We start from the raw sequence: 72,089 nt of genomic DNA on the forward strand, positions 1-72,089 counted from the left end.
TACAATCAAAGAGGTTCCAATTATTGATAAGAAACGTCTCAAAATTTCAAGAGTACAAGATTCAAAACTCAAAGTACAAGATATTAAATTGTACGCAAGGACGTTCGAAAATCCGGAACCGGGACCAGAGTCAACTCTCAACGTTCGACGCAATGGACTAAAAATTACGAGTCAACTATGCACATAAATATAATATAATATTTAAATAATTCTTATAATTATTTTTATATTATATTTATATAAAAATCCGTCGGCAAGAAAGGTTCCAAATCAGTGTGAGCTGGAAATACGAACTCCGCGACTTGCGGACTTTGAAGAAGGAAAGGGCCGCGAGTCGTGGAGAATCCCTGGACTCAAATCCCTATAAAAGGCAACGCAGTTTGATCATTTTTAATATCATATAATCTATCTCTCTCTCAATATATACGTAATTATATATATATATAATTTATATTTTAATTTTAATTTTAATTTTAAATCCTAATAATAAGGGTATGTTAGCGAATGTTGTAAGGGTGTAAGTCGAAATTCTGTCCGTGTAACGCTACGCTATTTTTAATCATTGTAAGTTATGTTTATACTATTTTCATTAATGTCTCGTAGCTAAGTTATTATTATGCTTATTTAAATCGAAGTAATCATGATGTTGGGCTAATTACTAAAATTGGGTAATTGGGCTTTGTACCATAATTGGGGTTTGGATAAAAGAACGACACTTGTGGAAATTAGACTATGGGCTATTAATGGGTTTTATATTAACTAAACAATACCTTGTTAATTTAATAAACAAACTTATAATTCGACGTATTTATATATAACCACATACGCTTGACTGGGTACGGTGGGCAGGATATCTATAAATACCAATAATTATTCATTTTACTGGACACGGAACTGGATTAATAGTTAATAGACTTGTTGAAATAGGGGTGAATTACATTCAAGGGTAATTGGTGTAATTGTTAACAAAGTAGTAAAACCTTGGTTTACACGCAGTCGATAACTTGGTGTATTCATTAAACAAAGTATTAAAACCTTGTTACAATTCGAATCCCCAATTAGTTGGAATATTTGATTTCGGGAATAAGAATAATTTGATGAAGGCTTTCGCTCTTTATATTTATGACTGATGGACTATTATGGACAAATCCGTATGGACATATTAAATAATCTAGGATAAAGAACAATTAACCCATGGGCATAAAAATAAAATCAACACCTCAAACATCATGATTATGGAAGTTTAAATAAACATAATTCTTTTATTTCATATTTAATTTCCTTTATTTTATATTTAATTGCACTTCTAATTATCGCACTTTTATTTATTGTTATTGTATTTAATTGCACTTTTAATTATCATACTTTTTAATTATCGCAATTTTATTTTATCGCACTTTTATTTATCGCAATTTCTTTATCGTTATTTACTTTACGCTTTAAATTAAGTCTTGTATTTATTTTTAATATTTTACATTAGGTTTTAACTGCGACTAAAGTTTTAAAATCAACAAACCGGTCATTAAACGGTAAAAACCCCCTTTAAAATAATAATATTACTTATATATATATTCGTATTTTTATAAAATAAAACTAATATAGCGTTAAGCTTGTTTAAAAGATTCCCTGTGGAACGAACCGGACTTACTAAAAACTACACTACTGTACGATTAGGTACACTGCCTATAAGTGTTGTAGCAAGGTTTAAGTATATCCATTCTATAAATAAATAAATATCTTGTGTAAAATTGTATCGTATTTAATAGTATTTCCTGCTAAAATTTAATAGTATTTTATACCCCTTAGCGAAAACATCAAGTATTTTTGGCGCCGCTGCCGGGGATTTTAAAATCTAGCTTAAAAACCGGAAGAGCAACGCTAAATATAAAAATAAAAAAAAAAGATTTTTATTTTTAGTTTACTTTTATAAAAATACGCTTTTGTAAAAATACGTTTTAAATATTCGAAAACATAGAAAAGAAAACAAAAATATAAATATTTTTAAGAGTTTGTTAAATATTTAAGTTTTATAAAGTTTCTTTATTTTTATTTTATAAAAATATAAGTCTTATTTAAATATTTTGTTTTTATTAAAAACATAAAATATATATATATATATATATATATATATATATATATATATATATATATATATATATATATATATATATATATATATATATATATAATTACGTTGAACCTGTCAAACGAAACAACCTGATCTGAAATTTGAAATCCCGCGACTCGCGGAGTTTTCCAGCTTCGAGAACCGCGACTCGCGGAGTTCTCTCTGACACGGGTACACAGAAACCCTAACAGCATCATTACGTAATTATTATTATTATTAATAATTAAAAACCCTAATTAGGTTTTAATTTTTTATTAATTAAGTTTAGTTTATTTATTTAATTTGTATATTTAGTTTAATTAATTTAAATAAATTATAAAATTAACACTCTTATAAAATAAATAATATAAAAATAATATTTTTATAAAAATTGTACTTTTTACAACTTTTAGTATATTTTTATATTTTGTACCTTTTTAAATGTTTTAGCGTAATATTTGTATTTTTCGCTCATATTTAGTTTTAAACATAGTTTTTTCCATAGTTATTTTTACTTCTAGATTTTTAGGCTTTGCCGTAAAATCCCTTAAGTGCTTTTTCTTTAGATTAAGATTTAGGTGCTTTAGAATTTTGCGACGCCTTTTTAAGTTTTAATATCTTTTTAAGTTATTACCATTTGGGATATAGTTTTTCTTGTAAGCTTTAATATTTTTAGACGCAACTTTTAGTTTTTAGTTCCTTTTTAAGTTTCAACGCGCTACTTTCTTATTTTTATTTTTTTCGACGCCTTTTACCTATGTATCAATTATCACTCCAATTAGTAATCTCAATTTGCAATTTTAATTTTAAGTTAGTGATAGTAATAAGGTTGGGTTAGTCGAGTGTTTTTAAGTTTTATAAGTATCTCTTTTTCTTTTTTATTTTTCGACACCTTTTATTTTCAACCTTTTTCGACGCGCTCTTTTTCTTTCTTATTTCTCGCTATTCTAGTTTTAGGACATAGATTTTTATTCTACTTCTTATCTAAATTTCTTAAAATTACGAAAATTTATTTTAAGTGGTTAAATTGATAGACATCATAATTTTCTGGTTCGTAGTAATAGTTGGATTTGTACGTGGACCGGGTTATTGGAGCCAAACAGTCCTCAATTATATTGAGACCAAACGAATCCTGCCCCTCTGCTGCATCTTTTGGCTATTCGAAACGTGGGCAAAATCAAAAAAGTCTATTAATTGGATAACTTATATAATTTTTCTTTCCTTTTTAAAAACTAATTGGATATTCAGTGAATGCACCGAGCAAGATGTTCACCACCTTTTGTACGTTCACCGCCTGTAACTAGATCAAGACATCTAGCTAATATTACCGCCGTTGATTTTTCTTTAGAATCGTCATCCAGTCGACCAAGTACTCCAGTTCAAATTTTCGATAATCCATTTTTTGAACCCGACCTCACAATTGAGAATCCGGAGAATATTCAGGGACAATTCATAAATCATGAACCATTAATTTTTCCTCCGGAACCACCAATTATTCAAACAGAGATTGTTGAGGAACGAACCATCAAATCAGAATATTCTAGTGATTCAGATTCAACAAATTCAATTATGGAGAATCTGGAACCTTTAAGTATGGAAGACCGAATGAGAGCTAAACGCACTGGCCAAGGTCACGCAATTACTCATCCAGACATTAATGCACCAGATTATGAAATCAAAGGACAAATTCTACACATGGTGACTAATCAATGCCAATTTAGTGGTGCGCCGAAGGAAGATCCAAACGAACATCTTCGTACCTTTAATAGGATCTGCACACTATTTAAAATAAGAGAAGTTGAGGATGAACAGATATATCTCATGTTATTTCCCTGGACTTTAAAGGGATAAGCCAAAGATTGGTTGGAATCGTTACCTGAAGGGGCGATTGATACATGGGACGTTTTAGTTGAAAATTTTCTTAAACAATTCTTTCCGGCATCTAAAGCCGTAAGACTTCAAGGAGAAATTGTTACGTTCATACAGAAGCCGAACGAAACTCTATATAAGGCGTGGACAAGATTTGGAAAGTTATTAAGAGGATGTCCGCAACATGGTTTAGACACCTGTCAAATAGTACAAATATTCTACAAAGGATGCGACATCACTACAAGGAAAGACATCGATATAGCAGCTGGTGGTTCTATTATGAAGGAAACCGAAACTGATGCTTACAAAATTATTGATAACACTGCTTCCCACTCACATGAGTGGCACCAATAAAACGATATCGTTAGATCATCTAAAGCAGCTAGAGCCGATTCTAGCCATGACTTAGACTCCATTTCTGCAAAGATAGATGCTGTCGAGAGACGAATGGAAAAGATGACTAAAGATATCCAGTCAATACGAATTAGTTGTGAGCAGTGTGGAGGACCACATTTGACAAAAGATTGTCTCCGTATTGAGCTAACAATGGAACAAAGAGAGAATGTTTCATATCTAAACCAAAGGCCTGGAAATAATTATCAGAATAATTATCAACCGCCAAGACTAATTTACAATCAAAACCAGAACTATAACCGAAATATTCCATACAACAACCAACAAGGTCCTAGCAATCAACAAGTATCCAATAATACTTACAACCAGCAAAGACCTAATTTTCAAAACAAACCACCACAAACCGATGATAAAAAGCCAAATTTAGAAGATATGATGACGAATCTAGTTGAAACTCAAACGTAGTTTTTTACATCTCAGAAACAAACTAATGAACAAAATGCTCAAGCATTTAGAAATCAACAAGCTTCTATTCAAAATCTGGAACAAGAAGTAAGTAACCTAGCAAGGTTAATAGGTGAAAAAAAACCGGGAAGTTTACCTAGTGATACAAATGCTAACCCCCCGGAATGAAACAGCTAAAGCCATTACCACAAGAAGTGGTACAACACTTAAACCACCTGAAATACCTGAAACTTCTGATGAAGCTATTCCCACTCCACAAGAACCACAACCTGAACAAGATAAGGAAAAAGAACCGGTAGTTGAAAAGGTTAATGAAGATAACACAGTTAAGGCTAAACCTTATGTTAAACCATACCAACCACCACTTCCTTACCCAAGTAAATTAAAAAAAGAGAAACTTGAAGCCGAGCAATCCAAATTCTTGGATATGTTTAAACAGATAAATGTAAATCTTCCTTTCATTGATGTGATTTCAGGAATGCCTAGATATGCTAAATTCTTGAAAGATCTAATATCAAATAGAAAGAAAATGGAAGAACTCTTGGCAGTTACTATGAATGCTAATTGTTCAGCAGTGCTGTTGAATAAGATACCAGAAAAACTATCTGATCCAGGAAGTTTCACAATTCCATGTTTTCTGGGTAGTCTTAGTTCAATAGAAGCATTGGCAGACTTAGGTGCTAGTATAAATTTAATGCCGTATTCACTATACGCTAAACTAGACCTTGGAGAATTGAAACCAACAAGAATAAGCATACAACTAGCAGATAGATCAATAAAATATCCTAGAGGGATAATGGAGAACATGCTAGTTAAAGTTGGTACTTTAGTATTTCCAGTAGATTTTGTTGTTCTGGACATGGAAGAAGATTCTCAAGTTCCTCTCATATTAGGAAGACCATTCTTAAACACGGCTAAAGCAATGATAGACGTGTTTGGTAAAAAATTGACCCTAAGTATAGAGGACGAGAGTGTTACCTTTTTCAGTTGATAGAGCAATGCAACAACCGCAATCTGCAGATGATACATGCTATTATATTCAAACTATAGATTCACATGCAGAATTGTTAGAAGAATTTCCAGAATTACAAGGAACGGGAGAATGTTCTTTAGGAGAAGGTACTGAACCAATTGATGAAGCTGAAATGTTTGCTACACTAATAGCAAATGGATATGAACCAACAACAGAAGAAATACAAATGCTAAAAGAAGAAGACAGATATCGATATAAATCATCGATAGAAGAACCTCCGACATTAGAGTTAAAGCCACTTCCAAACCATTTGGAATACGCTTATTTACATGGTGAATCTGAATTACCTGTAATAATATCGTCTTCTCTTACTAAAAATGAGAAATCTCAACTCATTTCTGTGTTGAAAGCTCATAAACCAGCCATTGCATGGAAGATTCATGATATTAAAGGAATAAGTCCTTCGTATTGCACACATAAAATCCTTATGGAAGAAGGTCATAAAACGTATGTGCAACGCCAATGAATACTAAATCCTAATATGCAAGATGTTGTTAAAAAAGAAATTATTAAACTGCTAGATGCAGGTTTAATTTATCCAATTTCTGATAGTCCATGGGTAAGCCCAGTTCAATGCGTGCCTAAGAAGGGTGGCATGACTGTCATTACAAATGAGAAAAATGAGCTTATTCCTACTAGGACTGTAACAGGATGGCGTGTATGTATTGATTATAGAAAATTAAATGACGCCACTAGAAAAGATCACTTTCCCTTACCTTTTATTGATCAAATGTTGGAAAGATTAGCCGGAAATAGTTACTATTGTTTTCTTGATGGTTTTTTCGGATATTTTCAAATTTCAATAGCACCCGAAGACCAAGAGAAAACCACATTCACATGCCCTTATGGTACTTTTGCTTTCAAACGCATGCCATTTGGACTTTGCAATGCCCCTGCAACCTTTCAAAGGTGCATGATGGCGATTTTTCACGACATGATAGAAGAATGCATGGAAGTTTTCATGGATGACTTTTCAGTCTTCGGTGATAAATTTGAATCATGTTTAGTTAATCTTGAACGAATGTTTATTAGATGCGAACAATCAAATCTAGTACTTAATTGGGAGAAATGGCATTTCATGGTTAAAGAAGGCATCGTTCTTGGACATAAAATTTTAAAAGAAGGAATTGAAGTGGATAGAGCTAAAGTAGATGTAATTGCTAAACTTCCACATCCCACCAATGTTAGAGGAGTTAGGAGTTTTCTAGGGCATGCCGGTTTTTACCGACGTTTCATAAAAGATTTTTCTAAAATTGCCACTCCTATGAATAAACTCCTAGAAAAGGATGCTCCATTCATATTTTCAGATGAATGTATCAAATCTTTTAATATTCTTAAAGAGAAACTCACTAATGCGCCGATCATGATAACTCCAAATTGAAATCTACCATTTGAACTTATGTGCGATGCAAGTGATTTTGCAATGGGAGCCGTTTTAGGACAAAGGATTGAAAAAAGATTTCAACCTATATATTATGCTAGTAAGACATTACAAGGAGCACAAACAAATTACACAACTACTGAAAAAGAACTCCTTGCTATTGTCTTTGCTTTTGACAAATTTCGTTCATATCTCGTTCTAGCAAAAACGGTGGTCTATACCGACCATTCTGCTCTTAGATACCTATTTTCGAAACAAGATGCTAAACCAAGATTAATCCGTTGGATCTTACTCTTACAAGAGTTCGATATTGAAATCCGAGATAAAAGAGGAGCAGAAAATCTCGCCGCTGATCATCTTTCTCGTCTTGAAAATCCCGAATTAGAAGTTCTAAATGAATCGGCCATACAAGACAACTTTCCTGATGAATATCTATTGAAGATAGATTATAATGAAATTCCATGGTTTGCAGACTATGCAAACTACTTAGTATGTGGATTCCTTGAAAAAGGATTGTCGTACCAAAAACGAAAGAAATTCTTTAGTGATATAAAACACTATTTCTGGGAAGATTCACATTTGTTTCAAAGTTGTCCAGATGGAATAATACGCCGATGTGTATTCGGAGATGAAACCAATCAAATCTTAAACCATTGTCACACAGGACCAATAGGAGGGAATTATGGGCCTCAACTCACAGCAAGAAAAGTTTATGATGCTGGATTCTATTGGCCTACAATTTACAAAGACGCACACCTTCTTTGCAAATCCTGTGATGCTTGTCAAAGGGCCGGAAAAATAAGTCAACGTGATGAAATGCCACAAAATGTCATTCAAGTATGTGAAGTATTTGACATTTGGGGTATTGACTTTATGGGTCCATTTCCAAAATCTCATAATAATCTCTATATTCTCGTAGCCATTGATTATGTATCTAAATGGGCAGAAGCACAAGCTCTTCCAACTAACGATGCACGAGTTGTAGTCAACTTTTTAAAACGTCTTTTTGCAAGGTTTGGAACACCGAAAGCTTTAATAAGTGATCGGGGAACTCATTTCTGTAATAATCAACTTGAGAAAGTTCTTAAAAGATATGGAGTAACTCATAAAATCTCCACCGCATATCGTCCACAAACGAGTGGACAAGTTGAAAATACCAACCGAGCTTTAAAACGTATTCTAGAGAAAATCGTAGGATCAAATCCGAAGGAATGGTCCATTAAATTGGAGGATGCACTCTGGGCTTTTAGAACAGCCTACAAAACTCCAATTGGAACCACACCTTTTAGACTCGTTTACGGAAAAGCATGTCATCTTCCAGTAGAAATTGAACACAAAGCATTTTGGGCTTTGAAGACATGTAATCTTGATTTACATGAAGCTGGACGTCTACGGTTAAGTCAACTAAACGAATTAGAAGAATTAAGACATGAAGCATACGAAAATTCATTAATCTATAAAGAAAGAACGAAGAAATGGCATGATAAAAGAATCAGAAGTTCAAAAGAATTTAAAGAAGGAGACAGAGTTCTTCTTTTTAATTCACGATTCAAGCTATTTCCTGGAAAATTGAAATCAAGATGGTCTGGACCATTCATAGTCAAAAGAGTTTTCCCATACGGAACAGTAGAATTAATAAATGCAAATGGGATTGAATTTAAGGTTAATGGTCACAGAGTTAAACACTACATAGATAGTCCAATGGAAGTCGATAACGAAGTTAATCACAATTTTGATACCACATCTAACTAAGTGTGGGGAGAATCAAGTCTTTTAAGGATTTTATGTATTTCTGTTAGAGTTAGATTGTCTGTTTTCGTGTAGTTCTCGAAAATGGAACCCGAATGGTCTTTCCCTAGCAGACCCTAAAGAACTAGTCTTCTCCCCCCATTCTGAATTTTTATTTTTTTTAGGTTTTTACGAAATGAAGACTTCCTGTGAACTAAACCATGGTCTAATGCTACACGCTTTGATCACTAAACGTAATAATGACACACTTCCAAGTGAAATAGTATCATTAATCAGAGGTAAATTGGACGGAGTAAGAAAAGAATCCAGATGCGAAGATAATAAGTTACAATTTGGTAAAGGAAAATCAAAATCCGCAGCGAAAATAAGAGCACGACACCTTGAAAAATGTCACAAATGCGAAAAATGGTCACATGGAGGTGAATGTTCAAATAATCAAACTTATTCAAACACCGAATTTGTTACTTTATGCAGAGACGGACCGTTCATATGTTTAGAAGAAAAATACTGAATGCTCGAGGTTACGCCTATGTAGCCATGGAAAACCAATTAAACCGACTATCTTATGAGTGTGATAGATCGTATCACTAAGAATACTATCTCACAAGTAATTCTGTACAGTTTTTTTTTTCTTTCATTTTTAACCTTTTGATAATAAACGCTAATTTGTTCGCTATAAAGTATTAAATTGGTATTCGATGAAATTAGGTTTGGCGACCGAAATTATTGATATCATTCAAAAATTTATTACATCACTGCGAAATTTAACGTTTATTCTTAAGGTATAAATATCTTTAATCAATCAACACAAAATATTTCAAAAATTCGTCATGAGTTAAATTAGGTCATGGAACCGAAATTACTTTACCGAAAAGAGGGGCGCATATTTTTGATAATATTTGATTGATTAAAGTGGGATAAAAGCCAAAAAGATTTTTAATTTTATTTTTACCATGTTTTTAAAATTAATATATAAATCTTAAATTAATATTGGGAACTTTGTAAAATCAATATATTTAAGTTTGTCAATATTTGAAAAATTAATATTTTTAATATAAGTTTGTATGTATAAAAACAAAAATATAATATAAGTTTGGTGTGAATTTATAATATGAATTTTTAATTAAGTTTGGTGTGATATTTTTTAATTTTATGCATTTTAAATTTAAGTTTGGTGTGAATTTAAAAACAAAAATTTACTTTATTTCGTAAGTTAAAAATATGATTTTTAAAATTCGTCGTGAGTTGAAGACTAGGTCTTTGAACCGAAATTGCTTTACCCAAGGGAGGGACGAGAACTTTTATTATCATCATTTTTAATCTTATTGAATTAAAGTATGCCAAAAACATTAAAAAAACCCAAAAATCTAAGCTTTTAAAACCGCGCTTTAAATAGACAAATTTTAAAATTTTGTCGAGGGACGGACTAGGACATCGTTCCGAAACGACCTCGTCCTAAATAACAAGGGAAACAAAATTTTAAAATTAATTAATTAACTGTTTTATAAGTTAAGATATTTATATAAAAAAAAAAAAAAGAGGCCGCGACTCGCGGAGTTTGTAAAGGGCAAACAGCGCAAGTTGCGGAGCTTGAAAAATCCAGAAAAAAATAAAAACGCTGGATCAGATCAGTTTGCACACCACAACTCAAAAAACTGCGAAAATACACACACAAACACACCACAAAATCGAATTTTTTCACCATTTTTCATCAAATCTTTCACAAAATCATGTTGAGAAGGATGCTATCAAGGAATTACTCAAGGAAAACGGTAAATTTCTACACCAAAACACCCTTTAATCCGAAAATTAGTGTTCTTGAGCAATTTTATACTCAATTCGATTTTGATGCTTTTTAGTGTAATTATACTTAAATTGTTTGTGTATTATGCTTGTATAACCTAGATTGATGCTATTTAACATGATTAGAAGCCTTAAACTTCAAATTTTGAGTAATCTAGGGTTTGTGTTCTTGAGCAATTTGGGGCTTTTTGATATAAACAGGTTATGGCCGATTTTTTTCATGAATTATTGCTAAATTAAGTAGTGTAACATGTTTAGGTGGTTAAATGATCCAAACTTTGAACCTAAACATGATTTTTGAGAATTAAAGTGGACTTTTTCAAGTCTAAAATTCATGAACTTGATTTTTGAGAGATAATGCCATTTGAAACTTGTTTAATTGCTAGTAATGATTATTTTGACATGTTATTTGAGTTGAATGCTTATGAACTTGGCGAACATTTTCGTATATGCTTATTTGAAAAAGTGTAGATTTGATAAAAATATGAAAATGAGCATAAGTTTGATATAAATTGGACATGTCATTGTAATTATTTTGATTGATGATTTTGCTGACACTAATGCGTTTTGGATGCACAAAAAATTGTGTTTGATGTGTTTTGCAGACTGAAAGGGGTGAATCTTCATCCCAAGCACGCAATGCTCCTCCTGAGAATGCGGAACAACAGGATGTTGATAGCTATTATAAACAAGATATACCTCATCCAGTTATGACATTTTCAGATATGAACTTGGAAGATTTGCACCCTAACTTGAGATTTGACAGACGTTGGATAGATTATCCAAAATACCAAAGGGGCTTGCATACTCTTCATTCTAAAACTGTTGAAGTACCTAGGGTAATAGAATGGGAACCGTTAGAAGCTGTAGAATTGACCGGGCCAATTAGAGAATTACTTACACAGGGGTATGGTAATTCTACTTTTAACGATTGGGTACGTTTATTCAACATGCGTAGGCCTGTATATAAAGTATGGTGTGAAGAATTATTGTGTAGTATAGAAATAAATGATCGGGTAGCTGGTTTAACCGATCGATCTTTTATTAGATTTTTGTTACGAGGTTCGATGCACCACATGTCTCTACTAGACATGGCTCAGGCCTTACGTATATATACGCCTGAGGAGCTAGCATCTGCCGATTGCAGAGGGTTGATATTAAATGGTAGGAAAATTGATGAAAATTTTGATACGCATGGTGTATGGAGTCAAATGACTAGCCATCACCGATTTAAAGGGGGAAATTACTCTTATTTGGATATAGATAGAGCAGAGTTAAGAGTAATTCATAGGTTTTTAGCCAATTCAATTACACAACGAGGTAAGAATAAGGAAAAGGTAAATGAACATGATTTTTTTTACCACATGTGTATTCGAGACCCACAAAGCGCTGTAAGTATACCTTATTGTGTGGGTTATTATTTATCAGCTATGGTTAGAGGGATGAGACCGCATAGCATAATAGGAGGTGGTATATTTATTACATTAATTGCTGAGTATCTCAATGTGGATATAAGTCGGGGGGAATTATTAATCGAAGAACCAGAACCTCACGATACAATTGGTTTAAATGTATACCATGGTGCTAAAGTTTTGAAGAGGCGAAATAACGCCGCAGTACGATATAATGGTAGACATCCACAGGTTGAGAGAAACCAACAGCCAGGTAATGTGGGAGGGGGAAATGAAATGACAGAAATGCAAAGGTTTATAGCTTCACAAGAGTATGAAAATGCTAGACATAGAGCATTTGAAGATTGGCAAGTTCATCAAAACCAAATCATAGCTCATTGCCAACATGTAGGTAGAAACTATATTCCTACTCCATCGCCCGTATTTCCTCCCTGGTCTATAGAGATCCAATCACCGTATCCTACATATAACCCAGCCGAAGCATTCTATAACACATACGGTTATGCATGGAACCCCTACTGGTATCAGTATCATCCCTAGTCTACTTAGTTTTATTTATTTTATTATTTGTAATGTTGATACATTTAATACTTATGTTAATATTGTAATAGTTTTTATAATTTTCTAACTTTTATTATTAGATTTTAATAATTTTTGAATGTGGGGTAATATACCAAACTTCAAAAATATGTATATATGTTTGCAGTTTATCTTATGTACACAACAGGGTAAAACAATGCATTTTCAAAGACTGGCATTAAGTTCAGCAAAAGCAACTAATTTTGACGACAAGATGCAAAATATATGTGAAATAACAACAAGACGGAATGAACAAATGCTGTGCACCATTTATCATTCAACACAAACAACAATATGTTTGGAAACTTTGGTAAAATTTAATCATTTCTACGCTAATCACCCTCAATAATTTAAATTGTTATCGATTTCTTGTAAATGAGGGCATTGCAAGATCTTAAGTGTGAGAAGGGGTTAAATTCTTTCGAATTTTAAAATTTTTATCTTAAACACTTGGTTACCATTAAAAATACTAGTAGTAGTTGTATTAGAATCTAGTGCTCTCTGATAATAAAGAACAGCCCTAGTCTTATATACTGACTACCCAATTCTAGTAAAATTTTTCAAAATTTTCAATTAAATGAACTCAAAATCATGTTTATACATAATTATGAACGATAAAACTAGGTGTTAACACCGAAATTATTGTTACCTCGGAAAGGACATAAATTGAGAAACAAACCAAAATGTTAGAATTCATTTAAAATAGAATAGAGGACAATAAAAAGGAAAATAAAAGGCAAGTGTGGGAAAATTTACCAAGTTATTTTAAACATATGTCACATATTTCTGTAACAAATAATTGAAGATACTTTTGCTATGGACTAAACTAAACAGTTTTACCCGATTTACTGTAAGAAAGATGGACTACATGATGAATCAATTCCATCATTAAAAGGAAGTAAAGTCTTCCAAAAAAGACACGCGCTTCTTGATTTAGGTCAGAAAGTTGTCATCCAGACCAGCTGTAGGTTGATGAAAAATCTAGAAAAGTCATCTCTAAAATCAGCAGGAAATCCACAGACCTCAGCATAAAACAGGGTCGCCATGTGGTCAGACTTACCCTAACCATGAGAGGATCTGTCTTGTAAAATGGGGAGGGCGCCGTGCAAATTAGCTTGATAAGACTAATGAATCAGACCCCCAGAAAGGATAATCTCCTTAAAGATCAAAAATCAGCTTTTAAGACTGATATTACTCAATCCTTGAGATTGACCTTAAAGATTCAGAATTCAAACTCATGGAATTCAATGATATCTAAACTCGAGCTTGAACGAGAAAATATTTTGATCAAAATTAAAACCGATTTGTTTTCTGAAAACCTATTTTCAATGCGTTCATTACCATTGAACGTAAAATCCTAGGAATTCACCTGGAATTCATTAGGTCACCTGAACCAAATCGGGTGTCAACCGTAAGAACGGTGGTTGCATAGCATGGTCAAAGACAGGACCTTGTGCCAGACCGAAAAATTATAAGGGTGAGCTTTACTATTGCTCCTACCAAGGGTAGTAATTGCGTCCGACATGTTATAGACCATAATTAAAAGCATGTCAGGGGACATTACCTTAACAGTTGCTTGTTCAACGCTTTCCTTTACAACCAGACGGTAGTTTATCGAAAGGTAATATTCAGAGCAAGTATACTGGACGTGTTGCTTTCCCAATACAAGGTTAGCAAGTGGGTGACACAAAACCACAAGTTTTGAGCTAAAATTTTCAAATCTGAAACCCACCAAACCCACAAAAATATTTTGCAAACACCGGTGAAGGGTTATTCCGGAAAACTTATCTAGGGTAAAAGCTAGATTTAATTTTCAAAAGATCAAATGTTTTCATAAAGATCCAATTTCCTTAATGGATCTAAATTTTTATAGTCATGTGGGACTGTAAACCACATCGTTACTACCATTGTTTATAGCGCCATATAGAAATCACTGATGTACAAAGTGTGAAGAATAAAGAAGTGATTCTAGTATTTCAAGACTATATTGCTTGAGGACAAGCAATGCTCAAGTGTGGGAATATTTGATAATGCTAAAAACGAACATATATTTCAAAGCATTATTCCTCAAGAAAGACAAGCTTTTAGTTACAATTGTCCTATTTACAAGTGATATTCGTTTAAATAATAAAAGGTGAAGACAAAAGACAGATTCGACCAATTGAAGACGCAAACGACCAAAAAGCTCAAAAGTACAAAATACAATCAAAGAGGTTCCAATTATTGATAAGAAACGTCTCAAAATTTCAAGAGTACATGATTCAAAACGCAAAGTACAAGATATTAAATTGTACGCAAGGACGTTCAAAAATCCAGAACCGGGACCAGAGTCAACTCTCAACGTTCGACACAATGGACTAAAAATTACGAGTCAACTATGCACATAAATATAATATAATATTTAAATAATTCTTATAATTATTTTTATATAAAAATCCGTCGGCAAGAAAGGTTCCAAATCAGTGTGAGCTGGAAATACGAACTCCGCGACTTGCGGAGTTTGAAGAAGGAAAGGGCCGCGAGTCGCGGAGATTCCCTGGACTCAAATCCCTATAAAAGGCAACGCAGTTTGATCATTTTTAATATCATATAATCTATCTCTCTCTCTCTCAATATATACGTAATTATATATATATAATTTATATTTTAATTTTAATTTTAATTTTTAAATCCTAATAATAAGGGTATGTTAGCGAATGTTGTAAGGGTGTAAGTCGAAATTCTATCCGTGTAACGCTACGCTATTTTTAATCATTGTAAGTTATGTTTATATTATTTTCATTAATGTCTCGTAGCTAAGTTATTATTATACTTATTTAGATCGAAGTAATCATGATGTTGGGCAAATTACTAAAATTAGGTAATTGGGCTTTGTACCATAATTGGGGTTTGGATAAAAGAACGACACTTGTGGAATTAGACTATGGGCTATTAATGGGTTTTATATTAACTAAACAATACCTTGTTAATTTAATATACAAACTTATAATTCGACGTATTTATATATAACCACATACGCTTGACTGGGTACGGTGGGAGGGATATCTATAAATACCAATAATTATTCATTTTACCGGACACGGAACTGGATTAATAGTTAAAACACTTGTTGAAATAGGGGTGAATTACATTCAAGGGTAATTGGTGTAATTGTTAACAAAGTAGTAAAACCTTGGTTTACACGCAGTCAATAACCTGGTGTATTCATTAAACAAAGTATTAAAACCTTGTTACAATTCGAATCCCCAATTAGTTGGAATATTTGACTTCGGGAATAAGAATAATTTGACGAAGGCTTTCGCTCTTTATATTTATGACTGATGGACTATTATGGACAAATCCGTATGGACATATTAAATAATCCAGGACAAAGAACAATTAACCCATGGGCATAAAAATAAAATCAACACGTCAAACATCATGATTACGGAAGTTTAAATAAGCATAATTCTTTTATTTCATATTTAATTTCCTTTATTTTATATTTAATTGCACTTCTAATTATCGCACTTTTATTTATTGTTATTGTATTTAATTGCACTTTTAATTATCGTACTTTTTAATTATCGCAATTTTATTTTATCGCACTTTTATTTATCACAATTTCTTTATCGTTATTTACTTTACGCTTTAAATTAAGTCTTGTATTTATTTTTAATATTTTACATTAGGTTTTAACTGCGACTAAAGTTTTAAAATCGACAAACCGATCATTAAACGGTAAAAACCCCCCTTTAAAATAATAATATTACTTATATATATATTCGTATTTTTATAAAATAAAACTAATATAGCGTTAAGCTTGTTTAAAAGATTCCCTGTGGAATGAACCGGACTTACTAAAAACTACACTACTGTACGTTTAGGTACACTGCCTATAAGTGTTGTAGCAAGGTTTAAGTATATCCATTCTATAAATAAATAAATATCTTGTAAAATTGTATCGTATTTAATAGTATTTCCTGCTAAAATTTAATAGTATTTTATACCCCTTAGCGAAAACATCACCATCCTAACAGGGTATATTATTATCATATTCGTTCTTCGTGATTTATCATTGTCTTTATCTTATCATCGCCATTACCCATCATTTTCTTTAATCCTAACCTGTCACCTATCACCATGCTATAACCATTTATCATCTTAATCATTTATTCACAACCTCATATCATAATCATTCGAGAATCACCTTTGACCTCCATCATAACATAATCATAATCATCTTTCAAACCATCATCGTGTTTCATCTATATCAATATCATATAATTATTAACTCGTCTTAATGATCATTGTTATCATTCTTTATCATAACACATACCATCACCTCATCATCATGTATTGTCTAAACAGAAATGGGTCTTTGCCCAATATAGTTTCACAAGCCTAACCTTTCTTAAGTCCAATTAGGAAGTAAAACAAATTAAAACGGCCCAACAGCTTGTAGCCCAAACAATCGTGTTAGTTGGCCCAATAGAAGAATTAGCGGCCCAAACAGAAATCCAAAATATGGTATGCAGGTTGAAAGAATAAAAGCGTACGTTCTTTTTTTTATATATATAACAAGTGGGGCTATGGTTGGTAAATGTCGGCCACTTTATATTATACAAAAGAAGAATACTAGTTCGATAGATACAAGAACACGTTGGATCGATGATGATTGAAACCGAACAGCAATTGGGTTATAATCGAATAGGGTGTTGGTTCGTTAAACAAGATGGTGAAAAGATGATGAAAAATGGTGGGTGGTGGTGGAGGGATGGTGTCTCTCGAACATGGTTAAGAAAGATAGACAAAAGGAAGAAATATAGGGTGGCGATTGTGAAGTGGTTGATGGTTGTGGTATTGGGTCTCTTCGAAAGCAACAAGCACGGTAGCAGTAAGAGTGACGAGCAGTGATGGTGATGAGGGGTAAAGATGGTTATCATAGTGGCGAGTTGGGGCTGCTCTCGGCCATACCCAGAAACATTCACAGTTGAGGTTTTTAACACGTTTTGATGATGTACTTCTTGTTATGATGATGGTCAATAAAACACTAATAAGCGAGAGTAAAAAAAAAAAAACAACACTTGGAGTTGTTGGTGATCATTGTTGAGCAAAGGGGCATCAAGATGGGATGTTTGGTGATCGGTGATGGTGGTGGAGTAGTAGTAGAACAAAGATGGTGATAAAGGTGGTGGTGATTGGTGTTGGTTTATAGCCATAGAAATAGGAGAGGGTGATGGGTAATTATACTAGAACTAGAAAGCAGAAGGTTCCGGTTAATGAGGAGACGGTTTCCTCGCTAATAGATATAGAAAAGTGGAATTTGTTCGAGTGGTTTTTAGAGCAGGAATAACACGTAAAATGGTCCAAGTTTGATCGATGGATTGGTTGATCAAGGGTGGTGGCGAGTGTGAACTGTAGCAACAGCAAAAAATAATAGTGGTGGTCGTGGTTTTATGAGAAAAGAAGAGAAAAAAAAAACTAAGATGGTTGTTGGTTGGTACATGCATATATAAATATGCATAATGTATATAAGGAAGTGGAGAACACAGTAACATATATATATATATATATATATATATATATATATATATATATATATATATATATATATATATATATATATATATATATATATATATATATATATATATATATATTAGAATTCAAGAACGTGCACAAGGAATAGTAACGAATAGTAATTTTAAAAGTAGCAGGCGTTGGAATATTGTGCCGACAATTTTAGTCCGAAGTATTATATCGTGTCCATTGCTAAACAGTTAATACATAAAAGTGTTCCTAAAAATCCCAAATTTTTTAGATTAAATATATTTAATTATTTCACTCATTAACTGTTTGTAATCTGATCAAAAAGGTTCGATAATTATTTATTTTCTGTTCCAATTTATATGTACGGAGTACTAATATTTAAACTTAAAAAGGTAAAAATATTTTTAATAAATCTAACATCTTCGTAATCGATTTACAGTCCAACTTTTATTTCAATCCATCATGAACATGTACAATATCTATATTAAAACTAACAAAACATCAACCGAGTGTTACTGACGTTTACTAATTAAGCTCGAAATCAATTATATTCCCTTTCTATATATAAACAGTTTTAAAATAGCAAAGTTAATTACTAAAACAATTATATTATATATTTTTAAACAAATAGATTTAATATAACTATATATATTTACAAGTAATATTTATATACATATTTATATATATCTATATATTCTATAGTTTCCATTAATCGCATTTTATTTTATTTATTTTACAATATAATTCCTAATAATCATAATATATAATATTCTAAATTATATTTCAAATTATAAATACCTATTTAAATATATATGTTATCTATTTACAAATAGTTGTTCATGAATCGTCGGGAATGGTCGAAAGTCAAACGAATATATGAAACAGTTCGAAATATTTGTGACTCAACATTACAGACTTTGCTTATCGTGTCGAAATAATATAAAGATCAAGTTTAAATTTGGTTGGAAATTTTCGGGTCATCACATGGGGTTCCTTTTTCTATTATTTCGGATCGGGATACTCGTTTCACATCTCGATTTTGGAATAAGTTTCATGAAGATATGGGTACACAATTGAGAATGAGCACGGCGTACCATTCTCAAACGGACAGTCAAACTGAACGTACGAATCAAACTTTGGAGGATATGTTACGGGTGTGTATTATTGATTTCGGTGGTAGTTGGGATGAGCACTTGCCTTTGGTGGAATTTGCGTACAATAATAGTTATTATACTAGTATCGGGATGCCACCTTATAAGATGCTTTATGGACGAAGGTGTCGAACTCCAATTTATTAGGGTGAAGTGAGACAAAGGGAAATCGAGAGTACCAATTTGGTTTTAGAGACGAATAGCAATATTGAGATGATTCGAACTCATTTGAAAGCGGCTCAAGATAGACAAAAGTCGTATGCCGATAAACGTAGGCGACCGATTGAGTTCCAATAAGGTGACATGGTGATGCTTAAGGTTTCGCCATGGAAGGGTATTATTCAGTTTCGAAAACGGGGAAAGTTAGCTCCTCGATTCATCGGTCCTTTTAAAATTTTAGCTCGTTTTGGTGAAGTTGCGTATCTTTTGAAATTACCCAAAGAACTTGCGGGGATCCATAATACATTTCATGTTTACCATCTTCGTAAGTGTCTTGCGGATGATTCATCGTTTGTGGCATTAGAAGAGATCGAGCTAAACAATAAGTTAGAGTATGTCGAGGAACCGATTGCCATACTTGATGAGAAAGTGAAAACGTTGAGAAATAAAGAGGTGAGAACTTTTAAGGTTCAATGGCGTCGACGTATGTGTTTCGAGTTTACATGGGAATCTGAAGAGTTTGTTTTGGTGTATCTTCCTGCTTGTCATGCAGCTTGGATTGCGAGGACGCAATCCGATTCAAGTGAGGGAGAGTTGTAAGATCCTATTTTCTCAGATGGTTGGGACGCCGTCCAAAATGTGGGACGCTGTCCTGTTTTGAAGGGCTGGATGCCGTCCAGTATTCTGGATGCCGTCCAGATGAACTGGTGGGCTAGCTGTTTTGTTTTTAGATATTTAAAAATGGTATTTTGGTATTTTTCACATTGTGGACGACTTTAAGGCCCCAAGATCAGTTTGGTGGGTGACTTAACTCCTTTTTCATCTACCATATCCTTTTCACTTCAATTCTAGAAGGAGAGGAGGTTTTAGTGTGAGAAAGCTCAATCCAAAGAGGAAGAAGCTAGTTTCGGGTTTAAGCTCGAGTTCTAAAGTTGTTCCCTACGCCTCTAGCTACGTTGTGATAGCGTTGGTAAGTCCTAACTCCGTGTTTTGAGTTTTAATTGATTTATGGCTAGGGTTTGTACTTTTGAGACTTGTAAGACCCATTTGGGGGTTAAATGGGTGAATTTGGGTTAAATTGGTGCATGAAAACCCCAAGGCTTGCAATCTAGGGTTTAGTCTTGAATTTGGTGTTTGAAAGTGTTAATTTTGTTCTTAAAACACTAGTACACTTGTGAATTAGTGTAAGTTTGTTAATGGGTTCAAGTTTGACCAAATTTGTGGGTCTAAGTGTTAAAATGGGTCAATGGGTAATGGTTGACCTAATTGGGTGAGATGGGTATGAAATACCCTAAGTCGAGTTAGTTGGGGTTAGTAGACTCCAATCACTAGCTTATAGCGATTAATGATGAGTCTTGGCCTTAAATGGGCGGTTTTGGTGTAAATTGGTCATTTAATGCATTTGGGTCATTAAATGCTCAAGAGTTAAGTGTTGGTGGTTGGTTCCACAAATTTATAATTGAATGTGTACTTAATGTATTAGGTACTTTGCTTTGAAGCGTGCGAAAGTGTTTAATCATCACCGACGTGTTAAGGTGAGTGGAATAATTATGCGTGTACGTATATAATGTATTTATTTGTGTAACGTGAAATGTGGGTTAGTCGCGGTGTTTAAGACACCACATTCTATGTAACGAGTAGGATTGTCGCGGTGTTCAAGACACCACTCATTGGTTTGATTGACATGTGGGATAGTCGCGGTGTTTAAGACACCACATTGACATGGGAGCGGTGTTCAAGACACCACTCATTGGTTTGATTGACATGTGGGATAGTCGCGGTGTTTAAGACACCACATTGTCATGGGGGTGAGTTAGTCGCGGTGTTTAAGACATCACCCGGGGGATTTGTTAGTATGCGGTGTTAAGTACACTAATGGATGTTATGAACTCCGACGGTCTTTCGCGAGTACCGTTCTCTTGTACGATTGGTTAACCATGGTTGTGTGAGTTTTGTATTAGCATATTTAATTGTGAACTTTATGCATAATGTTTGCGTGGTTAACGAATTGCTAGCTTGTATGCGGTATTGTGTAAGTGATTGCAAGTGAGTAGGTTGTATATGTATAGTATATGTATAATTATTGCATTCACAAAGCATTTTGCTTACCCTCTCGTTGTTTACTCTTTTTAAGCTCCGGCGTGGACAAGGGTAAGGGCGTCTGTTTGGATTAGAGGCCTCCCGCTTTGTTTTGGATAGAGGACGCTTTTAGGAAGATTAGTTTTGAAGTTCGACCGAGATGTGGGTAGTTTAACCCCAAACACCATGCTCTAGATGTCGTTTGAAATTTAAACTCTTATGGTCGAAACTTGTATTTTGAACGAAACTTGTAAGACGGGACATTGTGGGCCCGGTGTTGTGAAAACTTGTTTTAATGATGGAAATCTCTTAATTTTACTTATTATGTCATGTTGTAAAAAGTGTTTCGTTTAAAAGTGTCGGGAAGCGGGTTTTCCGCTCGTGTAAGTTGGAACCCGGGAGCAGAATCTGGCAGTTCATTTGGACGCCGTCCAGATCTTCTGGACGCCGTCCTGCTCTTCTTTGTTGGACGCCGTCCAGATAACTGGATGCCGTCCAGATGTATTGGTTCAGAATTTTTTTTTTTGCGTGTTTTTGGAATAACGAAGTCGGGTCGTTACAAATGTTAACGTTTTTTTTTTCATGTTTTGTGAAGTACTTTTTGTCAAAATTTAGTGTAACATCTCGTTTTTCAGTTACACGTTATTTTGGACGTCATTCGAATTATGAGGTATGTAAGCGTATATTTGGATCCCAAATAAAGTTGGAGTTGATGTTCTAAAACCTTACCATTTGATAGTAAATCTCATTACGTTTCCAACGATATTTGATTCATCAAAAACGGAGTTACGGTTTGAAAGTTATGACCAAAACAAGTTTCAGTTTCAGACCCAGTGCATTTGGACGCCGTCCAATCATTTTGGACGCCGTCCAAATGGCCTGACGGGCCAGCTGTGAAATTTTAAAGTTTTAACAAGGGGGGTATTTGAGTCTTTTCACTTGGGGGTCAGTTGAGCCATTAAAACTGATCCAATCTCATCTTTATCCCCATTTTCACCTTCTCAATCACTCATCTTTATTCTTAGAGAGAGAGATAAGAACTAGAGTGAGAAAGTGCTAGATCAAAGGAAAGAGATGGAATCTTCATGAAGTGGAAGAATTAAAGTTGTTCACCTCGTTCATAGATACGTTGTGATAGCGTTGGTAAGTTCTAACTCCGAAATTCATTATTTGATTTTGATATTCAAATTAAGGTTTGAGCTTGCTTTTGTTAGAAACCCTTGAAATAGGTTTGTTGGGGTTAGTAGATGAGTTTTTGACCCGTTATTGGTGGGTTAGGGTTTAATGATGAAATTGGCTAGATTTGTCATGAGTTTGGGTGTTAATCACTAGATTGTATGTGTATGGGTGATTAGATGTTCATAAGAACATGTTAGTTGGTAAAATGGGTGTTAACCTTGATTTGGTGTCAAACTAAGTTATGAGGTCAAGATTTGATGAACCAAGTATATAAATGTTTGATTCAAGTGTTAAATGGTGTTTTGGAAAGTTAATCACTAGCCGTTAGTGATTAAAGATGTTTTGGGACTTATGTCAAAATGGGTTGACTTTGAATTGAGTCGAATTTGGTAATGACACTAATTTGGATTAAATGGATGTTAAACGCTTTTGTTAAGTGTTAAATGACGTTTTTAAATGAAAGTAATTATGGGAAGCGGTTTTGGGTTAAAATGGTATTTTAACAATAAGTCAAACGACGTCAAATGCAATATGGGTCGATATTGCTTGTGTTGGGGTTTTGGTGTAAATGGCATTGGCAAAATGGTCACTACCTAATTAGTAACATAGTGTCGGGGCCTATGTTGGTCTAATTGGTGTTATGTATAATTTGGGTTACTTGTACCTATTAGTGTGGGTTTAAATTACCACCCGAAGTGGTAATTGGGTTGAACTCAATAGGAGATAAATGGGCAGGTCAAACGAGCAAGGTGAGATCCCTCGACTGAGGAATAATTGTGTCGGGTTCTCTTTTAGAGAATATATATCTATGTATATATTGTGCCTATGTGCGGTATAGGTAACTATTTTGCTCGGATATGAGGACGGAGATCGTAATACATTACTTATGCGGGCATCCCAAGGTGAGTGGAATAATTATATGCGTAGGTATATAATGTATTTATTTGTATACTATGGTATGAACCAAAGCGCCGGTAGTGCCATAGTATGTGCGAGTGTGCTACGATGTGAACCAAAGCGCTGGTAGCATCGTAGTACGTGCGTTATGGCATGAACCAAAGCGCCGGTAGTGCCATAGCATGTATGAATGTGCTATGAACCAAAGCGCCGGTAGCATCATGGCATATATGTTGTAGTGTGAACCAAAGCGCCGGTAGAACTAAAGTATAAATTGTTAGGGTGTGAACCAAAGCGCCGGTAGCACCTTAGCGCTAATTGTTAGAGTGTGAACCAAAGAGCCGGTAGCACTTTAACATGAATATGACTCAAGTTGTGATGTGAACCAAAGCGCCGGTAGCACCATGACGCGTGTATGGTTAACCATATGTTTGTGTATGTGTTGTTGTATAGCATATTTATATTGTTCGATTATATGCTAATGGTTATGCTAGTTGCGGTATTGGAGGTTGTAGCTTTGTACTTGTGATGGTAAGCTAATTATATTACTAGCATATATGCGGTATGTGTGAAAGTGATTGTAAGTAGGTATATTATATATGTATGTGTATAATTATTGCATTCACTAAGCTTCAAGCTTACCCCTCTCATTGTTTACCTTTTTACAGGTATCGTGATTGTGAAGCTAGTTAGTCGTTAGACTAGATGTGTAGGAGCGCTTGGGCTCGATGGGGTAGCTTTTGGATGTATGAATGCGGATTTGGGGATTTGGTAGTCCCCGGGATTATGCTCTTGGTATCGGGTTGGGTTGTAGAGTCCTAATCCGTCTAAAGTTATAAATGGGTCGAAATTACTACATTATTTTATATAACGGGTCGTTGGGGTCTCAAGGGTCATTGGGCCCATTTTGATGTCCAAACACTTCTATTTTTACGTTTCGGATGTAATTAAACTTGTGTTAATGGTTATAAATCATTTTGGTGTTGTTTTGGATGTGTTGATATAAAATGTGAAGGTTTTGGGACTGATCAGACATCTGGACGCCGTCCAGTATAACTGGGCTGGGTGAGTTTTTGTCACAGAGCTTTTTAGAACAACTGGACGCCGTCCAATATTTGGGACGCCGTCCTGGCCTTTGAATTTGGACGCCGTCCAGATAACTGGACGCCGTCCAAATGAACTGAACTATTAAAAAAAAAAATTAAGGCGTGTTTTTAGTAAAACGAAGTTGGGTCGTTACATTTAGTCTGATTTAGAGTTTAAAGTTTTGGGTTTAGTGTTTTGGGTTTAGTCCCTAAACCCAAAACCCTAAAACCTAAACCCTAAACTCTAAACCGTTCATGTTAAAAACTCAATCTAAATCTTAAATCTAAACCCTAAACCCTAAATTTGTAAACCCTAATATCTAAAACCTCAAAATACGCTCGAAAAACACGATAATTGTTATATATTGATTCTTCGAGCGTTTTCGCGCCAAAATAAAAACATTTATCACAAAGCATCTTTATTAAATGTTCATATTTTCATATAATTCATAATGTTCGTGAACAAAGTTTTTCAAAAAACAAAGAAAAAAAATTGCTTCCCCCGATTGGTTACTTCCCTCTTGATCCTACTATATATATATATATATATATATATATATATATATATATATATATATATATATATATATATATATATATATAATGGTGTAAGTTTAAATCAATATGATTGGTCCATTTGTGGGCCTAAGTTACTATAAAAAGCAAGTTATTTTATTTTCTATTTTTTTAGTAGTGATTAAAAGTTGTAAACATGATAATTATTGTTAATTTTATTATTATCATTTATGTTATTATTATTATTATTATTATTATTATTATTATTATTATTATTATTATTATTATTATTATTATTATTATTATTATTATTATTATTATTATTATAAACTTAAAAGTTTTAAAACTTACAAAAAATTAGTGGGAAGCCTAGAGACAATCTGAGCCCCCACACCTCTAGCAATAGCAAAACCTATCCTAGTAAAAATATGAGCAGCAGCACCAGCACCAATATCTTGAGCCATCGAACTCTTCTGAACCCGCTTTAGCAAAGAAACAACCTCCATTTCTAATTCTCCAAGGGAAGAAAATGAGAAAGGAATGAAACCATAACCAATCGCCTGACAGCTAGATCCGTACTTGACCCGCTTCCGACGAGCCACATCAACCACAGCACGCCCAGGGACAAAGTCAGAAAGCCCAGACTGTGTCAAAGCAGAAGACCCTGTCAAGTCAACACAAACATCGCGACCACAATCCCAGGAATAAAGTAACACATCTGCAGGTCTGAGGGCTCTGTCGTTCTCTCCAGACAACCCAATGTCAACCTCCTTCCTCGCTGAAATCCCAGATCGATAACAAACATCAACAAGTGAATCCCGAACAACATTATGTCGATGCTTAATACCCACCACACCAGCACAAGACACCGCGTGATCCCCAAAAATATCCCCAGTAAAAACCCATGAACAGGCAGAGCATGCCGTCGAGATAGAGAACAATGGAACACCTAACCGGTAGCACAACACACATCGGTAAGTCTTTGCGTCCATCGTCTGACCCAACCCCAAAATAGGGACTGCCCTTAGCCAATCAGAGGTGTGATCACCCTGCTGTGATTTCCATAAGGCCGATTGTCGGGGAGATAACGAAAAAGAGGATTCTGCAGAAGCGGTAACCTTTGTGAAATAAACATCTGCCAATTTCTTCATGAGTATTGGGGCAGCGACCTCACTCGGATTACCTAAAATATCAAACCCAACCATTTTATTAAATAGACCCAATGCATCTTCAAAAGCACGACCAAGACCAACAATACCTGCATGACGTAGGAGCTTGGTCTGCAACCCAGCAGACTGTAATCGAGAAGCCAGAAAAGCATAATGACGAACATCTCCCGCAGAAAAAACACCAAGCCCTCCAAATGCAAATGGCAAGGTGGCAAGCCGCCACTGCCAATCACCAAACCCAGGCCCTGAAGCAGTAACAATACGCTCCAAGGAAGATCGAAGGGCTCCATCGAAAGCGCGTTGAGCCGCCTCAAATATACTAGGAGGACAAATACGCAAGGTAAAGTAGAGTTTAGAAACTCCCGTACATGCCCTAAGCAACAACAACTCACACTGAGGATCATCAAGCTTAGCAACCTTATCCATAAGCGCAATGGACTTGGTCACCCTTTGCATCACCAGTTCACTACAAAAACCAGGATCGGAACTTGCGGGGGCCCCAAGCAACTTAACACCATTTAAAGGTCGAGCAATATTAGGAGGAAAGACACCTACTTGCCTGCTTCGAGGGTCCTCCGTAGGCCAGAAAATTTCAGTTTTTTCAACGTTGAGATGTAGCCCAAAACGAGGCCCATCCTCCATAATCAAATGCAAAACCTTCCCCACCACCAAAGTGTCCCCAATAATAGTGCCATCATCCAAATACCACGCCTGAAGACAAACCTCAAAATTATCTATGATTTTAGAAACCAAGGGTTGTAAGACCAAAGCAAAAAGCGGCGGACCAAGGGGATCATCCTGTTGCACCCCCTGAGAAGACCATAAGGTGTGGTTCCCATAATACAATCTGGCTGGATTAGAGTAGCAAAATTCAACCCACCGAGAAATGCTCGGACAAAGGCGGTGAACTTCACGTAACATGACCGTACGATCAACTAGATTGAATGCATTTTGAAAATCAACTAATAACATAGAGAGGTCAACATCAGAGCCACGATCCTCAATCAACCGATTCACAGTATGAAGAATAGCCTCGCCACCTGACGAAACCCCAACACCAAATTGAAGACCATCGAAGTAACTTCCCAAAGACTGGCCAACCATAGCAGCGCCAACCTTCGAAACAAGACGTCGCCAAACAGTACCCACAGCTATAGGACGAAGACCCCCGCCAGGCTTGACAAGCGGTGTGAGGGGAGCACTAGCTATATACTCTCCTAATTCCATAGGGCACCTTCCAGCTAGAAAGAGATTAACGACCCCGGTAATAGAGCCAACCAACTCATCTGAGACTGCCACATCAGCACCACTCAAGCAATCCATAAGGTGTTGTGCACGTAAACCATCCCTACCACATGATGTGCCCCGAGGAAAACTTTTAATCTGGCCCAAAACAACAGCAGAAGTCGTAACGAGGTGAGGGTGATCAACCAGCATATTAGGCAATGATGGAGCTATAGAAGAAGGGTGCTTAGACAGCAAGTCCGCCAATGTGGCGTCATTATAAGGAGCAACGCCTGATGAAGAAAGAACACGAACCAATTTGAAATTTTGAAATTATTATTATTATGCAATTTTGAAATTGCATTTCGTTATTTGAAATTGCATACACAGAACCAATTTGAAATTGCAAATAAAAAATTTTACGCTCAGCAGCGAGCTTCTTTACTAGTTATACCATACATAGGGAAAATGATCTCCGAGGAATAAAAAAAACCAAGCAAGAAACAAGAAATTTTAAATCTTTGTTATCATATAACCGAAACTTCGTTTCAACGGCCAGAAACTTGAACGTCGGAGACAGTGGCAGTGGCACTAGAGGAGAACGATCTCGAGGAAGCAATCTGAATATTTATATCATCCTTGTGGAATGTTGACCTTCCGGTTGGCATTTCGTCCACTGATTTATCACTTAAAAGTGCAACAACTTCAGACATTGCAGGCCTTGTTGAAACTGGTGACTGAGTGCACATCAACGCTATTTCTATAATCTTCTTTACATCTTCTGCTGCATATTCACTTGGGTCTAGTCTCTCATCCATTAGATTCAAATGTGCACCACTCTCGTATAGATTCCACGCCTATCGAACAACATAATAGACACGATAAGCTAATAAGAACTAATTAACAGTTTAACACCATGTAATATTCATTAGTATAAGCATATACAAATCAATGCATCATGTAAAGGACCATAAAGTAACTACCTTCAATGAAAAAAAAAAACAGTTATTGACCTATTGCTTACATGATCAAGGAGGCTTTGGTTAACTGACTGATCATCATGTCTGACATCATCACACCTCTTCCCACTAATGATTTCAAGGACGACGATACCAAAGCTGTAAGTATCTACTTTCTCAGATAGCTGTCCATGAATCGCGTATTCAGGTGCTACATAACCACTATCCCTGTTAAGATTAATTAATTAGGCTAGTATGAAAGAATAAGCATATATTAAGAGTTAATACTAATACGGAGTATATTTTTTTTAAAACAGCAAACTCACGCACACTATATAATTTTACACGAATAATGTCCTAAATAGGATTTGAACCCATGACCTCAAGGTCAGAGTGGCTCCTCGATACAGCTAGGCCTAAGGCCCTTTGGTATATTAAGAGTTAATATAGGTATCACCGTATCAGTTCAAGAAAACTACCTTTTACCAACATTTTATAAAAAAAATCCTTGATAAAATAACATTATGATACAGTTAGTTTTGAGAAAAAAATTTCCTCAAAAGTCAAGCAATTCTCAAAGGTCAAACAAAGTCAAAAGTCAAACATTTCACATACAAGGATCCGGCCGATTGGGTGCTGAGATGAGTCTTGTCTTCTGGAAGTAGTCTTATCAGTCCAAAATCTGAAATTTTGGGCTGAAATTCATTATCAAGTAGTATGTTGCTTGTTTTTATGTCCCTATGAATGATGGTAACATGGTACTGTTCGTGCAGATACGCAAGACCCCTTGCTGTACCATAGATTATTCCAAACCTCTGTTTCCAACTTAGATTTATCGATTTGTCACCTGCCAATCGAAATTAACTTAAACATACGAAGAATAAAGATCGTAACAGTCAAATAATTATAAATTCTCAGCTCACCATAAAGGTATTGATCAAGGCTGCCGTTGTCCATGTACTCATTTACGAGAAATAAAACTGACCCTTTGTTGCAATAACCAAGAAGACGTATAAGATGCTTATGATGAACGTTGCATATGATCTTCAGTTCATCATCAATGTGTATCTTTGATTTAGTAGACGCCATAACTGTTTTCTTAACTGCAATCATATGCCCATCCTTAAGAGTACCCTACATCATGAATTTAAATTTAATGATGATAATTTTAATCATTTATAATGATTCAACTACAAAACATAATATGTAAAGTTCATTGTTTATCAAAATGCATTGTTTCACCATTAGTAGTACCTTATATACATCACCAAACACCCCTCCTCCAAGTTTGTAATCTTCACTGAAATTTTTAGTTGCGATTTTTAAATCATCATAACTGTACCTTGCCGGGCCTTGCAGATACTCGGTTGATCCAGTTAACTTATCTGACAAAAAAATTAACAGAAAACGGGTCAGGAGAGCGTATAATATATTTTTTTAAATCCATCCAAATTAGTGCATATTTAATTTACCTTTTTGGCGACTCGTTCTGCTTTTCGATCTCATTCTCCAAAACGAAAACGCAAGTACAAGCAACAGGACGCAAACGACACCTCCAACAATCCCACCAATTATCGATGCCTTCTTACTTGAATTTCCTGTAACAGTTTTTTTTTTTACTCCAAATGACTTGGCAAAACAATACTAAAAGTTATTTATTAAAAGTGTAAGGGCCTAACCGTCGCCAAGGAGATCTGTTATATCAGTTATTTGGTTTTGGCCGAAAAATGGAGTTCTGGAGTACTTCATAAAACATCCATTATCAAGAACCCGCCCAGATGTGGCGGGAAGACAATCATCTAAAGAGCTATATCCTAAGTTTAAGCAATTTTGACAAGCACTACGGTTTAAATTTAGATTACATTGGGCAATGGCATACACGGTGCCATTACCATTAATTATTCTCCTAGTAGAAGCTGCATAATAGGTTGATGTTCTTGGTGTTGCAGTGGTGATGTCTGCTAACAAGTCTTCGGTCGCTTTTCTGAAGTTTGTTGGCTGAGATGACGTTGTATTGCCACATATTACTACATTGGCCCGTATATTAGCTTCGGAATAGAAGTTATAGTTCTCGTACCTAAAATGAAACGATATTAATCGAACATGAGATTATTTTTTCAGAAGTTGACTTAGGGTGCAAAATGATAAAGCGTAGAATGGTTGACAGTTTGAATGAATCAAAGGTTCCGATTTTGCTTTGTTCTTATTGACAATAACATGTTTGATAATCATTTTGAATGAATAATATGAATGATGTAATATTACAGCATTAACCTTCAATTTAAATAAATATAAAAATATAAATGTTTGATAAGTATTATTGATATAATTTAAGGATCATATTAAAAGAAATAGAGGCGCTGTTATGGTTAAGATAATATTTCAACAATGAACGGTTTAGCATACACTATTTTGTGGTTTAGTGTGATTTGTCATTCAGACTTCAAGCGCGTTGAATGTTGAACAATTAAGCATGTTGAATTATCCAATTAAGAGATAATCAGTATAGCCTTGGTATATCTTTTAAAAAAAAATTTAAGAAATCAACTGTTAATGTTTTTCAAATTTTCAAAAAGAGTTTTAAAAGTAAACCGGATGGACAGTATATTGCCATCACATGCTTTTCATACAGGAATTGCATGTATCTTTCAAACAACTGACAGATGAATTGCAACAATATTAGGAAAAAGTAAATAAATCAAGTAATACACAACTACAGAGTAAAAATAAAACAACGTACCTGACATCACAATCATCATAATAAGCATGAGCTCCATTACTTAGCCCGCATACTTTTAGTTGATCGGTAGCATAGTCAAAACAACTCACACAATCTGCATTCGAGAGATATTCACGACACGAAGCAAGGCCCCACACAGACTCTCCATTAAGCAAAGTGCGCGCAACAGCATAGTGTACTCCGTTCGCTACTAATTGCCTACGAATGCTAGAAAGAGTGCTATTCAGGTTACTCAAAAAATACTCCCCGTTCGTACCTTGAAACAAACTACAATAATTTCTAAGCAGGGTACTATTTCGGTTACTAGCTGATTGTGATGTCACTAGCTCTACTTTAGATATGAACACCAACACCACCATCAGGGCAGCCAGCCGCCGTGAGAACGGGGTTTTTGCCACTTGTTTCATGTTCACCTTTTCTTTTTTGTATCTATTTGTTTTTTGGAGATTGGGTAACCAAGAAGAAAAACATATATCGCACAATTTTATAGAACATGACAAATGCTATACAAGTGGATAGTCATTTAATTCAATAAATCAATTTAAAATACCATTGGCCACCAGTCAACTGTGAGTGTCTAGGAAAAAAAAAAAAAAACATAAACTAATTAATTGTATATAGCAGCCATGATCTTTTGGTTTTTCTTACAAAGGCTACTCATTTGTATGTGAAACAGCCTAAATTATTTAGATATTTTCAACGTACATTATAAATTATAATTAGTTAATTTTATCTTTTCTCTTGATACCCTTATTTTTGTTGTAGTTGAAATTAAGGTTGATTATCTTGTATGGTTATGTCATCACATGAGATAACGTAATCAATTTGCCACGTAAGCAATAATATCGATTAAACAGCCTCTTTTGAATTCAGTTTACCACAAATAAGATATCTCCTATAGTTTCTTTGTTTTAGGAAAATGTCGAATGATTCATCTCATCAAAGTTTTCAATTCCAACTCTGAAGCAACCTACAATTCATTAACTACAAAAAAAAAACAGAATTTAGTAATAAAGAATTTATAACCTTTTTGTTGTTGTTAGAACCTCGAGTGTTTCAGGATTTTGGGGATCCAAAGCTATGGCTTCATGTAAGGTGGCAATTGATTGGCAATTGATTCTTTAGTTCGAGTAATTTGAGCTCGAGTTGTTCTTCAAGAAGCATTCTTTTTTTCTTTTTTTTTTCTTTTTCTTTTGAGAAGCAAGCATTAAAATATATACAAAAAGAACATAATGTACAATTACAACCGAAACAGCATGGCGAATACAATATATACAAAACCACTAAACTAGCCCAAGCTGTAAAATAAGACGAACTAATATGATACATATGCACTACGTGAAGACCTCACTTCAGCCGATCCCCGCTCTAATGTTAGACGGAGCAATGTACGAGCTAGGATTGATCATCCATTGATGCCATTCTACCATTCTAGAGAAATTCTCTTTTGCCTCTTTGATATCCAACCGAAACTCATTGTTTGAACTTCGGCCAATATTTTTGGTGGATCCCAAACTTTGTTTTTGAACACCACATTATTTCTAGTCTTCCATATAACATAAGAGCAGACCCACTTAACAGCCTGCCATAGTGTATTACCAAGATTTGAAGATGTGGTGATCAACATTTCATCGAAAAGGGATTCAAACGATTGAATCTGAGTTCCTGCTATATTCCACCATTTAAAGAATTGCTCTCATACACTCACAACTTTACAACATTCCACAAGGAGTGTACCACTGTTTCAACTTCATTCGAACAAAGTGGACATAAAGAAGAGTTTAAATCTATACCTCGCTTGTCTAATTCCGAAAGGACCGGAAGTCTTTTGAGTTTTGCTCGCCACACGAAGATTCCAACTTTTTGAGGAAGAAAAGCATTACGGACTGTTTCTGTTACCAGGCTTCCGGTTGCTAGCCTCTTTCCATCAATTAAAGTTGTAAGTTGTTTTGTAGTGAATACACCCTCCTTATCCAGAGACCATCTCCACTTATCCCTTGAACTGTTGCTAAGTCTAACATTAGATAGCAGGTTCTCGAGTACTTCTAGTTCTTCAATAGCTCGACCCCGTGGACTTCTGATCCAATTCCAATTTAACGACCAATTTTCCCCTGATTGGACAATCCTATCTTTGACTAGAACCTGTTTATCGCTTTCTAATGCATATAATCTGCTGTAGGATTCCATGAGACTAGAACTTCCTATCCATATGTCGGACCAAAATTTAATGGACTCGCCATTCCCAACCTCCTTAGCAAAAGAACTTGAGAATGTAATTACAAGTTTGTCGATTGCCACCCCTGCCTTATAAATGTTGTACCATGTTGAACCACCTCTTGGACACCTGAAACTGTTAGTGAAATCCAAACCCCCACCCAACCCATAAATACTTGATATATCCTTGGTCCAAAACGAAGTATGACCCGTTTTGAACCTCCACCACCATTTTCCCAATAAAGCCAAGTTTTTTGCGATTAAAGACCCGATGTTTAGCCCTCCCGACCCGTATGGAAGTAAAACTTTTTCCCACTTAACCCACGAGATTTTCTTTATATTACCCGACCCGCCCCAAAAGAAATTGTACCTTAGGGATTCGAGAAGTTTTGTCAGACTACCAGGAGCTCTGAATAGGGAAAAGAAGTAGAGAGGCAAACTACTAAGTACCGATTTAACCAATGTCAACCGACCACCAAAAGAAATCGATCTAGCTTTCCAATCCGACAGTCGTTTCTTAAACTTATCAATTACTGGTTACCAAGCACTTTATTTATTCATGTTAATTCCTAAAGGAATTCCGAGATATGTAAACGGGAAGGAGCCTGATGAGAAATTAAACCGTGAAGCCATCTCATCAATCTCATCACTACCAACGCCAATACCCTAAAGACAACTCTTGCTAAAATTTACTTTGAGCCCCTATAACTCTTCAAAACAATTTAAAAGTTTCATTATGTTCGAAACATTACACCTACTCCACTCCCCGAGAAAAATCATATCATCCGCATATTGGAGGTGGGATACCATTATTTTTTCGCGACCTACTTGAAAACCTTTGATCAACCCACTTTCAACTGCCCTTTTTGCTAGCATATTAAGCCCTTCAGCAACGAGTATAAATAAGAACAGAGAGATAGGGTCCCCTTGTCTAACCCCCTTTTCTGGTTTGAATTAGCGAGTAGGCGATCCATTAACGAGGACCAAGATAGAGGTTGATGATAGACACGCTATAATCCATTTTATCCATTTCTGGCCAAATCCTATACTTTTCATAGTTTCGGCTACAAACTCCCATTTAAGGCAATCAAAAGCCTTCTCAAAATCCACCTTAAAAAGTATACCTCTTCTTTTGGTTCTTTTCAACTCGTCAATGACTTCATTTGCTATAAGAACTCCATCGAAAATGTAGCGACCTTTTATAAAAGCACTTTGTTCTACTCCCACCACCTTGTGTATAATGGATGCAAGCCGCTTAGATAATACTTTCGCCACCACTTTATACATGCTTCCAATGAGACTTATAGGACGATATTCGTTCAATCCAATTGGGCTATTATTTTTTGGGACCAAGGTAATAAAGGACGCATTACAGCCCCTGGAGAACTCCATGTGATGCCAGAACCAGTCAAAAACTTTTAAGATGTCCTTTTTGATTAGCCACCAATATTTTTTTAAAAACTTCATATTAAACCCATCCGGCCCCGGTGCTTTAGAGCTGCCACAACTTTGGATAGCATCCCATATCTCCTCTTCTTTAAATCTTGCCTCAAGCAAGTCGTTGTCTTCCTCTGTTACCCTCCCGAAATCGAAGTCGAAAGAAAAGTGGTCATTTGATTGATTATTCTTGAAAATATTTGAAAAATGGAAAAATACCACTTCTTTGATGAGAGTCAGATTGTCTGACCAAATTCCATCTATGGATAAACCACGAATTGAGTTCTTATTTACCCTTCTTTTGACATAGTTATGAAAGTACTTAGAATTCTCATCTCCTTCGAGCGTCCATTTAACCCTCGATTTCTGTTTCATCATATTAGTTTGAATTTTTTCTTTCGTTAACCATTTTCTCTTTTCTTCAAGCCATGATGCTCTTTCTTGATCGGTTAGTTGCATGGATTCAGCAAATAATTCCCATCTTTCAACTGCTTTCGAATGTACCAAATATTTCTTCTTGCAGATTGTCAAACACCTTACAATGCTTCTTTAGTTCATTCCTGACATTCTTTAATTTGTTCCTCAAAATACAATCGGGTCTTGTTCCATCTACTCGGGTGTTCCATGCGTGCACAATAATGTCCTCTACCCCTTCCATTGATAACCACGCATTGAAAACTCTAGTTGGTTTAGGGCCAAAGTCGATCACCCCATTCTTTAGCACAATTGGACAGTGATCGGAATGTTTCCTACTTAGTGTGATGGCTGACAGATTAGGCCATAAAGCAAGAAAAGGTTCCGACACCAAGAATCTATCTAATTTACTAAATTTAACACCGTTATCACAAATACGCATAAACTTTTTACCTCCGAGTGGGATTTCCACAAGACAAGTGTTATTGATGAATTGGTTGAATCTATCAGCCCAATGTAGATTGAAATCAGAGTTGAACCTTTCATTAGGTGATCTCACCTCATTAAAATCTCAACATAGCAACCACGGCATATCATTGTAGTTCAAAAGTGATTGCATCGAGCGTTCTTTCATCATCATCCACCTTTATACTTGTAAAAGGCATTGTGGAATTCATCAATTTGGGATGATTATATAGAGGATTATGTATTGATACTGCTTATTGAAATTTAGGTTTAAAATGGAAACAAAAAAACAGACGCGAAAGAAATGAACGGGTTTTATTTAGGTGTGCAATGAAAAGGTGTTGATGTGTAATCACACGTGCTAATTGAAACAAGACCAATTCTTCTCTCCATATACACATAAAACTTCAAATTCTAAATATACTTTTATGCGCTCATTTTTCTCAACGGTTCCAGCTACCGACTTCTCATCAGTATTTCGAACGTTTCTCCAGTGTTAAGCTTATCTTCTCGTCTCTTCGCACTTCTTTCCTCCTCACTTTTCGTCGCTCATGTCGTGTCTCATGGTCATCGTCCCTTCTTTCTCCTTTGTTTTTCAGAGGCGGCGGAGAACAAGGGTGTTTGTTCAACCTTGTTATGTGGTTCAGTGGATGGTTGTTTGGTCGAGGCTGGTCGGATTCATTGTGTTTTGTAGGGGTTTTCTTTCCTTTTCGGTGTTCTCTTTTCTCCGACGAAGTCGTGGTCGTCCGTGGACTTTTCTCTTCTCTCGTTGTTGTGAGCCGATAGGGGACGAGTATGGCAACTTGCCCACCATTTTCCGTTGGTCTGGTGATGGGGTGTGCTTGGGTGGCTTTTCGAGTTCCTGGTGTGGTTATTTCGGTTTTCCTATGAGCGGGTTGCCGGATTTTGTTGGCCGGTTCTCTGTTTTGGGGGGTTGCGAGGTTTCTTCTGATTAACGGCTTGACCTTGTAGGTTTGTTTGTTGGGAGTGGTTCAGGTTTCTTGCTGGTTCGAGTGCTTGCTTTTCAATCGGTGAATTAGGTAGTTGGACTCTGGTCTTGCATTTTTGAATATCATCGGAGATCGTTAGACGTGCTTTCCTTTCATGTCTCGTGCTGCGTTGTATCGTCTTGTCCTTCTTCCATCAAGCTTCGCCATGTGCTATTCCCTTGGACACTACTTCTTTTTGGGAATGTTTTTGTGATGTTGTGGTTCTTTTTCTGTCAAGGATGTTTCTCTGGTATCAATTAGTCAGTGTCTTCCCTGGTGGTGTCTGTTCAAGTTATGTTCGGGTTCGCTCAATGACTCTGGTTTTCGTTGGTTTTACACGGGATTATGTTTGCGGACTTGTGGTTTGATAGATGTACTTTTAGAGTGACTCATGGTTCGGGTTCGGTTGATGTTTGTGGTGGCTATTACCGGTGGGTACGACTGGTTCATGCTTGGTCTCGATCGAAGATGTTTCAGCGCTATTGTAGGGGAGTTTGAATTGTTTTTTAACGAGTTTGTTATTAATAGTTTTGTATTTATGCAGATAATTGTGGTGTAATAGGGTTTAGTTTCAATTGTCAGGTCAAATAGCCGTGGAACATTTAGGCGATGTTTGTTTTTAAAGATGTTTTTATCTGAAGATATGCGGATCATGTCTGTTGATATGTCTGAATCGGACGGTTTATTTATGCGGTGTCGTTAGGTCTCAAAACGTCAATTCAGGATATCAACGGAAGAAGTTGATTGTTTAATTTATATATGCTGGGCCTAAATCTTATTAATGCGGTATCGTTAGGTCGCAAAACGTCAATTCAGGATATCAACGGAAGAAGATGATTGTTTAATTTATATATGCTGGGCCTAAATCTATTATTCCTTCCTATGGGTTATGTGACACTGCTAATTTTTTTTTTTTTTTTGAACGTGGCGGAAGCATTTATTAATTAATTACAGAACACGCTTTAAATATTGATCAATCAGTACAACTAGTGTCACGTGTCATTTTAACAAAATACATGTTTATATAGAGAAGACGTATTTACATTACGTTTACAAAATATCACTATTTAAACAAAGCAAAACAACATCAGAGTTGACTCCTGTCAAACATAACATCACCATGCCCGTCTTCTCCCCAAAAAGCATCACTTACAAAAACTAACAACCTGCAGGGAGGAGATGGAGGAGAATTAGCACGAAGCTAAGTGAGTAAACCTAACTACAGGCAATAGTATACAGGAACAGTCATACTAATCATGTCACAAAGGCTAACACACAAACATCACCCAAGTGCCGTCTACAGAGACTCTGGCGGCTCGGCCAAACCATTAACCACCAGCTGATCGGACTGGGGCTTACCAGAAGTTCCTCCACCACCGTGTGTATATATATAATCCACACGCGATGGACGCGTCATTCACATATATATACACCTCGATTGTCTAGGCTACCACATGAGGAACCCAACCCGCAGGTTGATCTCTCCTACCGAGGCTACCACACAATAGGGACGCATTGGGCTCTAGCAGATAAGCATCAACCAACATGCAGTCATCACAACGTACTAACTAATACAACAGTAAGTATATCTAACAAACATGGCAATCATAATATAACATGCTAGTCTATACTATGTTCTTCAGTTAGTCCCACTCACCAAATACCAGCAATCAGCTCAGATAATCTACTACTGAGCGGCTTCCTTATCTTTATCACCTGAACATAAGGTAAATCAAGTTAGTTACTGTCCGTTAGCACCAAATAACACAGTACGTAAATTTTTGTATCAAAAAGCGTCCGCTAAAATTTTTTGCTTAACACTTGTGCACTTTCAAAATTTACAACCTGATCATCAAAATACAAACGGCCAGCATAACGGCTAAAAATCAACACTTAGTAAATATTTCACTGCCAAAGACACTCGGTCGACTGTCATTGACAGTCGACCGACTGTCTTATAACGACCCTCAAATTTCTAACATTTATATATCCTTTCATCATTTAATTTTCCCAAACAATATAATTAAACTTAACGATTTAACTATAATCAATAATCGTTAAGCGTTAAAAAAAATTATAAAAACGTATAATTAACTTTGTGTGATAAACGACAAGTTAATAAAAGATAAAAATAAAGGGTTATAAACCTTTGTGAACAAAATAAATAACCTTACACTTTGTACATTTAAATAATTAAATTTGAATAATTAAGGAACTATTTAAGCTAAATTAAAGTACAAGGACTAGAGTGAAAAAGTTAACCCTAATTCCCCTAAACCCTAGCCGAAATTTTAAGGGGTATAATTACCCTTTTGCCCTCCATATTTTTGTCCCAAAATACCTCCTCCACCTCCTCATTTAACCCTAACTTGTTCCCTAAGTATTACTTGTTAAACTCTAATTCTAGAACCCTCCAATCTCTCCTATAAATAGGGACCTAGGCTAGAGCTATTCTTGTACCAAATCATTCTTACAATTCTCTCTCAAATCTCTCCCTCCCTCTCTCCTAATTTCGGCCAAGAAGAACCGAAAATCACCACACCATCTTCAAGATCTTCAAGTGATCTTCAAGCAATCTTCAAAGGATCTTCATCGCGTTCTTCGTGTTCATCAAGATCTTCAAGGTATTCTTCAAATCTTCAAGGGTTTGATCTTCATCTTCAAGTGTTCATCAACTTTTTCTTGTTAATCTTCATAGATCTTCATCAAGGTAAAATCCTAGATCCAAAACTCTTAAAGTTTACTTTCAATTCATGTTATATTCATAATTACATTCATACTAGATCATATACAATTATATTGTTCATGTAAAAAAATAAATATACATATACATACATATATGTCGATTAAAAAAATATATATAATGTATGATCTACAAACCCTAAATATCTAACCCTAATTTATTTAAACCTAATCAAATCTCATTAATTGAATATATAGTCACTTATTAAAATTAATTAGAGTATACCAAGTATCTTTAGTTATTAAGCTTGCTAACCTTGTTTTAAGTATGACTAAATTCGTATTTATTAGAACACTAATTTTTCAGAAACTGAAAAAGTCTTATTCTCTTATTTTTGAGTTCATATTTGGATTCCCCTTTCAAAACCAATCAAAATGCATATAAATATCATGCGATTTGGATTAAAATTGAGTTAGATATGGTTAAAACAATTTTTGAAGTTTCCATATAAAATAAATCCGAACTTTTTCATAAATTTTTATAAAAATCATTAACTTACTTAATAAGATAACTATTAGGCATATTAAATTAATAAATTTATATTTTAAAGTTATCTTGTTTAAATAAATTTACAATATATATACACGACACGTATATTGTACATATATTATTAAAACTCTAAATTAACTTTAACCTAAACCTAATTAATTAAACCTAAATCCTAGGACATTAATTAAACCCTAGTCATTTATTACAAACCCTAATCATTAAAATACCACTTTAATTAACTAACCCTAATTAATGAAACTCTAATACTACTTATACTATTAATTAACATGTATACACTGTTACTATTATTAACACCTAAAACCTATTACTTATATTATAACACGTAAAGACATTTCTACAAAACTCTAGGCGGAAGGGTTTGGATTTCCGATTTAAAGGGTCCTATAACTCAAGCCCCTAGACCTGAAATGGCCATTCGAAGGGAAAGGGGTGATTGGAAGCTTATGTAATACGACAAGTATCCTAAAATGGAAAACACTCTTTAAGTAGAAACTTTCTAAGTATAGAAACTTACTAAAATAGGGAACCTACTAAAATAAGAAACTTTCTAAAAATATAAACTTACTAGGAATAGAAACTTACTGAAACAAACTATACATAAACACGCACTTAAACTCAAATATGGGCAAAACACTTAACTACTCTTAAATGTCAATAGGTTGACTTTCCTGCTCACTCGTTCAACTTTCTATTCCGAGGAATAACTAGCTCTCTCTACTAAGGTGAACTTCATAGCCCCACTTTCTATTATGCACAACTTACTTACTTACTTGGGGTGAGACACATGCCGTTTTTACTTTTTACACTTTAGACACAAGTACCAAACCGTTAAACTATGCTATACCCGGCTATGTCCGACTAAGTCCCTACAGTGATATTTTTAGTTGTTGCTGCATGCTTAATTATTGGGGGTAGGCCTATCGGGAGTAACGTCCCCGATACATTTGACTAAGTCTTTGTATTACTTGATAATGAAATTAAAACCGACAAGGACAGACACAACTTGTCATGGGGCAAACTTGAACGTTTAGTCTAAATATCACGCTTTGGCATAACTTTTTGATCCTGCGGGAGATCAACTTTACAAACTAAATCTTGTGGTCTAAAAACAACTATTCCTACTTTTGTTAAACCTATGAACTTCACTCAACCTTTTTGGTTGACACTTTAGCATGTTTTGTCTCAGGTGCTGTTTGATCAAGTATACTTATCTACTGCTTATGTGATGCTACTTGGACTTAGGATCAAGAACTATCGCATTTATTACTCTTGCATTTGAAACAATTACTTTATTGTAATTTCCATTATTGTAACAACATTTCATTTTCCAATGCGTACTCAATAAAGCTTATTTTTTTTTATCATTTAGAATTGTTCTCGTATTATAATATGTTGGTATATTTTGATATTAGTGACGTCCCTTCCAGACCCTATTGGGAGGTCATCACAGATTGGTATCAGAGCATAATCAGGCTGTTATAGAGAACCAGGATTTCATTTTTATGTGTGCCTTACTTGTTAGCTAGGGTACCTTAGCAATCTAGGAAACTATAACCTTTCCTGCCTTAGACTTTAAAGCACTTAGGATTGCCTTGTAATCTTAAAACATATGCTTTACAATCTTATCTTAAAACTGATCAAAAATCTCCTTCCTAATGTTAGGATGTCTAATTCTTACCAAGCGACCAAAATGAATCTTTTCAAGCCAACCGAAAAAGATACTGAAAGGTCTTCCACTGAAAGACCAGTCCAAAGTCCACGTTATGGCTTTGGTGGTCCTCCCTCACCAAACTATAGTCCGGATACTTTACCTAATTCTCCCGATCACCACCCGACTCCAAGACCGGAAGGCAAGGGGAAACGTCTTGAAGAAACTGGCCCGTCAAAGAAAAGATCCTGATCTCCTTCCTACAATGAAGTTGATGCCAAGTACGAGCTCATGAATCTGCGAAAAACTACCGATGACCTAATTCGCCATATTGCAAGGATCGATGTTCAAATAAAGGAAAAAGATGTTCAAATAAAGGAAAAAGACCTAGCGATCAAGAAGTTCATGGAGGAAAATGCTGAACTAAAGAAAGAGATAAAGTTGGTGAAGTATGAAGGTGATAGAAATACCCGATGGGGGAAGCAATCTCTCTCCTACCTAAGAGAAGATGTTAACCTTAGATTGAAGATGGAGGAAAACCGCGTGAATAGTCAACTTTCTATAAGGGACCACAAGTACCATGTAATCAACAATGAAGTTTCTAATCTTTATGATAATCTCGATTTCCTGCATGAGAAACAAAAGGCGAAGAATGAGAAAGTTGAGAAGTTTACGAAGAATGTTGAGGACGAGAAGAAGGAATATGAAGACTACTTCAATCTTAATATTTCCTAAGTTATATTTCCAAATTCTTATCCATGTAAAGGCTATGCCTTAACTATTCCTATTTCCAACTCATGTAATAAAGGCTTATTTAATGCCTCGTTCTTAATAAAATAAAGTGTTTTGTTAATATCATCTTCATCTTTATCTCGCTTAAAAAATTTTCAAACTTATGACCTATCAGATTTATCAAACTTCAATACACCCTTATGTAGTGAAGAATCATGGTTCACCCAACTGCACCAACTCTTACCACGATGTCTGACTACGTCCATTTTCTAACTTTCACGACTTCCATAACTTTCAAAGATATGAAGTTTGACCAAGTCTATAAAGACTGCAACTTAAAACTAGCCAACCATAACTCGACAAGTTCGTAACTGTTTTTTCATGGATGACATTTCGATCTACTTCAAGAGTGAGAAGGAACATGAGCAACATTTGCAAATTCATTCTTGAACTCTTAAGAAAAAGAACAACTCTACGCAAACTTTTCCAAGTGCAAGTTTTGGCTTAAAACTGACATGTTGTCGATCTAGCTAAGATTACTGCTATCCTTAACACACTATAAATCATCATTGATCACATATCCTGACCTTATAAAGTGATATTGAAATGGAAATATGAATTAGTAAAATATAGTGACGGTGGCCAACGTGATTATATTCCGGTAATTCATAGGAATATTCCAATATCATGACGTATGGAATAGGAAGTGAATCAAAGAAAAACTCTCAAGCTATCCGTCCAAAAACCCAAATGCAAGGGCATGAAAGGAGAAAAATGATCATCTTGATATTAGTAGATACGAAGGACTCATTCTAATCAAACTATATATCTATCTCATACTCATTTAACAAACTTTCATGTACCATGAAAATTGTAAACAAACAAATCTTGAAATTTTACAATCATTTATCCTAAATGAATATCTCCTGATCATGGATACTTAATCATCACTTGTTGAATTCCAGATCCTCTCTATTATTACACTTTTGGTACGACTTTTGAACCCTCAAACGTCGATATCACAAACCCCATGTTTAATTTCTATTTGAAGAATAGAATCTCCATATGTGTAACGTTTGACTATCATAGTCAAGAAACTTCTGCACTCGTGCACTTATAATAGACTACTTGGCTCCATGCAAGTAATGGTGTCATACTCAAACAATGACTGATTATTGTCAACTCGAAAATCAAGGGTGAAATACACCATCTCAAGTTGTGACTTGAGCTATACCCACTACCTCTGAAGAACTGTTGTAGCAATTGAAATGATTCCATCATACTTTAACGTATCCTCCTCTCGTGCCGATTAGGGCTGAATTCAAACGATCATTACATAGTTGAAAGCCACTGCTTTAGCATTTATTTATACCTGACTATGCGACTGTCAGATTTCTCATACCGAGTTCTCGAACTCTCACTATCACTCGAACGATTCAAAGTTGTAAATCTTATTTGAAGTCCTATCATACATAACTCTAAATCCGAGGGATTTACTCATTTGATGATAATCACATTATCATCCTTCTTACTTTAACATTAACATTCTGAGTCCAAGGACTCATGCCCTGATAAAAGTCAATTCATTAGTTTTCACTACCTCGAAACAATTATTACACATTTATCCTCCGAAATTTTAAAATCTTCAATGAATACAAATATCCTGTTTTCCAAAGATTTCTTACACGAGTCTTTATTTTCAAGCTATCTCGGAATTTATAAAAATGATTTTTCACTTATGCGATTTATAAAATCTTATACATAAATTTAACTTTACGTACTTTGACTAGTACATATCAAATTATACTTTCGCTTCTACAAATTTCCACTTTGATTAAATCGAAATTACTTTACAAATTTTACGTAACCCTAGTTTTACTACGAACATCATTTCGTCAACTTCTCTAAAATTACCTTCACTAATTATATAAACACTTTTGCAGGGAACATAAGATTTTGAGGATAAAATAGAGTAGTGTACCCGATTCTGAGCTCGAGACGCAGGGAAAAACTTTGCTAAGAACTTATCTACCAAGACTTCCCAAGAGGTAATCGCTCCCTCTGGCTGCTTATCTAACCATCTCTTAGCTTCTCCCTTAAGAGTCCAGGAAAAAAGCCTTGTCTTGATCGAATTATCGGCAACCTCATGCAGCTTGAAAAGGTTGCAAACATCATTAAAAATACGAAGATGCTCGTTAGCATCCTCACTATCCTTACCATGAAATTGGCAGACAGAAGAAATCAAACTCAGAATCGGCCCTGTGATTTGGAAAGGCTGAGTGATGTTCGGTTGAGTAATCGAATTGCTTTGGCCAGCTCGGGTGGCCTTCAACTTTTCTGCCATAGTCTGAGGATGATTTGGTTGTTCAGCCATCTCTTCGATCTCAAAAAGATCTAATGAAACGTAAGATTCTTCTTCTTCTCTGATTTCAGGTGGTGTATCGGGCACCATAGTCTCAGAACTACTACCCAAATTAATTATATTAGCACTCGAAGAAGAAGATGAATCCACTGTAGACTTATGCTCTTGACTTAACGCTCTGAATAACTCTCTTTCGGGTTCGTCAAACGGTTGAAGAAACAGAGAATTAGAAGAACGCGTATGTGGCATGCACTACCTGTTATCTGCGAAATCACAACTAACAACTGATTAAACGCACCGATTCAACTGAGAATAAATGAAAAATAATATTAAACTACAATTAAAACTAAACTGAGAACAATTACATAACAATCTTAATTTTCGACACAACTGTCCCCGGCAGCGGCGCCAAAAACTTGATGTGTGAAATCTAGTATATAATTTATCTTTGGAAAATGCCAGTTTAAAGATTACTACACACTAACGGGCAGTGTTCCCGATCGTGCAATAGTATAAAATTGGTAATTCCAAGTATCATTCCAAGGACAGTTTAACGTGAGAACTAAGATTGCAACTAATAAAAATAAACTAAATTAGTCTATGAAAATCGAAAGTACGAGATAATTTGTTTTGTGGCTATTTAACGATTAGCCAAATCAAAGATTGATTAAAAGTAAAAGACAATATTTTTGTGTTTTTAAGTTTATAGAAAGTAAATGCAGACTCAACGAAAAGTAAGATATTTGAATTCAATAGATAAAAGAATATTCGCCTAGATTTCCTATTCGCAGTGTCGGATGATTTGTTATTAAGCACTAATTCAATTTATCAATACATGCAACTACATAGTCAGTTTACCCAGAGTTCTCTTTTAGCAAACACGTCAAACTAGGATTTATTGGCTTAGGGTTCCCTTTCACCAAAGACCTCTTTCGTTTGCGACTTAGTAATTAGCTGATTATAAGATTAAGATTCAATTGGTTACGCGTTTGCTCCACACAATTCACCCCTATTTTGTTCAATCTATGTTACCCGGTTTACCCCCTTGGTCCAGTAAGCACCCAATTGATTAAGACAAATCAATTGAAAACTAGTGTACTAAATTGAAACAGGGTTCTCTTTGTTCAAATAAGATCACTAATCAACCTAGTAATAATAATCAACACCCACAAGAATGGTTCTTAATCAAAACTCATAATTATCATGCATTAATTAAATCAAACATTAAAGTATCATCCAAACACATACGAATATTCAATATAGACAAACATTAAAGTGCGTAGCCAACCATGGCTAAAACCAAAATCACAAATAAACAATTAAAAGTATTCATAATGATGATAAGAATTAAACCTAATGAAAATTGTGTTCTTGAATGATGAACGGATCGAGATGCGTTTTCGGAATGATTGATGTGTTAGAATGATCTTGGAATTCCCCAAAAATCACCCTTTTTCGTCAAAAAGCTGGTGGAATTCGTCTGGGTGCAATAATGATTAATTAGGGTAAAAATTCGGCCTTTAAATAAAAAAGTTCTGAAACCGACAGAAAGTGGAGCGGTGCTCCATATATGGAATGGCGCTCCATATAGCTGAAAACTGACTTCTGGATTTCTGAAAACTCTCGAACTGAATTTGCTGCCTACTGGAGCGGCGCTCCATGTTTTTGAGCGGCGCTCCAGACCCTTTTTGCTGAATCCAGACTGTAAAACTCATAAAATCACTCGTTTTTGAACCAAACTCGAATCGAACCAATCTCTTTCACTCGTTTCCATAGAAAATTACTAAAACCATCAAATAACTTCAAATTTTATCTCCTTGGTCTTAGAACTCGAACTTTCACAACACTTATCGAAATAACACCAAATCGTATCCAAAAGGACCAAAATGTGCCCGATATCGCTAAGGAAAACGTGTAATAAATATGCGATATCAAACAACCCCACACTAGAGTTTTGCTTGTCCTCAAGCAATTAAACTCGATAATAATCTTCTACCATATGATAACTTCTTCAAACATGTATGTAGAACCAAACGAACAACCAACAGACCATCATCTAGCATGGGCACGATTTAGAGTAATCACCAACAATACCTCCCACTTGCATTCCCCCGAAATTAACTTCCCAATCCTCAAGCAATATGAACAAAATAGCTAAATAAAGTCTTGAATAGCGTACCAAATAAAATGAAGCAAAGAATCTCGAACCCATAATGTAAGTCTTCAAAGGAACCGGGAATCAAATGGGAGCCAAACACCAAAGATATGACAATCGAACGCATGTGCCAAAAAGAACGCACGGGCTACCCTGCAATTGGTCAAGCCAATGCCTCCCACAGTACCTAATATCGTGAGATGTTGGTAAGAATATAATGTGCTTAGGAGGATACACATTACGTCCAGATATCATCGATAATCATGAGGTAATCATCTAATTCGTTAAGTCAACCATAAAGATTGAGGTTCATCAGGCTTAAAAGCTGATATCTAACCTTTCCGGAGGTTATCCACTGGGAATCTGATCAATCACAAATTTGTGTATCATTGTGCGCTTCGCATTTGGTGAGACAGATCTCCCTCATCGAGATAAGTCTGACTACCAGTTTCCCTGTTTGATGTTGAGGCCTGGTAGATTTCCAGTCGATTTTAGCAATGACTTTTCAAGATTTTTCGTCGCCCTACAACTGGTCTGGACTACGACTTCTGAAATAAATCAGCAAGTGTGTCGATTTGGAGACTTTACTCCTGGGGTTATTCAAAGTGGTCGGGTGCAACATTGTCCTTGTTAGGAGAAACAATGAGGATCGCCTTATTAAAGTTTTCGATCTAGCGCATGGTCCGGCTTCGACCACACAACCAATCACCGTTCATACGGTTGACACCCGCCTTGGTGCAAGTGACCCACGATTGAATTCCTAAAGAATTCGTAAGATTTAACATTCAATGGTAATGAACGTGGTTGGAATTAATTCCAAGTTGCCTACTTCCCACATGACAAGCTTTTCTGCTTGTTTTAAGAAAGGTATGAAGTAGATACTACCCTTCCGATAAATCCCAAAAACCTTTGGGTGCCATAGCTTTTGCCTATAGGTTGTGTTGTCTAAGCAAACACAAGCACGTAGCTATTGTTCCTAAAAAGGACAACACTGGTGAAGCTCAAGGCTCCTCTTCTCACAGTATCACACCATTAGATGATGTAATAATAAAATGATATAGTTTCGGAAGTCTGCTATACCAAGTAACCAAAAGTTGTTGATCTGGCACGTGATTCGATCACAATCACGCTATGCAATCACCGCTCTCTCACGATTTACACCCGTTTTGGTACAGGTGACCTACTATTGAGTTCCCCGAACTCGTAGGATTTCATGTCCAAGAAAATGAACATGTGGAACAAAGGTTTTGGCCGAATTTTCAATTGTTTTTCTACTTTTTTATTTATTTTTAAGCTAACTTTTCTATTTTTTTTTTATTTTTTCCCTAATTTTTCAATTTTTTTTTATGACCAAAACCCGTGAAACGTCTAAGTCTTTTTTTAGATAAAAACTACTATGATGATGACTCCATTAACAACCAACCCGAGAGATTTTACATCCCTCACCCCACACATGAGATCAAGTAATGTCCCCATCACTTGAGATCAAAAATAGATAAAAATCGAAAGGGTTACGTGAGAAAGAAAATATAAAAACTTATCGAGCTTAACCACTGATCGCGGAATGCCAGTGACAGATGGCGCTGAACTGACTGCCAGCATAAGAACATCGTCCATTCCCGATCATCACACTAATATCATCAATCATGTAGTTTTGCTGAACTTAATGCCAGACTTGAAAAATCGTTTCACCAACAAACCTAAGAAAAGAAAAACAAATGAACTACATAACAGGACAAGGTGGCACCACCCGATGCCGAAACGCCTTGCCCCCAAATTAAGTGTCAAAGTACATAACCAGAATGCATAAATATCCAAATACAAACTAACGAAAAGGAAATAGTTTTAAACAAATTACAACAAAAACATGCGCAACCAATCATTCACGGCCATAAATCTCTGGTAGGGTCCCAATCCACACCATAAGTATCCTGGAAAGCTTGGTACGGGTCATATGACGGATCTGGCCTCGGAGGAGTAACGGATGTATAATCAGGGATGGTAGTCCGCGTCGGAATGTAAGCTTCTGGATTCTGACGCATTTATCTCTGAATTTGCCTCTGATGCATCTCCCACTTATTGTGAGCCCGAATACCCCTCACATCATACTCGACCCTATTAACACGCTCACCCAAATTACCAACTACTGTTCCAAACTGTCCCAAAGCTATGTTAATCGCACCATAACTGTTCTCATGCCAAACCCTCATATCGTCATTATGCCGTCACTGCTCCTCCAGCATCCTCTGATTATGCTAAACCTGAGCATTATATGCTGACCTACTATCCCGATACTCCAAATGCATCCCATCAACGCTGTTAACCAGAGAATCCCAACTTTCTTCACTCAGGGACCACGTACCCAGTACGTTTGCACTCGAACTTCCTGCCTCATACGTGGATCTACTACCTCCACGTCCACGACCATGTCCAGCCCCGTCACCTGATTGTTGTTGCTCATCCTCCCATAAAACCCAACCTGTTGGACCTCTTCGGATAAACTCGGCTTTCGAGAAAAATAGAATATTAGTGGGCATCGCGTCAACCCCCAACATATCACACCAAGAAGTCGGGACTGAAAACGCCCGAGCAAACCTCGTCACCAAATGCCCACCTAATAACGGGCGTTCCATACGTTTATCCGTTCCAATCTCTTGCCACCACACTCCTAACATACAAGGAACATCAATTCTCTCTCTTAATTTAATCTAATGAAGAATCCAAAGGTCTCATTGCTAAATCTTATTCGCATTTCCTCTAGCCATGAACATATGAGCAATCATCTTGAAAATAATTCGGTCCTCCGGAGATCGAAGCATTGACTGAACACTTCGACTTGAACTAAACGGACCCGCATTTTCCTTCGCCACTGTTGGCCAATAATCACTCTCACTAAAAGCCTCATGCCCAAACACTTTGCATTGTATCAAAAACCACTTTAAATCATTATCATTCAACTCGGGATACAAATCTAACGCCCGAGCTACCCCAATCTTACTCATGCTACGCTCCAGCCCTCCTAACCTAAATGTCAATAAATCTGCCTCGGTCGGAGAGGCTCGCGGTCGACAACTCACTGTTGAAAAGAACTTGATAGTCAACTGTTCAAAAATATCTTCATGAATTTAAAATAACCTTTCGTATGGCCTCAGCTCTTGACCCACGTATGTTACCCACAAATACTGGCGCAACCTTCTAACAATATTATTACCCAATGCCGTAAGTTGCGTTCAATCCAAATAATTAGTTTGTTCGATCGGACGGGCGCTAACTAGTGTAAAACGTTCTTCTAATTCCTCATCATTAGCAATTTGGGACAACCAAAGTTCCGGGTTATTTGGTGGTTTTCGTGGTTGTTCTTTGTTTCCTCTCGATCTGTGCACATATAAAATAAATAAAGAAAACAAAGCACCAAACTCAAGAGTTAGTGCTAGTCAAAATAAAAACTCACCAAATTTCCATCACAACCAATACATGTGCATTTGAATCCACCTTAAAGACAATCACCAAGTTAACCAAGTAACACATGTAAACATGCCAAGAGCTCAAATCTATGCATATTGCATTATCTCTTAAAACATAGCACATAACAACCATACTCTCATAACAACACAACCAAAACATGACAAACATGATTACATATCACTCTTTTAAATTCCACAAATCTAATAAAATTCATCGTGTTTGCAAACTCACTACTAAAACAATACTCATCACATCACAAAACACATGTTATGTTCCCTCTAGCATGGCATCATAAATAAATAAATCAAATATAGCTCAAATCATTCAAACCAATTTGACCCGCCCATATGAACACAACCCCACTCTAGGTCATGAACATATCAACAATTCAAGAACAAGAACAATTTCAAGCAAACAACTCTTCTATCCCTTACAAATTCGGATTCTCAAACACACAAACCCTAGGTTCAAGTATAACTTCTAAAAACACCAAGTTAATCATGAAATCAAAGCATACAAGCATAATCTAACAAAACCCATTACTAATTAGAACACAAAACCCCAATTAAACAAACCCCACATTAATTCATCATGTAAATCAAAGATTAAGCATGTAAATACACCTAATTAGATGAAATAAGCAAGATAGAAAACAAATTCGGACCTTAGGGTGAACCATTCTTGCAAGATGTGGACGTAATTAGACAAGAAATTGAAGTTAAGAAAATTAGGGTTTTTAGATCTAAGGATTTGTAGATGTAAGAGAATTGGATAGAATGAAAAGAATGAAAGAGTTTGGTGTAAAATACAGCTGGTACCCGTCCCTTTATTTTTGTGGGTTGAAAAATTCGTTTTTTATTAAAAAGCAAAACAGTCTACCCGTCAGTCAAATGGAGCGGCGCTCCAGATGTGGCGCGGCGCTCAATAGCCTGGAGCGGCGCTCCGAAGTGTCGCGCGGCGCTCCATTAGGCAGCAAAATCATGTCGAGGGATTTCAACAATCTGGCACATCAAATACGTGCAATCTAAGCAGCGCTCAAGGTTTTGGAGCGGCGCTCCAAGTACTGATAACCCAGTTTTTCGCAATTTTAAGCCATTTCACCCCAATATCTCAACCTAAAAACCAACAATCACCCCAAACAAAAAACCGACACGATCACATTGTACATATTATCCAACAAGCACAAAAACATACAAACTCTACAACAATGTGAAGTTTATTACCGAGTCATTCACAAGACTCGTTTCCAACTTCAAGTGACGTTAGGATCAGGTTCAACGTGAACCCCGTCATCAATCTCCAACGGACCATCGAAATATTTCTTCACTCGATGTCCGTTAACCTTAAAGGTAGTACCACTCGCATTTTTCAACTCAATCGCACCGTATGGGTACACCTTAACAACCTCAAATGATTCCGTCCACCGGGACTTAAGTTTTCCCGGTAAAAGCTTCAATCTAGAGTTAAAAAAAAGCACTCGATCGCCCTCATTAAACTCTTTCGGACCCTTTAACCTTCTATCATGCCATTGCTTGGTTTTCTCCTTATAAATCAACGAATTTTCATACGCATCAAGGCGTAATTCACCAAGCTCATTCAATTGCCCCGCCCTTAGGCGTCCGGCTTCCTTCAAATCCAAATTGCACTTTTTAAGTACCCACATTGCTTTATGCTCAATCTCCAACGGGAGATGGCACGCTTTTCCATAAACCAACCAGTGGTACCAATTGGTGTTTTGTAGGAAGTTCTAAACGCCCACAAAATTTCATCGAGCTTATTCGCCCACTCCTTCGGATTCGACCCCACAGTTTTCTCAAGAATTCCTTTAAGAGCTCGATTGGTATTCTCAACTTGTCCACTCGTTTGGGGATGGTATGAAGTAGAAACTTTATGGAGAACACCATATCGCTTCAATGCCTTCTCTATTTGTGCGTTACAAAAATGAGTACCCCTATCGCTAATTAATGCTTTAGGAGTTCCAAATCGAGAGAATAAACGCTGAAGGAAAGAAATCACAACTCGTGCATCGTTTGTGGCTAAAGCTTGCGCTTCGGCCCATTTAGACACGTAGTAAATGGCAACGAGTATGTAACTATAATTATGAGATTTCAGAAATGGCCCCATAAAGTCAATTCCCCAAACGTCGAATACCTCGCATACTTGGATGCTTTGTTGAGGAATCTCATCCCGTTTGGTGACTTTACCGGCTCTTTGACAAGAATCGCACGATTTGCAAATCAGGTGGGCATCTTTGAAAATTGTCGGCCAAAAGAAGCCGGCATCATAGACTTTACGCCCCGTGATTTGGGGTCCAAAATACCCACCGGTCGGCCCACTATGGCACTCGGTTAAAATACGCATACACTCCTCACCGGAAACACACCGACGAATAACCCATCGGGACAACAACGAAAAAGATAAGGATCCTCCCAGAAATAGTACTTAAGGTCACTGAAGAATTTCTTCCTCTTCTGATGTGACCACCCTTTTTCCAAGAATCTTCCAACGAGATAATTAGCAATGTCCACGTACCATGGCTCGTCCACCTTGTCCATCTTCATGAGATATTCATCGGGAAAATCATCATGGATGCTCGACTCATGAAGGACTTCGAGATTTGGATTCTCGAGTCTAGACAAGTGGTCGGTCGCAAGATTCTCGGCACCCTTCTTATCCCGGATCTCAATATCGAATTCTTGCAAAAGTAAGATCCATCTAAGCAGTCGAGGTTTAGCATCCGGTTTGGCGAAAAGGTACTTAAGAGCAGAATGGTCCGTAAAGACTATAGTCTTAGATAAGACTAAGTAGGACCGGAACTTATCAAACAAAAAAACCACCGCAAGGAGCTCTTTTTCAGTGGTAGTATAATTCAATTGTGCTCCTTGCAAGGTCTTGCTTGCATAATAAATGGGTCGAAAATGTTTCTCGACCCTTTGGCCTAAAATAGAGCCAACAGCAAAATCGGAAGCATCGCACATAAGCTCGAACGGAAGGGACCAATTCGGAGCAATTATGATGGGTGCATTGATGAGTTTCTCCTTAAGAAGTTCGTATGCCTTTTGGCACTCTTCGGAGAAATTCCAAGGTGTGTCCTTTTCGAAGAGTTTGTTCATCGGCTTAGCGATTTTGGAAAAATCCTTTATGAACCGCCGGTAAAAACCGGCGTGTCCGAGAAAACTCCGAACACCCTTAACATCAGTGGGAGGTGAAAGGTTCTTAATAGCCGTTACCTTTGCGGGATCCACCTCAATACCGTTCCTAGAAATCTTGTGCCCGAGGACTATGCCCCCTTGTACCATGAAATGGCACTTTTCCCAGTTGAGCACGAGATTAGATTTCTCACACCTTATCAACATCCGCTCTAAATTAAGAAGGCATGAATCGAAAGTGTCACCGAAGACTGAAAAGTCATCCATGAACACCTCCATGCAATCTTCTATCATATCATGGAATATGGCCATCATCCACCTTTGAAAAGTGGCAGGAGCATTATAAAGGCCAAAGGGCATGCGACGGTATGAGAATGTGCCATACGGGCACGTGAAAGTGGTTTTCTCTTGGTCCTCGCACGAGATAGGAATTTGAAAATAGCCCGAAAAACCATCAAGAAAACAATAAAAGTTGTTCCCCCACTAACCTCTCTAGCATTTGATCTATGAAAGGTAACGAGAAGTGGTCTTTGCGTGTGGCGTTGTTCAACTTACGATAGTCAATACAAACACGCCACCCCGTGACAGTCCGAGTGTAAATTAACTCATTTTTATCATTAGTGGTAACAGTCCTACCACCTTTCTTAGGTACATAGTGTACCGGGCTAATCCATGGACTGTCAGAAATTGGGTAAATCAGACATGCATCAAAGAGCTTAATGATCTCTTTCTTCACGACATCTTGCATGTGCGGGTTCAACCTCCTTTGATGTTGCACCACAGGTTTGGAGTTATCCTCCATAATAATTTTGTGGGTGCAATAGGAAGGACTAATACCCCTGATGTCATGAATTTTCCACGCAATGGTCGATTTATGGACTTTTAGCATGGTCGCAAGTTTAGTTTCCTGACCTGTAGTAAGAGAAGAAGAAATAATTACCAGGAGCTTAGATTCCTCCTGCAAATAAGCGTATTCCAAATGATCTGGAAGTGGCTTCAATTCTAACTCGGGAGGTTCTTCAATTGAAGACTTGCTCCGATAATCCACATCACGTTCGAGTTCTTTGAACTCCTCCTCAGTCGGCTCTTAGCCGTTTTCCATCAAGGTGGTCAAAATATCCACCTCCTCAACCTGCAACTCTTCATCAATTTCAACCAATGAACATTCTCCTGAACCCTGTAACTCTGGGAATTCCTACAAAAACTCAGTCTGGACATTTACAGTGTTAAGAAAATAACATGTATCATCAGTGTAGGCAGGGTATTTTAAAGCATGGTCGATTGAGAAAGTTGCATGCAAATCATCTATCCTAAGGGTCAACTGTTAGCCATAAACATCAATGATACATCTAGCTGTATTTAAAAATGGCTGACCCAAAATTAGTGAAATCCTTTCATCCACTTCCATATCCAAAACCACAAAATCGGCAGGGAAAACCAACGACCCGGTCTTAACTAGCATATTCTCGATAATTCCATGAGGGAATTTAATAGAGCGGTCAGCTAGCAGAATAGCCATTCGCGTGGGTTTCAACTCCCCGGGGTGTAGCTTTAACATTTATTTATACCTGACTATGCGACTGTCAGATTTCTCATACCGAGTTCTCGAACTCTCACTATCACTCGAACGATTCAAAGTTGTAAATCTTATTTGAAGTCCTTTCATACATAACTCTAAATCCGAGGGATTTACTCATTTGATGATAATCACATTATCATCCTTCTTACTTTAACGTTAACATTCTGAGTCCAAGGACTCATGCCCTAATAAAAGTCAATTCATTAGTTTTCACTACCTCGAAATAATTATTACACATTTATCCTCTGGAATTTTAAAATCTTCAATCAATACAAATATCCTGTTTTCCAAAGATTTCTTACACGAGTCTTTATTTTCAAGCAATCTCGGAATTTATAAAAATGAATTTTCACTTATGCGATTTATAAAATCTTATACATAAATTTAACTTTACGTACTTTGACTAGTACATATCAAATTATACTTTCTCTTCTACAAATTTCCACTTTGATTAAATCGAAATTACTTTACAAATTTTACGTAACCCTAGTTTTACTACGAACATCATTTCGTCAACTTCTCTAAAATTACCTTCACTAATTATATAAACACTTTCACAGGGAACATAAGATTTTGAGGATAAAATAGAGTAGTGTACCCGATTCTGAGCTCGAGACGCAGGGAAAAACTTTGCTAAGAACTTATCTACCAAGACTTCCCAAGAGGGAATCACTCCCTCTGGATGCTTATCTAACCATCTCTTAGCTTCTCCCTTAAAAGTCCAGGAAAAAAGCCTTGTCTTGATCAAAGTATCGGCAACCTCATGCAGCTTGAAAAGGTTGCAAACATCATTGAAAATACGAAGACGCTCGTTAGCATCCTCACTATCCTTACCATGAAATTGGCAGACAGAAGAAATCAAACTCAGAATCGGCCCTGTGATTTAGAAAGGCTGAGTGATGTTCGGTTGAGTAATCGAATTGCTTTGGCCAGCTCGGGTGGCCTTCAACTTTTCTGCCATAGTCTGAGGATGATTTAGTTGTTCAGCCATCTCTTCAGTCTCGAAAAGATCTAATGAAATGTATGATTCTTCTTCTTCTCTGATTTCAGGTGGTGTATCGAGCACCATAGTCTTAGAACTACTACCCAAATTAATTATATTAGCACTCGAAGAAGAAGATGAATCCACTGTAGACTGATGCTCTTGACTTAACGCTCTGAATAACTCTCTTTCAAGTTCGTCAAACGGTTGAAGAATCGGAGAATTAGAAGAACGCGTATGTGGCATGCACTACCTATTATCTGCGAAATCACAACTAACAACTGATTAAACGCACCGATTCAACTGAGAATAAATGAAAAATAATATTAAACTACAATTAAAACTAAACTAAGAACAATTAGATAACAATCTTAATTTTTGACACAACTGTCCCCGGCAGCGGCGCCAAAAACTTGATGTGTGAAATCTAGTATATAATTTATCTTTGGAAAATGCCGGTTTGAAGATTACTACACACTAACGGGCAGTGTACCCGATCATGCCATAGTATAAAATTGGTAATTCCAAGTATCGTTCCAAGGACAGTTTAACGTGAGAACTAAGATTGCAACTAATAAAAATAAACTAAATTAGTCTATGAAAATCGAAAGTACGAGATAATTTGTTTTGTGGCTATTTAACGATTAGCCAAATCAAAGACTGATTAAAAGTAAAAGACAATATTTTAGTGTTTTTAAGTTTATAGAAAGTAAATGTAGACTCAACGAAAAGTAAGATATTTGAATTCAATAGATAAAAGAATGTTCGCCTAGATCTCCTATTCGCAGTATCGGATTATTTGTTATTAAGCACTAATTCAATTTATCAATACATGCAACTACAGAGTTGGTTTACCCAGAGTTCTCTTTTAGCAAACACGTCAAATTAGGATTTATTGGCTTAAGGTTCCCTTTCACCAAAGACCTCTTTCGTTTGTGACTTAGTAATTGGCTAATTACAAGATTAAGATTCAATTGGTTACGCGTTCGCTCCACACAATTCTGTGGAGACCCGTCCTAATCCTCCTGGACGAAGTCATCAACATTTGGTCCCATTGCGATGATCGACTCCAAGTAATGTCTCTAAAATGAGCAAACGCATAGCGAAAGATTTCTTTCATACCTGAGAATAAACATGTTTTCAAGTGTCAACCAAAAGGTTGGTGAGTTCATAGGTTTATCATAATCATTCATTTCCATAATTTTAATAGACCACAAGATTTCCTTTATTCAATAATCATACACTCGCAAGTGTTTAAAAATCATTCATATGGATTGAACACCTGGTAACCGACATTAACAAAATGCATCTAGAATATCCCTAAACATATAATCGAAGTACTAAAGCAGTTCAAATTCTCTGACTGGGGCGGGTCAAGGCCCATAGATCTATCTTTAGGATTCGCGTCAATTGGTGGCAATTACAATAAACACCAATTCTTAGATTACCAAGTTCAACAAGGGCGATATTCGGTATAATAATTCAACCATAGAATATAGTTTCGATTACTTGTGTCTATTTCGTAAAACATTTATAAAAGCAGCGCATGTATTCTCAGTCCCAAAAATATATATTGCAAAAGCATTTAAAAAGGGAGCAAATGAAACTCACGGTACTGTATTTTGTAGTAAAAATAAATATGACGACATTGAACAATGCAGGGTTTGGCCTTGGATTTACGAACCTATATCAAGTATATATATTAAAACATATAATCATAATCGAACAAATTTATATATTATTAGTGAATTAATTGTTATTTTAATTATGTGTTTCTTTAATAACCTGAACAAATTTATATATTATTAGTGAATTAATTGTTATTTTAATTATGTGTTTCATTAATAACCTAATTAATTATATTTACTAATATAAATTATTAATATAGTTATGTTAGATGTAATAAATATAGTTTTATATAATTAACAGTTATTTGATAAAATAATATTGATAATTATAAATAAAAAGTTGTTTCTTTTATAATAATAATAATAATAAGTCTTACGATATTAACAATGATACTAGTATTAATGATGATGATAATAATAATAATAATAATAATAATAATAATAATAATAATAATAATAATAATAATAATAATAATAATAATAATAATAATAATAATAATAATAATAATAATAATAATAATAATAATAATAATATAATAATAATAATAATATAGTTGTAAAAATAATAATTTTTAATAATAACAACACTAATAATGATAATAATAATAATGTTATTAATAAAAATAATACTTATAATAATAATAATGGTAATAAAGATAATAATACTTAATGCTTGATAATAATAATAATAATCATAATACTAATAATAATAATAATAATAATAATAATAATAATAATAATAATAATAATAATAATAATAATAATAATAATAATAATAATAATAATAATAATAATAATAATAATAATAATAATGGTAATGGTAATACTACCTCAAAGAAGTAGCCCTTAAAAATGCCCAAATCCGGGTTTGAACCCGCGACCTCCTGCTAACCCAATAACATTCCATACCAATGCTCTGATTATTAATATCTGCTTTAACTTATGGATTAAACCCATGTAACCACTATAACTGTCATCTCCATCATTCATAAACATAATCATCATTTCTTTATTATCATCATTTTATACACCATCTATATAATCATAATCCTAGTCTAATTATTATTATAATCCTTATCAATATCATAATAACATCTCGTCATATATATCATCATCTAAATCTGTAACATCCCATTTTTCTAGTACATATTTAAAGGTACAAACTTATTTATTAGTACGCTTATAACTTGTGCGTATGTGATTAAAAGACCCAAGTGCTAGTTATTGTGTATATATATATATATATATATATATACGAATATGTATGTGTATATATGTATATATGTGTTTAGAATATATGCATGTATAAGTATATTCACGGGTCTTTGTTGATGTTAAGTCTTGCGAGACTAAAAGATGAAGTTTAAACGTGCATAGGAAGCGTGAACAGGGTGTACAAGTTGAATAAATCGTTAAGTTGTGTTAAGTTGTCGAATGGATCAGTTGAAGGCAATTGCCGCGCCGCGAAAGCCTTTGTCACGCCGCGACATTGGACTCAAACCAGAGTCAGGAGGCATGATAAGAAGGGTCGAGTTTTCCTTTAAATGTCGCGCCGCGGAGAAGAAGGTCGCACCGCGACCAATAACTAGAATCTGAGTCAGGAATGATTTAAGACAGCTCGTAAAATACGCTATTTGCCGCGCTGCGACAATTGGGGGCGCGCCGCGACCCACTGGGTGAACTGGTTCCGGATTTTATTTTTAAAATAAGTGGTTCAAGGGCAAAATCATCTTTTCGCGTATAGATCTGATGGAGACTTTAAGTCTCAGCCACTTATCCTCTATTATTCATTTCTTTTTCATTTTCTTTCTCTAATTTCTCTCAAAACTTAAAAACCCATTTGATTTCAAGTGAGATTTGAGAGTGGAGATTTGTGAATCAAACCTTGGAGCAAGAATTAAAGTTGTTCTCCTTATTCTTAGCTACAAGAGGATAGTGTTGGTAAGTCCTAACTCCATGTTTTGAGTTTAATTTAGTTTATGCTAGCGTTTGGTTCATTTGGAACTTGTAAGACCCATTTAGGGGTAATATGGGTGGATTTTGGTTATGTTGATGAAAGGAAAACCCTAAATAGCTATAATCTAGGGTTTTGTCTTATGATTTGAGATTGAAGGTGTTAAATGGTGTCTTTAGTCACTAATACACTTGTAATTGAAGGAAGAATTGTAAATGGGTCATGTTTGACTAAAATTGTAAGTTTAAGTATTAAAACGGGTCAAAAGTGTAATGTTGACCTAGTTTGGGCGAAGTGGGTATGGATTACCCTAAGTTTGCGTTAGTTAAAGTTAGTAGACTTTAAATCACTAGCTTTAGTGATTTAATATGTGTCTTGGCCATTTATGGGCGGTTTTTGTGTAGTTAGGTTATTTAATGCAAATTGGGTCATTAAATGCTCAAGTGTAAGTAATGTGGTTAGCTCTACTAGTTGTGTATTGAAAGTGTACTTAATGTATTAGGTACATTGCTTTGAAGTTCGGAAGTGCATAATCATCATCCTTGGATTAAAGTGAGTGGAATAATTATGCGTGTACGTATATAATGTATTTATTTGTGTAGTATGAATGTGGCATAGTCGCGGTGTTCAAGACACCACATTCTAAGTACCGAGTAGTATTGTCGCGTTGTTCAAGACACTACTCATTGTTTGATTGACATGTGGTATTGTCGCGGTGTTTAAGACACCACATTGTCATGGGAGTGGATGCCGCGGTGTTTAAGGCACCACTCATGGTTTTAATTGACATGTGGAATCGTTGCGGTGTTCAAGATGCCACATTGTCATGGGGGTGAGTTAGTCACGGTTTTCAATACATCACCCGGGGGATTAGTGATTTCGTGGTGTTTAAGTAACACTAATGGATGTTATGAACTCCGACGGTCTTTTACGAGTACCGTTCCCTTGTACGATTGGTTAATCAAGGTTGTGTGAATTCGTATCTAGCATATTAAATTGTGAACTATATGCTATTGTTGTTGCTAGCTTCTTGTGAATTGTGGGTAGTGGTTTATGCATGATGTTTGCATGGTTATCGAATTGCTAGCTTGTATGCGGTATTGTGTAAGTGATTGCAAGTAAGTAGATTATATATGAACATGTATAATTATTGCATTCACTAAGCATTAGCTTACCCCTCTCGTTGTTTATCTTTTTAGATGCAGGTGCGGCTAGGGGAAAAGGAGTTGTTGGGCACTAGGTGTCCTTTGATGATGTTTCGTTGGAGCTTTTGGAATTGGCCCAACGTTTTGGGTAGTTTAGTCCCAAACCATGCTCGAAGTGTCGTTTGGATTATAAACTATCATTTGTTGTGGGTCGAACTTGTATTAAACTTAATTAATGGCCTTCGTGCCTTGTAAACATTTAAATTGTGGTATGTTTTAAATGGAACTTTTGGAATGGTTTACATATTTAATTGGCGCGTAAATGTGTATTATATAAATAAAAAAATTTATCGTATGGAATACGGGTTGGGTTGTTTCAAGTGGTATCAGAGCATGGTCTAAGGGATTTAGGCAACTTGAGATAGGTGCCTAGACTTAGACTTTATGGTGTATGCACTTTTATGCAGGACTTGTAGGACTTCGGGTCGGATCGAGAATTGTTAGTACTTGGGTTTATGTGATCTAACCTTGCACTAATTGTTTTGTGTTGTAGTTGTAATCATCAAGCGAGATAGATATTGTACTAACGAGTTAATGCGACCTGCTCGCGTAGCAATGACTATCTACCATTGTTACGGGCGCAAATCGTGTCAAACGAGCGATGTACGATGATTGTTGAGCAAGATAGGGCGGTAAGGTGTATATGTATATATATGCGTGTCATGTCTTTTCATTCGTTGTTTAACCTCTTACGTTTTATAGAATGAAGATGAGAAATGGACACGACACCGATAATGGGGGCACAAGTGAGGACCCCAAGTTCACGGCCAAAGTTGAGGCCATCTTTAAACGTCAAAAAGCGGAGTTTCTCGAAGACGTTAAGAAGATGTTTCTAGATATGATCGACGAACAACTAGTTAATGTGGTTAGGGAACAAGTTAAGCTTTTTCTACAAGGGGATAATGTGGGGAGACGGGACTTCTTTTATAAGAATTTCAAGGACTCTCAACCTCCCACCTTCGATGGTGAACGGAACCCACTTAAGAGTGCCCGGTGGATCTTCGATATGGAGGGGGCTTTTCGTACTTGTGAATGCCCCCTTGATAAAAAGACGAGGTATGGTTGTAGCATGTTGAGAGATGACGCTAAGTTGTGGTGGGATGCAAAAATCCAAGTTTATGGTGAAGAACAATGCATGGATTTTACTTGGGACGAGTTCAAGGCGGAGTTTTTCAATGAATACCGAACTTCGATCGATCTTACGAGGCTTAAGGATGAGTTACGTTCCTTGAGGCAAGGGTCGATGGATTTGAACACTCTTAAATCCGTTTTCTTGTCGAAGACCCAATTTTACCAGGAGTATGTCGGGAATGATAAAATGTTGAAAGAAGATTTCTATCGAATCTTGAATGATAGTTATCAAGAAAAGATAAGTGTAAATGTGGTGAAGAGTTTCGATGAGTTGTTTAATATGGCCAAAGGTTTTGAGGCGCTCGTGTTAAGAAAGAGTGGCCTTACTTTTGGCAAGAGGAAGTTCGAAGCTATAAGTCATTCGAACAAGAAGAGTAAGGGTGCAACCGAGAGTGTCGGTAGTGTGAAGAAAAGTGTTCCCGGGGAGTTCCGTTATTCTTGTCACAATTGTGGACGCAAGGGACATATGGCCCGTGATTGCACCAACCCTTCTTCTACAACCAAACTCACTTGTTATAATTGTGGTAAAGAAGGGCATAAGAGTCCGGAATGTCCTAATTTGAACAATGATCATGTTAAGAAATTGGATAAAGCGGCGGGTACGGCTCAGGGTCGCAACTACTTGATGACGAATGAAGAAGCCAAACAATCAAATGAAGTCATCTCAGGTACTTTCATGGTTAACTCTAGTCCGGCACGTATACTTTTTGATAGTGGTGCTAACTTGTCGTTTGTGTCTCCAAGATTTGTGCCTAAGTTGAATAAACTGCTAGCTAAGTTAAGTCATCCGGTAGAAGTCGAAATAGCGGATGGTAAAACGGTACTAGGGGTTGATGTTTGTAAAAATTGTAAAGTTGTGTTTGGTACCGAAACTTTTGAAATTGATCTCATTTCGATGACTTTGGGTGATTTTGATATTGTTGTTGGTATGGATTGGCTCGATCGTTATAGAGTCGATATAGCATGCCATGATAAATTCATTCGTGTGAAGACCCCAAGTGGGGGAGAGTTGATTATTCATGGCGATAAGCGAAGAAGACTTGTGCCGTTATGCACTTTTGCACGGGCACGTCGTTTCCTTGTTAGTGGTGGCATGGCTTTCCTTGCCCATGTTATTGATACTCGTGATGAGCCACCACCCATTCGTGAAATTTCGGTGGTTAACGAATTTGAAGATGTTTTTCCGGATGAGTTATCGGGTGTTCCGGCGGAAAGACAAGTTGAATTTCGCATCGAGTTGGTTCCGAGGGCTACCCCCATTGCTAAAACTCCTTATCGTTTAGCACCGACGGAAATGAAAGAGTTGTTAAATCAAACCCAAGAATTGCTTGAAAAGGGTTTTATTCGACCGAGTTCCTCGTCATGGGGTGCTACGGTTTTATTTGTGAAGAAGAAAGACGGTAGTATGCGGATGTGCATCGATTATCGGGAGTTGAACAAAGTGACGATCAAGAATCGTTATCCATTGCCTCGGATTGACGGTTTGTTTGACCAACTCCAAGGTGCAATGTATTTTTCTAAGATTGACTTACGGTCCGGCTATCATCAAGTACGGGTCTGTGAGGAATACATAGAGAAAACGGCTTTTCGAACGCGTTATGGGCATTTTGAGTTTGTAGTTATACCTTTTGGTCTTACGAATGCACCGACGGCATTCATGGATCTTATGAACCGAGTGTGCCAACCTATGTTGGACAAGTCGGTAATTGTGTTTATTGACGACATACTTGTTTATACTAAGAGTATGAAGGAACATGAGCACCATTTGCGTGAAGTGTTGAAGACCTTACTGAAAGAGAAGTTGTATGCTAAATTCTCCAAATGTGAATTTTGGCTAAGGAAAGTTCAATTCCTTGGCCATATTGTGAATAAAGAAGGTATCCAAGTAGATCCGGAGCAGATTGAGACGGTGAAGAGTTGGGGGAAACCGACTACGCCTACGAAAATTTGAAGTTTTCTCAGATTGGTCGGTTATTATCGTCGGTTTATCCAAGACTTTTCTAAAATTGCTTCTCCTTTGACGAAGTTAACACGAAAGAACGTGAGGTTTAATTGGAAAAGCGAGCAAGAAATTGCTTTCCAATTATTAAAGGAGAAATTGTGTCAAGCTCCGGTGTTGGTATTACCAGAAGGAATCAAAGATATGACGGTATATTGTGATGCCTCATTAAATGGAATTGGGTGTGTTCTAATGCAAAGAGGTAAAGTCATCGCTTATGCCTCTCAACAATTAAAGGAACACGAAAAGAGATAACCGACTCATGATCTTGAATTGGTGGCAGTGGTTTATGCATTGAAAATTTGGCGCCATTACTTGTATGGTGTTAAGTGTATGATTTATTTGGATCACAAGAGCTTAAAACATCTCTTTAATCAACGAGATTTGAATTATCGTCAACGTAGGTGGATGGATGTGGTAAAAGATTATGATTGCGAGATACTTTATCATCCGGGTAAGGCGAACGTGGTCGCGGATGCGTTAAGTAGAAAGAGTCAACATCCGGCAATAAGAATAGGATCGTTACGAATGATTATTACTAACGATTTCCTTGTAAAGCTTGGTGAGATTCAAATTGAGGCTTTTGTTAACAACAAGCATGAGGAACGAATCGTGGGGCAAACGGAGTCTATTACTTTAGGCCCGCACGGTTTGTTATCTTTTCAAGGAAGAGTGTGGGTGCCTAAGATGGGTGGTTACCGACAAGTGCTCATTGATGAAGCACATAAGTCAAAATATTCCATTCATCCGGGTGCAACGAAAATGTACCTTGATTTAAAGAAGGAGTATTGGTGGCCGGGCATGAAACATGATGTTGTTAAGTATGTTGAACAATGCGTCACATGTTTGCAAGTTAAAGCCGAACACCAAAAGCCGTACGGTAAGTTACAACCATTGGAAGTCCCGAAATGGAAATGGGAGCACATTACCATGGACTTCATTACCAAGTTACCAAAGACAGCGAGAACCCAATATGATACGATTTAGGTGATAGTTGATAGATTGACGAAGAGTGCTTTGCTTCTTTCCATTCGGGAAATGATATCGTAGGAAACTTTGTCCAAGTTGTTTATCAAGGAGGTGATATCGAGACATGGGGTTCCTATATCTATTGTTTCGGATCGAGATACTCGTTTCACATCTCGGTTTTGGAATAAGTTTCATGAAGATATGGGTACTCAATTGAAAATGAGCACGGCGTATCATCCTCAAATGGACGGTTAAACCGAGCGTACGAACCAAATGTTGGAGGATATTTTAAGGGCGTGTATTATTGATTTTGGTGGTAGTTGGGATGAGCACTTACCATTGGTGGAATTCTCGTACAATAATAGTTACCACACTAGTATTGGAATGCCACCTTATGAGATGCTTTATGGGAGTAGGTGTCGAACTCCTATTTGTTGGGGTGAAGTGGGACAACGAGAAATCGGGAGTACCGACTTGGTCCTAGAGACAAATAGTAAGATTAAGATGATTCAGGCTCGACTTAAGGCGGCGCAAGATAGATAAAAATCTTATGCCGATAAAGGTAGACGAACGATCGAATTTCAAGAGGGTGACATGGTGATGCTTAAGGTTTCTCCATGGAAGGGTGTTATCCTCTTTCGAAAGCGAGGAAAGTTAGCTCCTCGATTTATCGGTCCTTTCAAGGTTTTGGAACGTGTTGGTGAAGTTGCTCCTAGACTAGAGTTGCCCGAAGAGCTTACGGGGATCCATAACACGTTTCATGTTTCCCATCTCCGTAGGTGTCTTGCGGATGACTCGACTTGGGTGCCGTTAGATGAGATTGCTTTGAATAATAAGCTAGAATACGTTGAAGAGCCGATAGCCATTCTTGATGAAAAGGTTAAATTGTTGCGTAAGAAGGAAGTTAGAACTTACAAGGTGCAATGGCGTCATCGAAAGGGTTCCGAGTTTACGTGGGAATCCGAAGAGTTTTTTTTGGTTTATATTTCGGCATGTCATGCGGCTTGGATCGCGAGGACGCGCTCCGGTTCAAGTGGGGGAGAGTTGTAACATCCCGTTTTTTCCGTACATATTTAAAGGTACAAACTTATTTATTAGTACGCTTATAACTTGTGCGTATGTGATTAAAAGACCTAAGTGCTAGTTATTGTGTATATATATATATATATATATATATATATATATATATATATATATATATATATATATATGAATATGTATGTGTATATATATATATATATGTGTGTTTAGAATATATGCATGTATAAGTATATGCACGGGTCTTTATTGATGTTAAGTCTTGTGAGACTAAAAGATGAAGTTTAGACTTGCATAGGAAGCGTGAACAGGGTGTACAAGTTGAATAAATTGTTAAGTTGTGTTAAGTTGTCGAATGGATCAATTGAAGGCAATTGCCGCGCCGCAGAAGCCTTTGTCGCGCCGCGACATTGGACTCAAACCAGAGTCAGGAGGCATGATAAGAAGGGTCGAGTTTTCCTTTAAATGTCGCGCTGCGGAGAAGAAGGTCGCGCCGCGACCAATAACTAGAATCTGAGTCAGGAATGATTTAAGACAGATCGTAAAATACGCTATTTGCCGTGCCGCGACAATTGGGGCCTCGCCGCGACCCACTGGGTGAACTGGTTCCGGATTTTGTTTTTAAAATAAGTGGTTCAAGGGCAAAATCATCTTTTCGCGTATAGATCTGATGGAGACTTTAAGTCTCAGCCACTTATCCTCTATTAATTTCTCTCAAAACTTAAAAACCCATTTGATTTCAAGTGAGATTTGAGAGTGGAGATTCGTGAATCAAACCTTGGAGCAAGAATTAAAGTTGTTCTCCTTGTTCTTAGCTACAAGTGGATAGTGTTGGTAAGTCCTAACTCCATGTTTTGAGTTTTATTTAGTTTATGCTAGGGTTTGATTCATTTGGAACTTGTAAAACCCATTTGGGGGTAATATGGGTGGATTTGGGTTATGTTGATGAAAGGAAAACCCTAAATAGCTATAATCTAGGGTTTTGTCTTATGATTTGAGATTGAAGGTGTTAAATGGTGTTTTTAGTCACTAATACACTTGTAATTGAAGGAAGGATTGTAAATGGGTCATGCTTGACTAAAATTGTAAGTTTAAGTATTAAAACGGGTCAAAAGTGTAATGTTGACCTAGTTTGGGCGAAGTGGGTATGGATTACCCTAAGTTTGCGTTAGTTAAAGTTAGTAGACTTTAAATCACTAGCTTTAGTGATTTAATATGTGTCTTGGCCATTTATGGGCGGTTTTTGTGTAGTTGGGTTATTTAATGCGAATTGGGTCATTAAATGCTCAAGTGTAAGTAATGTGGTCAGCTCCACTAGTTGTGTATTGAAAGTGTACTTAATGTATTAGGTACATTGCTTTGAAGTTCGGAAGTGCATAATCATCATCCTTGGATTAAAGTGAGTGGAATAATTATGCGTGTACGTATATAATGTATTTATTTGTGTAGTATGAATGTGGCATAGTCGCAGTGTTCAAGACACTACATTCTAAGTACCGAGTAGTATTGTCGCGGTGTTCAAGACACTACTCATTGTTTGATTGACATGTGGTATTGTCGCTGTGTTTAAGACACCACATTGTCATGGGAGTGGATGCCGCGGTGTTTAAGGCACCACTCATGGTTTTAATTGACATGTGGAATCGTCGCGGTGTTCAAGACGCCACATTGTCATGGGGGTGAGTTAGTCGCGGTGTTCGAGACATCACCCGTGGGATTAGTGATTACGTGGTGTTTAAGTAACACTAATGGATGTTATGAACTTTGACGGTCTTTTACGAGTACCGTTCCCTTATACGATTGGTTAATCAAGGTTGTGTGAATTCGTATCTAACATATTAAATTGTGAACTATATGCTGTTGTTGTTGCTAGCTTCTTGTGAATTGTGGATAGTAGTTTATGCATGATGTTTGCATGGTTATCGAATTGCAAGCTTGTATGCGGTATTGTGTAAGTGATTGCAAGTAAGTAGATTATATATGAACATGTATAATTATTGCATTCACTAAGCATTAGCTTACCCCTCTCGTTGTTTATCTTTTTAGATGCAGGTGCGGATAGGGGAAAAGGGGTTGTTGGGCACTAGGTGTCCTTTGATGATGTTTCGTTGGAGCTTTTGGAAGTTGGCCTAACGTTTTGGGTAGTTTAGTCCCAAACCATGCTCGAAGTGTCATTTGGATTATAAACTATCATTTGTAGTGGGTCGAACTTGTATTAAACTTAATTAATGGCCTTCGTTCCTTGTAAACATTTAAATTGTGGTATGTTTTAAATGGAACTTGTGGAATGGTTTACATATTTAATTGGCGCGTAAATGTGTATTATATAAAAAAAATTATCGTATGGAATACGAGTTGGGTTGTTTCTAAATCATCATGATTATAATCATAATATCATCATAATCATAATCTCATCATTCTAATCATCATTCTTAATCTAATTATTATTATACTCAAACTCGTTTCATATTCATTATCAATTCAAAGTTATTCTCATCACAACCTTATCTTCTTCGTGAATTATTATCATCGACATGGAATATCATTAACGATCACCATCATTTAATCATCTAATTTATTATTATCATCTAATGTGTCACTCGAATAACATCACGGCTCAATATTAAGGCAGGCCCGAATTTAACTTTATTTGTTACCGGCCCAAACAGTTAACTAAACCCAATTAAGGTGTGAGTCCAATTCAGCGGTCCAACAGAAAAAGCAATTTGTCCCTCGGCCCAACAGTGGCCTAACGATCATTGGATTTGGAATCAAAGTACGTCCTTATCTTGAACCCCACATGTATGCTTGTTGGGAAAGTTGATTGATAAAGCATTATATAATAATACCATGCATTATCATCATTATTCTAAATTGGCTGTAAAGTAACCCATCACTATCGAATTTATTAATCGCTATTCTGATCAACATCATTTTTCATCTTGTATTCGCAAATCCTTAAAGAGATCGAGTATCAACAATTAACCACGTTTTGGGCTTTGATTCGACTAGTGGGCTAATAGAAAAATATAACAGCAGTTTGAATTGTTGGGTTTTAATTCATCTAATTAATTTGATTTCGTGGTGAGACTTTATGAAGTGGTTCATGACAGGAATTAAAATCATAGTACCTGTAGCATACGAGGTTGCTCGAATGGGAAATAGAAAATGGTAGGCTTCAATTGTTGAAGCAGGAAATAAACAGAATTGAATAGCAGTGTGGGACCGAAACAAAAATAAAATCTTCTTTTTTTTTCTTTTCGTAAACATAATATTGGACAGCTCATTCCACCAACTGCCTCTTTATAAAGCCAAAACATTTGGATACCCACATGCACTAACTATGGTTCTAATGATGGTGATCGTTTGAATTAAATAGCAAAACAACCGAATACAAGTGGTTGTGGTTCCATGGTTTATTCCGAGTAATCATAAACAAGAATTTAATGGCGACTGCCGGTGGTGATTTTAGCGATTGTAACAGACAAGAACAAGACTAAAGAAACAGGAAAACTGTTTGGGTTTTCTTGTTGGTGATGTGTGGTACGAACAGAAAACAAGCACAGGAGATTGATGGTGGTTCGTATGTTGAAGAGAGAAAAAAAATATAGATACAGAAGCAGATGAATAGCAACGAAAGTGTAGAAATATATGTGGTGTTTTGCTTTGGTTAGTTACACAGTAGCAAGGTGGCTTTCGGTTGCAAACAACAGAAAAACGAGTGGGTTTTTGGAATGTTTGATCGAATCCGGAAATAAAAAGAAAAAGAAAATAATAGTAGATAGCATACCTAGTTAATTGTGGTGGTTACGGAGATCGAAGGGTGGTGATCAAAGTGGTGATGCTGTCGAACGAAATAGAAAATGAATACATAAATTTCAACCACTTGTAGATGTGTTTCTTCACGACATGAGTTAGAAACAGATAGAAAGAAAAACAAATGGGTTTGATAGGGTTTGTTGTGGCTATGGTGACATGATGAAGGTGGTTGATTGCGTGCCAAAATGGGAGACGAATATCACACTTGGTGTGTGTTCACGGTGACTCACGATGGCGAGATGGTGGTGTTCTATATTGCCAGCGAGGAAGAAAAAAATTTAAGTGAAGGTGGTGAGATGATAAGTGGTTCTTGTTTTTGAACTAAAACATACACAGAAAAACGATTATGGTTATTGGTTGTGGGGTTATGGTGAATGTAGTGATGGATCACAATGGTGATCAAGGTGGTGGTCTTCGGACGAGAAAAGGAGAGGGAGAGTGAATAAGAGAGGTGATGATTAATGGTTGTGTATCCATCCCTGTAAGGGTAACGTGTAAATATATATATATCTTATATGTAAATGATTAAGATCCGATTTGAGGAAGTAATTCAATAAGTAGATAGAGCGAATCATTACAAACAGATAAAAATAAAAGTAGATATTGATGGCTAACCGATTCGTATCGATATCTAGACAAGAAACAAAATTTATAAAAGTTGAAAGTGATCTGCAATTGAATTGGAATCTCTCTGTATAATTTTTATATGTATAATTAATATTAATAATTAATAAATATAAATATAAATATATATTAATAATAAGAATTCCTTTAATATTATTAATAAAAATAATAATAATAATAATAATAATAATATAAATAACAAGGATGAGGATAATAATGTTAATAATAATAATAATAATAATAATAATAATAATAATAATAATAACATTAATGATAATAATAAGTTGCATCTTTAATAAAAATAACAATAGTTATAATATTTTAATAATTTCAGTCATAATAATAATAATATTAATATTGATATTAATATAACAAATTATGCGTATCAAATTTAATGTCCATATATATATATATATATATATATATATATATATATATATATATATATATATATATATATATATATATATATATATATATATATATATATATATTGACATATTTATTTACACACAATTGTTCGTGAATCGTCGGAACTAGTTGAAGGTCGATTGAATATATGAAACAATTCAAAATTTTTGAGACTCAACCTAACAGACTTTGCTTATCATGTCACAAATATTAAATCGTATTGAGAGTTTGATTTAAAATTAGTCGAAAATTTCCGGGTCGTCATAAATTCACCCCTATTTTGTTCAATCTATGTTACCCGGTTTACCCCCTTGGTCTAGTAAGCACCCAATTGATTAAGATAAATCAATTGGAAACTAGTGTACTAAATTGAAACAGGGTTCCCTTTGTTCAAATAAGATCACTAATCAACCTAGTAACAATAATCAACACCCACAAGAATGGTTCTTAATCAAAACTCATAATTATCATGCATTAATTAAATCAAACATTAAAGTATCATCCAAACACATACGAATATTCAATCTAGATAAACATTAAAGTACTTAGCCAACCATGGCTAAAACTAAAAATCACAAATAAACAATTAAAAGTATTCATAATGATGATAAGAATTAAACCTAATGAAAATTGTGTTCTTGAATGATGAACGGATCGAGACCCTTTTTCGTCAAAAACCTGCTGGAATTCGTCTGGATGCAATAATGATTAATTAGGGTAAAAATTCGGCCTTTAAATAGTAAAGTTCTGAAACCGACAGAAAGTGGAGCGGCGCTCCATATAGCTGAAAACTGACTTCTGGATTTCTGAAAACTCTCGAACTGAATTTGCTGCCTACTGGAGCGGCGCTCCATGTTTTTGAGTGGCGCTCCAGACCCTTTTTGCTGAATCCGGACTGTAAAACTCATAAAATCACTCGTTTTCGAACCAAACTCGAATCGAACCAATCTCTTTCACTCGTTTCCATAGAAAATCACTAAAACCATCAAATAACTTCAAATTTTATCTCCTTGGTCTTAGAACTC

At 36.0% G+C, this 72,089-nt stretch overlaps 2 protein-coding genes across 2 annotated transcripts; both read right to left on the reverse strand.

The window, feature by feature from the left end:
* Window positions 1-28,129: 28,129 nt before the first annotated feature.
* Window positions 28,130-31,885, reverse strand: LOC139896622 (cysteine-rich receptor-like protein kinase 2). Its single transcript, XM_071879270.1, has 8 exons — window positions 31,443-31,885; window positions 30,382-30,779; window positions 30,175-30,300; window positions 29,957-30,087; window positions 29,626-29,836; window positions 29,318-29,549; window positions 28,768-28,930; window positions 28,130-28,600 (listed from the first exon to the last, which is right to left on the reverse strand). Exons 1-8 carry the CDS (start codon window positions 31,847-31,849, stop codon window positions 28,292-28,294), a joined length of 1,977 nt encoding a protein of 658 aa, XP_071735371.1. The 5' UTR covers window positions 31,850-31,885; the 3' UTR covers window positions 28,130-28,291.
* Window positions 31,886-32,865: 980 nt separating this feature from the next.
* On the reverse strand, window positions 32,866-35,552 carry LOC139900279 (uncharacterized). The gene is made up of 3 exons (XM_071883066.1): window positions 34,706-35,552; window positions 33,236-34,189; window positions 32,866-33,107 (listed from the first exon to the last, which is right to left on the reverse strand). The coding sequence occupies exons 1-3, from the start codon at window positions 35,550-35,552 to the stop codon at window positions 32,866-32,868; spliced, it is 2,043 nt and encodes a 680-aa protein (XP_071739167.1).
* Between the last annotated feature and the right edge of the window lie 36,537 nt (window positions 35,553-72,089).

This window comes from Rutidosis leptorrhynchoides, chromosome 3, assembly GCF_046630445.1.
Source record: "Rutidosis leptorrhynchoides isolate AG116_Rl617_1_P2 chromosome 3, CSIRO_AGI_Rlap_v1, whole genome shotgun sequence".
Classification (NCBI taxonomy): Eukaryota; Viridiplantae; Streptophyta; class Magnoliopsida; order Asterales; family Asteraceae; genus Rutidosis; species Rutidosis leptorrhynchoides.

Coding starts and splice junctions, on each gene's coding strand:
- LOC139896622 (XM_071879270.1), bottom strand. CDS start 31,849: ATGAAACAAGTGGCAAAAACCCCGTTCTCACGGCGGCTGGCTGCCCTG. Junction 28,931..29,317: donor ACCCAATCGGCCGGATCCTT/GTATGTGAAATG, acceptor TAATCTTAACAG/GGATAGTGGTTATGTAGCAC. Junction 28,601..28,767: donor ACCAAAGCCTCCTTGATCAT/GTAAGCAATAGG, acceptor GTTGTTCGATAG/GCGTGGAATCTATACGAGAG.
- LOC139900279 (XM_071883066.1), bottom strand. CDS start 35,552: ATGCAACTAACCGATCAAGAAAGAGCATCATGGCTTGAAGAAAAGAGA. Junction 34,190..34,705: donor TGTAGCCGAAACTATGAAAA/GTATAGGATTTG, acceptor CTTGGTAACCAG/TAATTGATAAGTTTAAGAAA. Junction 33,108..33,235: donor TTCGGAATTAGACAAGCGAG/GTATAGATTTAA, acceptor GGAATATAGCAG/GAACTCAGATTCAATCGTTT.